Consider the following 71644-nt stretch of genomic DNA (forward strand, 5'->3'; position numbering starts at 1 on the left):
TAAGTTGTCAAACTCAGCCCAAAAGGAACTTCGTTTTCTTTGTGTCCAGCCGTGGAGAAACACTCGTGGAGCCAAACAACGGAGAAAGCATCAAACCGGCGGATGACGCTGAAAACTGCGGAGAAACACGGAGAACCGTCAAATCAAAAGGGGGAGGGACGCCTCGCTCTTTTGGTGATCAGAAAACTCATTTTTCTCTCATTCTTTTCTTCTCCCGTTTCCTCTATAGTCCAGAATAAGCAATAAAACCGCGCTATTGCTTAAAAAAAGTAGCTTCGTGTTTTCCTCTTTCGTTCCAAATTCGTCCTTCGGGTCATTTTGAAAGAATAAACTGCTTATTAATCATTGTTTGGTATCTTTAAATGTTCGGCCATGGCCAGGCTGATAAACTAAGGATATTAACTCGTGATTAATCTTTTGTGTTGTTGCATGATCCTTTGAAATGTTTTGAGTGATTTAAGGTTAAGTTACTTCTGATTCTAAGTGCTTTGGAAGTTAAAGTGCAAGTTGCCACCCACACTTTAGCCAGACAAAGGAGTCAGCCATCTTGTATTCAAGACTCCATTTTGAATCCATACACACGCACACACACTACTCCTTTGTGAGAACAAAGGACCCCATTCATACATCCTACATACACACAAAACACCTTGAACATTATTTTGAATATACATCCTTTTATTATATCACATGGTTATTATTCATTTATGCCACTGTTTATTCATTTGACAAATTGTTAATTAAACGTTATAAAATTCAGATTTTCGTCTCCAGTAGCTTTGTTGTGTCGAAGAGAAGTCTCTGCTCCAAGGATTCTACGAACTTCAAGAAAGACTGATAAGAGTTTTGGATTCAATTTTTCCCCGGTTAAAGGGGAATGGTGCCCCGTATATCTAAGAATATCTTAATTAATTAATAAATCAGTAAATATTTACATATTTACAGAATTTATTGAAGAATCCAAAAGTAAGTTAACGCTTACGAATTGTTCGCTCCTAATAACCCCAACAGTGTGGACAGACAAAACCGGAGTTTTAAGGTCTGCAACGTCACTTTCCGCGACAAAAAATGCTGACATCACGTGTGCGACCTGTGTTTACACTAGCCGGCATCATGGATGCCCTCAGAGCTGCGCTCGCTTTATCAATTGTCCAAGTGCTTTTTGCTTGTTTGTTTTTGCAAGCGGAATTACTGCTCCTTGTGGAAGACCACAGATGAAGGACGAGGTTAAGAACGGGGGAAGTACTGCCGCCTACAGGTCTGGCATGTCCTTAACAACGTATTTATCCGGGTACGTGTGGACGAAGTTTTTTTTTTTTTAAACGAGGTGGTGTGGATGCAAGTTTTTGGAAGGGCGGATATTCGTTTTAAAAAAAAAACGGCTACGTGTGGACTAGGCCTTAGTGGCACTGCATTATCTGTCTTTCTTTAAAACCTTGCACTTTCCTCCTCTGCAAGGTAATCACCTTGATGTTTGTGTTACTTTTCAGCGCTTTTTCCAGTAAGGCTTGGGAAGAACTATTTGTAAGGTAGCCACATCCCTTTATAGAATGTAAGGTCTGAAACGTGTTAAAGTGACCTTAAAAAGGTCTAAATTGTTGCTTAGTTAATTAAACCATGTGATTCCCGTCAGCCAATTACAACTGCAATGACCCTCCTACTTTATATAGTCCTTGGTTTCTCAGCCTAATAAGGGTTTACTTCATCTTTTTGTAAGTTTTTGTTGCCCGAATTCAATCCATCTTTTCCTGTAAAATTTGCCCTTTTAGTTCATTTTAATGTTCTAAAACTAGGCAAAACTATTGTTTAAACGTTTTGTAATTATATGTTTTCAGTCTTATTTTGAGAGCAGACATTGTTCGTTTTCACAAGTGTAAGAGTCATGTTAATCTTTATTTTCCAAATTTAGCCCCAAATACAGTGGCTCAAGGTTTAACTGAAGAAAACAGAAGTCATTTTGTTATTGTTGTTTGTTTAGGTTTTGTTAGTGTTGTGTGTGGGCGGTCGGACCAAACCAGCAACTTTCCACCATCTTCCTGTTGACTTTAGTCTTTCCACCATCCTCCTCTTTCCTTCCCCGAGTCTTCCTGCTGAGTCAAGAAGGAACTCCTCGCCTTGTGCAAGATGAAAACGGCTCAAAATAGAGACGGCATTTATAGCTTGTGTTCCTGCCACCAGCTCGTGTGAGAGTATAAGGTTGGCAGCACACACACACACACACACACACGGGTAAACACACGAGAACAAAGTTGCATGTAGTTCTTGTCACAAACACTTGTGCAGCAACGATTCGAACGTCCTTCTTCCCAGGCAGCAGAAACATGAAAACAGACTTCCCAAAAAGATGTTGGCAGCTTTACTGGATACAGAAACTAAATGTGAATACCTGCATGTATCCGTGAAATCCCAACATTTGAGCCTCGTTTCGACTGTTCTTCTTTAACAAGTGCTTTTGTTGTTTTTCATTTTCTCCTTTTTCCTTAACAAATATTTAATTCTATTATTTTTCCTTCTGTCCATTTCCTTCTCACGTATTTCCTCCAATTCTCCATCCTCCATTCTCCTTTTTATTTCCTCTCCCTCTTTATTCTCAGGGGCGTCCCTGACCCCATTCATTCATCTCTCTTCAAGACGGTGACTCCACTTTCAGCGATTACTCTACAAGCTCCGCTCTGTCCGACATCCCATTCCTCTGTTTTTCAACCACTTTCACCCCCTCCCATCTCTGTTTCTTTTCCACCCCTCCCCTCCATCTTTTGTCTCACTCCAGCCGATCACTCCAGAGGAGTGACTGACAAGCACGCGGGGGTCTTGTAAAGGGGAGTTTCTAATTGGTGGCGAGGCAGATGAAAGGGGAAAAGCCTCCTGGACATGCACTGCAAAAACCTCTTAAATTATCCTTTGCTTATTTGGATTGAGTGAGTGTTTATGACTCGACAAACTCTGTGATATATTTCAGGTCGAATGAAAGGCATCCAAGCAGAAAATAATAAACCACTTTTTTTATGTATGCTGCAGTCTTTTGCTTGCTTGTTATTACACGTATTGCCAAAGAAAACCGCAATTGTCCAACGACTTTGTGACCTTGTGGGACCAGCAGCATCAGGAAGGGATAATCGGCGCCACTGTCATTTTGCAAGTTAGGAGGAGGTTAGGACCCAAAATGTAGAAAACACCAGATGACTCGAGGCAGGAGCGGTTTAAAAGTAAAATCCCTTTTTATTAGGGTGAGGAACCAAAAATCCAAAAGGGTAGGGAGCCAAAAACCAAAGTCCTGAAAACCCAGGAGAACGAAAGCTCACATAGAGCACAAAACCTAGAGACAAGGCACAAAACAACGCTGACACAAAACAATGGACCGACAAGACGTTGAGACACAGACAGGGCTTTATACACTGGGGAGGATGAGAGGGAGATGACCTGCAGGTGTGTGGGGAGAGAGACCAGGTGAACTGAGTTACTAAATACGGAGGAAACAAACATGACCTAGGAACAAAAACTAAAGACAAGAAGAGCAGGAACATAACTAATAATCTAAGGAGGGGGGGGAAACCGCAAGCACCGATGGGAAAAAACACACTAGAAAGACTAATAACATGAACAGCTGTAACTAAAGGAAAATGACCTAAGAATAAAACCTAAAGACCTGAAGGGCAGCAAACATAACTAATATTCTAAGGGGGAAGCTGAAACTAGAGGAAAACACTACAGAAAGAAAAACTACAGGGGCGTGACTAAAAGGGGGCCAATGGAGCACCGGACCTGGGAGGGGGATGCCTGAGGACTGAAGATCTGGGGGCAAATGGGGAATCACCAGGAGACACATGAGGAAGACGCAGAACAAGGACACATGAGGGCGCTAGGAGACACAATAGGAGAACCTAGAGAGGGATGGAGAACACAAGGAGACACACGAGGAGAGATGGAGACGCAGACCATGACAGCCACTGAGCTTGCTGGTAAAACACTTCTTACGTTGCGTGTATTATGTTACTTACGCATCTGGCGAAAAGCCTGGGTTATAGTAACTTATTGTCTAAAATTTTCTCAGTGAGCTTTTTTTTTGGGGGGGGGGAATCTAATTTTTCAGTTGGAAAAACACTGTTACACATCTGCAACTCATTTTTTACATATAGTCACCAGAAGCATCTGATGGAATTGCAAAATGCAACATTTGTGCGACAGTCTTGCAAATTCTCGTCACCGTTAGCCACAAAGTGTGTGTTGTATCCAAGTTTGTTTGCAGTTTACCCTCAATATATCCCCAATTTAGTTATGAGCAGCTCTTGTCTCACATTTGTGACCTTCTCTAGCCTGCTGAAATTATATGGAAAAGGGTTCAAGAGGGGTTTGAGACTGGTTCCAGGTGAAATCTTAGAATGTATTGAGAGAAAAACTTGCATTTAGGTTGATTGGCAACCCTAAACCCTATGAGTGATTGTGTGACTGATGACCCTAACCCTGAGATTTGCACAAAAAGCTTTGAACTTGCTAGATCTGCATTTGCAAACTTTCTGAGACACCTTCGAGAGTCCCCCACCAATTCTGCCTAGTGAGATTCTTGCTTTTTGTCTTTGAAGCTGTAGCTTTTAATGTTCCTTAAATTTGACCAATAACCCCTTTAAACTGCCTTTGACCATTACGACCAAGTTTTTGCGTAACTTTACAATATTTCAACTAAATAACATCATTTTGACTGAAGATGTTAAAAGGCTGAAATACAATGCAAAAATGTTATAATTCTTAAAAAACGTTTCATTTAAGACAGAAAAAAGATCTATGACTCGGTGGCTTCTGGGTAAAAATGGCAAAACAAAGTGAATTTAGAACAACATCTATAATACTTTTCAATTACTTCTGATAGAATTAGATTTTTATCATAATTTTACAGAAAATAAAATATATTGTTGATACCACTTAGATTAAAAGAGAATTTTAGATTTTTTTTTTTGGGATTTATTTACCAAACTTTATACTTAGTGAAAGGACAAACATTTCAGGAGGAAATCTTGCACTCATATTTCCTGTAATTATAATACTAACGATGATAATGGTGAAAAAGTTCCATGTTATCTTTAGCATGAGCCTTTTTACAGTGTATTTTATTGGTTTCAGGGTTTGAGAGTCATTAAGTTAATAAAATCTGTTTCAATATCCCCACCGCGTGGTCAGAAGGTGAATAACATGTTTCATGACATCCTCATTCCGACTGAGCAGCAATTTGTCCTGAGACAGAAACACACACGGTGGAGAGAAAAACGAGATATAAATATAGTCTGCTCATATAGAGTAAAATATGGAAATGATAAATAATAATAAAAATATGTATTTATAAGTTGAAGGGTGAGCAGGCATATTTAATAATTCCATTTAAATTGCATGAGCGAGGTCTGTAGTGACTATTCATCATATTCTGTAAAGTATTTTAGATTTAGCTCATTCTATCCTCCTACTGATGATATTTTTGACCATGACTCGTATGCAGAGGGGCCAAAAGTATTTGCATTCATTATTAAGGTAAAGTATAGGTGACAGGGTTTAAAAAGACTTCTGTAGATGTTGAAGTATCAATTCAAGCTTTGTACTGAAGTAAAAGTAAAAAGTACTGGTTTCAGAACTACGTAAAGTATAAAAGTAAAAGTAATGACATGAAAAGCTTAAGCCACGCCACATGTTCACCTCAACCGGATGCAGCAATAAATCAGAATAGTGTTTTTTTTTTTGGTCTGAGGTCCAGTCCGTGGCTCAGTCGGAACCGGTCCGGCCCGATTCTTCCTTTCCTCAGACTGGCCAGCTGTACTTTCTATTTTAAGCTGAGAACTGTCCAGCTGGAGATTTCCGTCGTTTGAACCAACAAGACGACGTTCCTTCAAAATAAGAGTGAACTTGCTGATGCCTGCCGCTGCTATCGGAGCTATCCTCAGACGGGCTTTGTAGTGCTGCGACCGCTGTTCTACCAGCTCCAGTACATCCGAGGGTCCCAGGACCTGGCATTTCCTGATCTACACGGGAGACTCCATAGGTACGTGGTCACGGCACAAAATGGCGGCTCATGTCATCAGCTTCTGAAGCCTCGTGGTAGCCTAGTCATAACAACCAGATTCGCTACGTCAGCCTAGAAATTCTGAACAACACACACACACACACCAACACGAAACATCCATATCCATATGCATTCATCATTGAGATAGTCCTGGTAGATTATAAGAATTTATATTATAGAAATTAAAGATTCTTAAACGATCCCAACTCTCTCTTTTCTTGTCTCTCAGTCAATACAAAGTGTTTAAGTAAACTCCCTGATGATAAAAACGGCCACTTCTGATTAATTACTTAGATCTAATTACAGTGTATAAATATACAACTTCAGATCATTACACAGGGGAGAGACGCTTGGGAGCGCACTTCAACAATGGCAACTCACTTTAACTTTATAGCAGTACTTCAATAAGATGGGCGTAATTCTATTTTAACTTGATTTATATATATAAAAAGCGGAGGAAATAGTGCAAGTACAAAGAACAGCACCTGGATTTTTTAGATGGTCTCCAGAACGTGACTCCGCTTCTGCTGGCATCATCTAACATAGCTGAGGATCAGTACATGGGACTGTGTCAAGGTCTGTGGGCATCACAAATCTTATCCTACATGATGAGAAAACCAGGGTTGTTGCTGATTCTGGTCTGATTGTGTAAACAATGAGCATTCCAGTCCACTTTCATACTGGACAGACGCAAAATGAGGACGTGCCCTAGGTCGTGTCTCAGAGGGCAAACAAATTATCCAACAGAGTTTTTCTTTTAGAGTTTTTACCACGACAAGCCCAAGGCAAATGGGCGTGACGTAGACTCCCTATTTGTACTTTTCTACGTGAGACCTTTGCTCATACTGACGTCGCATTTTCATTGATTCTTATTGTGATTATGATAAACGTAAAGTAGCACCTGCAGTCTCCATCTGTTTTAGTCCTGTTCTTGAACATCAGTACCTTAAAAAACACCGGGTGAGAAACAACACACACACATGCACGTGCGCACACACACCACATTGACAAAGATACCCCCTCTGAGAGTTACTCTTAAAGCACACACTGCCTCAGCCAGGGGAACAGTGTGTGTGTGTGTGTGTGTGTGTGTGTGTGTGTGTGTGTGTGTGTGTGTGTGTGTGTGTGTGTGTGTGTGTGTGTGTGTGTGTGTGAGAGAGAGAGAGAGAGAGAGAGAGAGAGAGAGAGAGAGAGAGAAGAAAACAAACTCTAAGTGGGCGTTTCTATATTTGGTCTCACATTAACTGAACACATTTGCTACAGTAATTCCTGCTGCACATAATTACATGAATGATTAATGTTTAGGTCTCGCACAACTCCAGTAAAGACCATTCGATCCATTTGTGGACATTTATGCTCTTGTTTAGTGCTCCTAAAACATTTAGTGAGTGATTTATAACAGCATGAAATGTTGTGTGATTTGTGTCCTTTAAACCAGGAGCAGATCCAGCTGACAGCTCATTACTGGAGGTTACAGACGTGTGTCGTGGGAATGAGGCAGCACATTATTAAACTGCTCTGTGAGCTTTTCACATTTGTTTGTCACTGAATGTTTAGCATTTCAAATGCTTGGAGTTTATATTTTAAATCTGAATTGTGACTTATTCTCTCCGGCTTTGTTTTTTTCTAATCCCCGAGATTCATCCAAAGGTTCAGCACCACTGATCAATCATCAAAGAGACTTTGGCTCTTCGTGAAAGTTCGTACCATTATATGTTTTGGTTTATGTTTATTCATTTAGCAGACACTTTTATCCAAAGCGACTTATAATTTATAACCTATAGGGCATGTTGTGATCTGTGGGGGAAACCGGAGTACCCGGAGGAAACCCACGCATGCATGGGGAGAACACGCAACTCCAGGCAGAAAGGCCGCAGCCAAGCCGAGTTTCGAACCTGCAACCTTCGTGCTGCGAGGCAACAGTGCTAATCACTGTGCCACCATGCAGCTTATTATAACTCATTTGTTTCTACAAACACCAGGAAATGAACAATTTCATCTTAAAAAAATTATATAAACTATAATAAGACACTTAAACATTAACAGAATGAGTATAAATCAAGGTTTCAGCTTGTTTATACGCTGCAAAAATTGGTTTCTAAGAAAGTAGAAGTTTTTTTGATGTTTGATCGTATTTTTAGTCTAAACAGAAAAATATCTTCTGTAGAAAAATTGCATTACTTCAGACAAAGCAAATACCCTTTCTTGTTCTGGGTAAAATAAATCTGCCAAGGAGGTATGCAAACGTTGCTTGGCTAGAATTATTTCTTTAGAATTTTGATTTATTTGCTATTTAGAATTCTAGCCAAGCAAATGTTGCTCATCCCACTGCCAATCTTTTAATGATGATAAAGATAAATGACCCACGCTTGTATAGCACCTTTCAGAGGACTTCAAAGCACTTTACACAACAGAGTATCTTTCATCCATTCACACACACATTCACACACTGGTGGTGAAGAGCTACTATGTAGCCACAGCTGCCCTGGGGCGTGTAATGATTTGTTAGTTACATCTAATATAAGGAACCATAAAAGGTGAGATTCCATAGGAAATATGAAATATACATACAGGTGCTGGCCAGTAAATTAGAATATCATCAAAAGGTTGAAAATATTTCAGTAATTCCATTCAAAACGTGAAACTTGTACATTATATTCATGCAATGCACACAGACCAATGTATTTCCGATGTTTATTACATTTAAATTTGATATTTATAGGTGACAACCAATGAAAACATCAAATCTGGTATCTCAGAAAATTAGAATATTCTAAAGGCCAATGAAAAAATGTTTGTTTCTCTAATGTTGGCCAACTGAAAAGAATGAACATGAAAAGAATGTGCATGTATAGCACTCAATACTTAGTCGGGGCTCCTTTTGCCTCAATAACTGCAGTAATGCGGCGTGGCATGGACTCGATCAGTCTGTGGCACTGCTCAGGTGTTATGAGAGCCCAGGTTGCTCTGATAGTCGTCTTCAGCTCCTCTGCATTGTTGGGTCTAGCGTATTGCATCCTCCGCTTCACAATACCCCATAGATTTTCTATGGGGTTAAGGTCAGGCGAGTTTGCTGGCCAATCAAGGACAGGGATACCATGGTCCTTGAACCAGGTGCTGGTGGTTTTGGCACTGTGTGCAGGTGCCAAGTCCTGTTGAAAGGTGAAGTCTGCATCCCCATAAAGTTGGTCAGCAGCAGGAAGCATGAAGTGCTCTAAAACTTCCTGGTAGACGGCTGCATTGACCCTGGACCTCAGGAAACAGAGTGGGCCAACACCGGCAGATGACATGGCACCCCACACCATCACTGACGGTGGAAACTTTACACTGGACCTCATGCAACGTGGATTCTGTGCTTCTCCGCTCTTCCTCCAGACTCTGGGTCCTTGATTTCCAAAGGAAATGCAGAACTTGCTTTCATCAGAAAACATAACTTTGGACCACTCAGCATCAGTCCAGTCCTTTTTGTCCTTGGCCCAGGCGAGACGCTTCTTGCGCTGTTTCTTGTTCAAGAGTGGCTTGACACACGGAATGCGACACCTGAATCCCATGTCTTTCATGAGTCTCCTCGTGGTGGTTCTTGAAGCGCTGACTCCAGCTGCAGTCCACTCTTTGTGGATCTCCCCCACATTTTTGAATGGGTTTGTCGTCACAATTCTCTGCAGGGTGCGGTTATCCCTAGAGCTTGTACACTTTTTTCTACCACATTTTTTCCGTCCCTTCGCCTGTCTGTTAATGTGCTTGGACACAGAGCTCTGCGAACAGCCAGCTTCTTTAGCAATCACCTTTTGTGTCTTGCCCTCCTTGTGCAAGGTGTCAATGATTGTCTTTTGGACAGCTGTTAAGTCAGAAGTCTTCCCCATGATTGTGGTGCCTTCAAAACAAGACTGAGGGACCTTTTAAAGGCCTTTGCAGGTGTTTTGAGTAAATCAGCTGATTAGAGTGGCAGCAGGTGTCTTCTATATTCAGCCTTTTCAGAATATTCTAATTTTTTGAGATACCAAATTTGGAGTTTTCATTAGTTGTCACTTAGGAATATCAAATTTAAATGTAATGAACATTGGAAATACATTGGTCTGTGTGCATTGCATGAATATAATGTACATGTTTCACGTTTTGAATGGAATTACTGAAATATTTTCAACCTTTTGATGATATTCTAATTTACTGGCCAGCACCTGTATATATATATATTTTTTTTTTTTTAAACATTAGATCGGAACTTTTTATTGCAGGGATTAGGTAACACTTCGTATTAACCCAGAGTCAAAAGAGAGAGAGACAAGCTTTAAAGAAGATTTATTTCTAAACAATTTAAAACAAGGTCAACTGACTCTAACACTCTGTGTGATGAATGGATCTAGGTGTGAATGAGGCAAGATGGATGGCGTAATGTGGAATGTTGTTATCAGAACTCTTGTTTTCGGACAAGCATTAGTTCTCTGTGGAAGCGAATGTTTTGCTCTAAACTACAGTCGGAGTTTCAAAACCACATTCAGACGCTATCTTGCTGCTCTACATACCCTTGACGGAGACCTCCGTTGTAGATCCAGAATGCCAGGTCCTCTGACCCCCCTTTGGTACCGGAGCCGATGAAACAGCGTACGGTACAACAGACTAGTCTTGGAATGCCTCCAGGTCAGCGACAGGTGTTGGACAACGTCGGCGGGACCCTGAAGGGTCAGTGAGTTCAGCTCTTACTCTGAAGGAGCGTTGCATTCAGGCGTAGCTTGCAACAGGTTTTATTATCCAGCTTGTCAGGTTCTTTGTGTTTAAAAGATTACGAGCGGCCGGCTCGAAATTTGAACTGATTTAAGGGTGACGTGGGAGTTAGTTTTATAATCCAGATGTTTTGATTTATGGTCGAATCAGGATTTGACAACAAATGGGGATGGTATAAACACCACGCAAAGCCACGCCACACATCAGAACGAAAGCTCTGATTGGATGAGAAACAGGAAATGTGTCATGTGACTTTAGCATTATGTGTGATCAGTCTAGTGTCTAGTTTAAAGTTATATTACTTATTACTGTCATAGGATTATAATATCAAGTAATTAATATTCTTATTTCACAGACTGATTGAACATTGAGCTTCACATGATTATTTGGACTAACGAAGTTATTTGATTATCATTTAAATAGAGTTCTTCTAATTTCTAAAAGAGTTCTTCTTGGTCTTCTCTTGAGCTGTAGGGGGAGGCAAATAGCTAGTTAAAACAGTTTAGATGCAGAGGCATCAAAGGCCTTGAGCCATATCTCAAGGAGATTAGTTCTTCATGAGGAGAGAGGGGAAATGACCTTTAGGTGGAAAACAGTCCCTTCACAACCCTACAGGCGTGCTGACAGAACAAGAATATTTGGATCATATTTAAGAATATTTACCTTATTTTAAGTAATGGTATATTTCTAAAGAAGATTTTTTAGGGTAAAAATAAGATAAAATGTCTAAAAATTAAATTATTTACTTTCTTAGAAATCACTTTTTGCAGTGTAGAACCTGAAGTTATCCAAAATGCTTTGGCCAAATTTAGAATAAACATTGGATTTTTTAAACAAGAAACACTAAAGCTGCGACAGAAATGCAATAAATAAACATTAACTCCACCTCACAGCCAGCATGAATTTGGCTGAGATGTTTTTATGTTTGGGATTAATGAGTACACCAAACGCTGCTCACAACCCTCCTGATTAATATTATTCTCAGTCTCAAATAAAAACCTTTTGCAGTACACAGAAGTGTGTTTTATGTCATAATGAACTGAGCTAACTGGGAATGTTTGGCACACCAGGATTACAGTAGATATTAACCAACAGTCTTTTTCTGCTCTTCAGTAAATTTTCCAATAATGACTTCATGCCCTCTTATCGAAACATGCTAATTGCTGCTCATGACCTTATTCGGGGTAAAATGCACCAACAGCATTATAATTCTAGTAATTAGCTTGCAAGTTAATTAAAAAAGGCAGATTATTCTTGTTAAATTACTATTAATAAGTCAGCTATTCTTTCTGAATAGTGGAAAAAACAGATGATGCTGGCAGATGTGAACGTGCAGCCGTTTGATTCTATTATTTACAGTCATCTTAAAAAATTAATGCATGCATGTGATGCATATAATGACGTTTAATTAGAAATTAAAGTTCATCTGTAAAGTATAAAAGTCTTAATCTGTATTGTTGAAAACAAATCAAAAACAAGCATATTAAGATTCACTATTTTCTTCTTTCTCATTTTCATTTTCACTCCTTTTGCTTTTGCATGTTTTATTTAATAATAGACACGTTTAAAGTAGCTTTCCGGAGTTTTCCTCTTTCAGAAATTATGTATGATTCATCAGAAATCCGTAAAAGTAATTATCTTATCATGTACTGTGTTTTGCTAAACACACCCCCTGCCCCGCAGAGCTCCGTGCAATAGGAAACTGAGCGTCGACCAGGACTAACCAATAACATTAGACTGCCGCTTAGATGCTTCAAATTTAAGGAATACCTCGGTTGATGCAGAGTTGATGAACTTTTCACGGACAAGAAAGTCTCTAAAATATAAATATATGAAAACACAGCATGACATGAGATTAATACTTGTAAAACAACGTGTTCTAGCTCTGTCGGCTACAGAAGCACATTTATAAACAAGAAACGTGAAGTCGCCATCTTAAAAAAACAGAGAAACAGCGTTTTTGTGTGATACACTTGTCAGCCACTAGATGGTGCCATCAGATAAGAGAAATACTCCAGAAAGAAGCTAACTAATCTTGCTAATCATTTAGATGTTTTTATTGGGGATGTTCAACATCGGCATTTTTTTCTTATCAATATCCAACACACCAATATAGTCTAACTAGGGGATCTTTATGGCAGAAATAAAACATCTGTATGTAGTTCTTTGCATAAAATCCTTCTCACATGAAGCGATTTTACTAGTTTTATTCTTGACATTGTCAGTATATTTCAGAATGAGCTGTTTCAGTGCTCTGTCACTTTAAGAAGCTGTTGCTGGGCAGGCCCACCCATCCATTAAGGCTACTATAAGCTGAGAAGCTCCGAAATCCCTGCAGGGCTCTGAGTAGAGCTGCTGCTCCTCTGGCATCAAGAGGTGAGAGGTGGTTCTATGCTATTTTTTTTCCATTTGTGACATCACAAACAGGGATATTTTGAAACAACTTGTTGTACGCTTATAATTCCTAAAACCAAACATTGACGGAAAATAGACGGATGGGTTATTTTTACATCTGGGGTGTTTGTAGAGGTAGTAGAGGCCCACATGGCAGCACAAAAGGATGCAAAGGTGAGTTTTGTATATGTCCCCTGAAGTTCCATTTCTGATATAAAAGGACACCAACAAATGCAGCAGCTGACTCCCATTTTCCCCAAGATAATCCTGGCAAACGTCCACTACACAAGGCGGCAAGTTTCTTCTTCCTCACAACTTGTGCCAAAATAAACAAAAGTATCTCCAAAACTGCACATCAGATCCATCTAATATGTGCAGGGTACGTAAATATTGTCATTACAAGTAAAAATTGATAAGTCCCGATTTTACATTTTAATGCAAATATCCAGTAGCGTGTCCAGGCTTTTTAAAATGGGGTGGCCCTTCTTTATGCATAGGTGGCACCTGTAGTTACATTTTTTTAGCGGGGGTCGCCCCACAAAAATAATTCTTTACATTCTAGTTCATTTCTAACTTCAAGTCTGGAAAACCAATGTTAAAGGTGCATGCTGCCCCCTACTGTACGGTTTATAACTCTATGTCTTTAGTGGAGAGTGTAAAGTCAATTCAAATGGAACACAGGAAGTAATCGGCGCGCGGAAATTCGGCAGCAAAAATATGTGGTCAAACCATCAAAATTATAGCAACAGCGCTAATGTTGACTATATGTTGTATTAAAAGCTGTATTACTGATAAGCTTAATAATTTATGCAGTAATTAATCTTCTTACTACACAAATAATACCACATCTAAATGAAAATGCAACATCACAAATGTAACTTCTCTGTATTTAAGACTTTAAAAGTTTGTGAGCATTAACTGTAACACTACAACCAAACCTTTTTACGTAAAACCACAACATATTTCTTATTACCTACTGTATGTGACCTTTTACAGCTAAAATGTTGAGATTTAGCTGTTATCAGGAAATAAAATTGCAACCTAAACATGAATTCCAAACATCAATCTTTGCAAATGTTTCTCCTCTTACATGCCATGCTTACTCCCCCTGGATCATCTGCCTGTGGAACCAGCGCATCTTTCTGTCCCTCACTACTGCTGGCATGTTGCTGTGTAGATATCTGCCTGAGCTGCTGCTGCTGGCTGTGCTGCTAAATATGTCGGTTAATTTGTGACATTTAGAGGCTTCAGCATCTAATGCCCGCAATTTTTTTTCTCTTGCCTTCTCAGCCCCGCCCTTTTCTTTCCTTTTTTTTTTTTTTTTGTTTACTAGCGACGGGGTTTGCATCGTTTTGTTTCTACTGCCTTTGCCTCCTCTCCGCTTCAGCTTCTTGCTCTCCTTGCCTGGCGGCCACAGCTAATGTAGCTGGCATCCAACTTAGAGGTGCAGTGCTGCCACCTAGAGTGCTGGAGCGTGAAAGAGCTTTGAGGGGGGAAAATACAGGCGTTGAAAGCGTGCGTGGAGTGGTGGGCCGGCCCACCGGCTGTCCTGGAGTACCGACCGTTCTGTGACTCTCCAGAATCCACAGATGGCCAGTCCGCCCCTGCTCCAAGGGTGGCATGTGCACTGCCTGGACACGCCCCTGCCAATAATATTGGACACTTCTAGTTTTGAACCTTTATTTTTTTCATTTGGAACTTACATACAATAGTAAATGGATTGGAATGATGGAGTTGTGCAAGAAATGTCTGCGAGGATGCAGGAAGAAATAAAGGATGGGTTATAGATTAAAGGGGAACAAGAGGCGAGCAGATGTTGCCGACATCGTCCATCTGATATACCACACATGTAGTGTAAACAGTAAGTCTCTGTGTGCATACCCTCCGCTTTAATACTGCTGTAATTATACTCTCAACAACCAAACGTTGTTTACCCTTTTATAATGAACAAAAATGAAACAATTGTTTAAAAATAATCATAAAATTACAGGGATCAGACAGTTTCATGCTGTGGATACTTTATATTTTATCTCCAAATATACATTTAAACAAGCCACTTGGACATAAAACAAGCTATGGCACACTTTAAAGGACATTTTAAACACTCTATAGGCAATTTTGCCCCTTTGTAAATGTTTAAATAAAATATTTAGCAAAAAAAATATTTTCTATTTCATGCATTTCTTGGCAGAGTGTCTTACATACTGCTATTTGAGTCAATAACTTCATTGGCAGCTACTTTACAAATACGTGTGATTTGTCAAGCAGGAAAGGTATGGATGATAGGGTAAACCCTCATGAACACAGCTGTTTAGACTCAGACACATAGTAAATAATGAAGGGTTATCTGTGTTTTTTCATGTTGGCAATAAATAAAGTTGATCTGTGGCATTTATAGATACAACAAAAATGATATTAAAGCTCACAAATATACTTTAGAAGAAAAAGACTCTAAACAGGAGATGGTTTTGATTTTAGTCGTAGACCAGTAGTTTGATTTCACGTTGATGCAGCTGAACATTTTACATATTTTTTACCTAATGAGTCGGAAGTGAATGCTTCCTAAAAATGCACCAAGTAATCAGATTCCTGCTAAAAAAAATACCTGAATGCTTTTTATAAACATGAACCCAATCAAACTTGCATTGGTCCCAAAACAGTGATAAATTAGGCGGTTTGCTACAGATTAGTCAGTCACCACTTTCAAGGCTTCTCATATGAATGGATAATAAATAGTTATTAATTAATATTTAACACTGCATAAACCATTACTAAGAGTTTATCATTTATTTAAATATGCGGTTCACTTGTTTAATCATTACTTTTGCATTGGTCTCTAGTAGGAATGACTGCCCTGTACGTTGTTCTTGGGGGGAGGTGGGGAGGGGGGGGGATATACTGGTGCACCATTTCCAGGAACTAGAAGTGAGCCACATCACAGCTGAGCTTCAGACAGCAGGATTTAGACTTTTATTTCCTGATATTTGGACATCTCGCCCCGGATTGGATCACTGACTTGCAACGCTGATGTTGTCGTGTTGTGGAGTTGCTTATGCTAACGGTTAGCTTCTGCTAGCTGAGGCGTTCTCTGCCGTTTCCTGGATGCTAAACCAACAACAGCCTTCCCTGTTGAGCAAAGATGGGAGAGTCCACGAATGATAAGGGACAGTGTGACGTAGATCTGTCAGGATTTTCTGTTCCTAAAGTTTCATCGTCTCTTTTCTATCAGAAGCTAGTGCAGGAGACAGGTGTAGGAGACCAGTTTCATGTTCAGCCGGCATGAAAAACTGAGAGTTGTAATCAGAAATAATCATTAAAGCCATTTATGAGGGGAGTCGTAAAGTGGTACCGGGTAACTAATTATAAATACAATATATAAATACCGTGTTCAGTATAGTGGATTGGTGCTTAGACGACCTGAAGGTCAGTTTTGTTGTTGTGTTCATAAAGTCTGACATCAAGAGAAAAGAAAGCTAAACCTTAGTAGGTCAGTTGTTGCAACCTGGTCTTTTGGGGAGTTCTGATTCCAGGAATGTTTAGTGGAAGGAACTGTCTTCCCTCGCAGAGACCGTTCTTGCTTCCTCGTTTTTCAGAGCAGGAAAACCAACTCCAGCTCAGAAAAGGTCACACTCAACTTCTATTCAGCCACTCTACCAAACAGGATATATTTTAGAAGCAGAATAATTTCCCATTGTAGCATCATCTGGACTCAAAGTGCCAAATCATTCTTTAACAACATTTAAACAGGTTAACGTTTAAAATGATTGTTTTCCCACTGATCACAGCTTGTCCACCAGCTCAGACAGGCAGGTGAAATCTTCTAATTAGCTGCAACAAAAGCCAGAAAAGGTGTGTGGCTGAAGCTGACCGAAGGGTGGGAGGACCGTGCCGAGGCTATAGCTGCCTGATGGGGGGGAGGTTCAGGGTCTCCAGAGCGCTGTGGTAGAGTTCCCTCAGTGCTCGCAGGAGGTGGAGACGACAAAACATCTGGTTAAAGAGGTGAGGCAGCGGCTCCTGGAAGGAGGAACACGTTAGAGACGCGTACGAGAGCTACAAGACGCGTAACGTCAGAGCGTGTTCTCACCCCGAGCACGTGGACTCTGTTGTAGTACGAGCTGAAGTCTTTACTAAGAGACACAAGAAACTTACAGATCTAAGGAACACAAAGGCTGAAGTTACATAAAGTTTCTGCGTCTTTTTTTTTTATTTTTTGCCACAAAAAAATCCTTTTAATATCAACAATTCATCTATTTATTAATACCTGCTCAGTCCTAATGTTCACTCTGGCTCCGCCCCCTTCACAATCCAGTGCCTGTCCTGATTGGTCCAACAGCTCGGAGAAGGGAATGAGGTAGTTGAACAGGAGAAGCCATTCACCCTGAAAGTAAAAGATTCAGTTATCGCCTGGATGCTAAAATCTTAACGATCCATCAGCTGAGAAACATAAACACAAATCTGAATAAATGAGTCTCTCTTATTAAATGTCACCTCTTCTTTAAGAGCAGAGAAGTCCAGCTGGGAACCTTCAGGGATTTCTGGGTAAAGACCTGAAGATGAAATGGTAGAAAAACTAATTTTATTAAACGTTTAGGCTAATCTACATCAGTGTTGTTCAAAACATTATAAAGAATTTACTAAAGTATTTACTTTCTGGTTTATTTATTTTTACACATTTATTATAGCTGCTATTATTAGTATATAATTATTATAATACGCTCCTTCAGTCTCACTATTTATTTTCATTTCTAAACCAGTGCAAACATGTTATGTAATGTTGATGATGCTGCTTCAGATTTAGACTTTTACCTGCGTCTCAGAGCTTTTTCTTCTGTTTTGTTTTTATTTATTTTTATACATTTTCTTCAGCCCTCACCTGCATTGGCAACAGAAAGTAACCAGAGGTAATTTAGCGAGTCACAAAGAGCCAGGGGCCTCATTTATCAACCGTACTTACGCACAGATCTGTGCGTATTTCGTGCGTCGGCACAAATGTACGCATTGTGTGGTATTTACCAGTTTGTGCGTGAAAATGTTCCTACATATAAGAACAGCTCTGACCATTCATAGAAACTGCATCTAGTGGTAGAACGGGCGAACAGCAGAACTGAAGGTCTCAGTCATCCGTGCGTGTTCCTCATCCACTAATTTTATTTACCCAGTCTGTAGTTATGTCGGTGGAAACACGGCTTCTTGCATTACCGGTGCTAAAACCAATAAAAGACACTTGCGACCAACAGGAGTCTGAAATGATATCGTGACTATTTTGTGTCATTTGAGGATTTAACAGAGCGTGCACACTGGAGGGAACGCGCTCTCTGGGAGGAAGAAATCCTTCTGCTATGCTGTGGTGTGGGAGCCTTTGTGGCGCGACAGACAAACCTCACAAATCTGACTTCAGTTCATATTTTATTTTACAACTACGAGAACCCCCAGAACCGCCACTTGCTCGCCGGTCGTACGCGCAGCCAGACTGAATGACAGCTCAGAAGAGGCTGAGGCTGCGCTCTCAGACAACATTTCCAAATGAAACTAACTCCAAATGGAACAACTCCTTAAATGTAAATGAGAACCCGCTACTCTAACCGGGGTAACTGCAGGTTTAAGGGAGCCAAATTTAAGACTTTTTAAGACCACTTTGACCAAATTTAAGTAAATTTTTTAATTAAATTTCTGCTATAATTTCCAGCTATTGCCTGGAACCGGTGCTAACCACGTCGCGAACGTAGGATTAGCCATCCAGTTACCATTAAACTTGCACTTCCCCATGGCGCAAGCTCCCACTAGCTTAACCAGCTAATGTGCTCATCCAAAAATAGCCCCCTTTCACAACCAACTGAATGTGTACGGTTCTGCTTACGCCAACATCGTACACAATCAATGCTCATCACTAACAAGAAATTCACAAAAATTTTATAGAAATAAAATAATCTAGTTTATTGGGTCTTTGGTAATTTAAGACCTTTGGAAACTGTATTTAAGTATAATTTGTCATTTTTAAGGATTTTCAAGGCCTTGAATTTGGAAAAGTATATTTAAGACTTTATAAGACTTTTCAAGGACCCGCGGACGTCTACCATTTATCAAATTTATTCTTTTATTTATTGTTGACAGGAACTTCTCCTCTGTCCCGACCACGTTTGTAACCTCTGCAACTTCAGCAGCCAGTGTCTCGATCTCGCTGTCAATAAAGTTTTTCTTATTTTTTCTGGGGAAAAAAAACCCCAGGGAATTCCCTCACGTGCCGAGGACGTTACTGTATGTAAATGACGGTGAACAGACACGAGCACCTGGGTACAGGTGGGATTTATCATCAGACGATTGTGTAGGAACACGTACGAGAGGCCGCCGCACGTTTTATAAATCAGGAGTACACACATCCTAAATTTTATTTGTAGGAAGGAATATAGGAACGTTCATACAAACATTTTGATAAATGAGGCCCCAGGATTCTTCAACGTCACAGAGAAATTCGCATTATTGGCCCTGCCCACCTTGGCTGGCGACCGCAGAAGCTAACTATTAGCATGTTCTACTCCACAGCATGGTGAAACATGTTCAGACTTGTGTTTTTAGTGGAGATAAATTATTGCATTTTTTAGCTAAGAAAGAAGAGCGAATGAAGGCAGCGGAAGAGTCACATTGCTGTTAGCCAATCAGATGTGATATCGGGCATATCATGAATAATAATGAAAAGACTCATAATCCTGTCGTTTTCTGCTAGATGAACAGATCTGTTGGCAGTTACAATGTCTCTGGCTGTAGGGAACGTCCTCTCTGGGGACAGAGGCAGTTTAGTTTTGGTTGCTAGGCAACATGACGTATGCCGAGGTAAGGGTGGAAATTAATCCAAAGACTAGATGGCCCAATTTCACAGCCGTTCACTTCTGGTCTTCTCGGCCAACGAAGGACCAGGTGTCTGGTACCAACCAGTTGAAGGATGCTGCTCCTGAATTTTGACACAGCCACACGTCTCACTTACACGTCTGCGTGGGAACTCGATGCACCTCTGTACCGCACCGAAAAACCCAAACACGAATACACAGATTACGCCCTTTTTGATTATGAAACTCTCACCCTTCTCCACTCCTCGCTCATAGCTGTCAAACAGAGTGTGCAGTCTAGCGCAGTTATACATCACAAACACGCCTCCCCTCGGCCCTTTGGTTGACACGCCCCCTTCCCTCTGGACATCCAGCGTCACCTAAACAGATGACGGCAACACGTAAACACCACTGCTCCAGCTGTGTGACACAATCAAACTAAAAACAGAGTTCAGGCGCAGACTCACCGGACTTGTGTGAACCGTTGATAGGAGCTCAAATCTGACAGTGGCAGAGGTCATCACCTTGATGATGTCATCCCACGTCTGACCTAGAAGGATGCAGGGACACCTCTCATGTCCTTCAGTTCATTAAGGAACAGAATCTTTTAGATGTGGACTTACCTTCTACTTTATCTCCATATTTCATCTCTGAAGCCTCCTTCATCTGGCCTTTCCTCAGCCTGTGAGACAGCAGAAGGGACATTAGTCAACCGCTGAACTTAGGTTTGACTTTTTTTGTTTTTACATTAAATTGGCGTCTTACTGCAGGTACTGCGCAGCTGTGAGGAGACATCCAGGCGTCTTCACAGGACCACAAACAAGATGTCTCTGCAGCCCCAGGAGCAACGAAAGGTTAAAATAAAAACACAATAGACTGCTGTGATGTGTGTGTGTGTGTGTGTGTGTGTGTGTGTGTGTGTGTGTGTGTGTGTGTGTGTGTGTGTGTGTGTGTGTGTGTGTGTGTGTGTGTGTGTGTGTGTGTGTGTGTGTGTTACCTGAGTGTGTGTCGCTCCGCTGGCTCTCCACAACATTGCTATCTGCTGCTGGCGAAACTCATCCTGACAGGAGGTCACGTGTAAAGTTGTTGCCATGGCTACCTGAATAAAGGCCAGCAAAGGCGTTTTCAGTTAGCAAAAAAACAAAAAAATCATATTTTAAGAAAAATCGCTGTTTGTGTATTTTATGTGGGTGTTGGTCTCACTGTGCAGTCAGCTGTAGACAGATCCAGCTGTGCGAGGTGGGAAACGCTGTCCCTGTGGACTAGAAAAAAAATGTCCTTGCAACATTAAAACAGATGTTTCACAATTATTTATAAACCTGTGGAAAAGCAGAGTCGATTAAAACACAGGGTTTGCAAAACTTTATAACATAAAAAATAAACATTTTTAATTAAACTCTCCTGCTCATTATAGATTTCTGTAGCCACAGAACTGAACGGACACTCACCCGAAAATTCCACTACCTCCGCTCCGCTCCGGCACGAACTCCGCAGCAAAAACGGTCCCGTTGTAGTCAATCAGAGCTGTTCCACTACTGCGGCCGTGTGGCGCAGTGCGCCGCCCACCGTTCCGCCATCCGGCAAAAATAGGATGGATTCTATTTTTGCCGGACACCGGAGCACCTCCGCAGTCAATGGACAGAAATCACAACCGCCCAACAGGAAAGGGCGCAAGCACAGCTTCCGTTATTTCACAATAAATCGATAAACAAAAAGCGTTTTTTGTTTCATATGCACAGGTTTAACAAACTTTAACAACTATCAATGGCGGCTGAACTTTAAATGCACAAAAGTAAGCCATAAATACAGTTTCCACTATCTAAGTAGTCACACTTTGTTGATCCAAACACTGCTGATGTCTCAACACAAATGATGGGCAGATTAAACAGTTCATTTCGATGCTTCTCCCACACAACGGGTGTTTGGATCTAACTTCCGTGTTCATTGCTCGGACTGTATCGCAAGATCTCAAAAATCCCGCGCATGCCTGTTTGCGCACCTCAGGTCTCCGCACCGGAGCGGAGCCGTTGTAGAGCGGGTACCCGTAAAAATTGAGTTCGGAAGCGAGCGGATCGGAGCGGAGCGGAGGTTGTGGAATTTTGAGGTTAGAAACTGGAAACAATAAAACAAATGATGGAAAATGACAATTTTCTCAGAACTTTACAGATTTATTCCCATGTTTGTAGAAGGTTAGTGAAGTAAGCTGCACACTTAGAGATAAATACAACCTTAAGATGCACTTTAAAGGTGCATAAAGTAAGAATGACATCCTGTGGTCAAATATGGGTACTGCAGTCTGTGTTTCAAAACAAACGAGTGCACTTGGCCACTCCCCTTCCTGTTTTTCATGACGGCTGACAGCTACGATCAGCGCCAGAGTATTCTAGATGATGAGTGAAGACGAGTCACACAGTAAGTTGATAAGTAGATAAATACGTTTCAATGTACTATTGAGTTGTTTGTAACTTAAAAAGTAGCTTGAGATATATTAGAGTTGACTATTTGCTTCTTATTCAGTGTTAGCATTGTTAGCTCAACGTTAGTTCAAACTTTAGCCTCCTTTACCTGATATTAGAATAAGTGGCTTCTAACAAGAAATAACTTCTGGGTCGCTCCTGTTTACTGGCTAACGTTCTTTCAACAACTCTTCTGCCTTTGCTGATCAGTGTCAGATTACAAATGCTAGCGTAGTCCTTGTGCTAAAGACTTGGCAACCTTGTGGACTCACATGACTAGGTCTGGAACCAGGAAGTATGGAGTCAGGACACAAAATAAACAAAGACTACGTCCCACTTCAGTCGTTTTAAAAGGAGAAAAACTGACAATCCCCCAGCTAGCGGAGAAGGAAATCTGTTTCAGCGTTACTTTCCTTCCACCATGATTGAGACATTATAGTGATAATTTCACAGTAAATTTGTACTTATTGTACTTTTAAAGTCTGGAAAAAAAGGGCAGAAATAGAGAAAACATCAGGGTTTGTGGTTATTTCTTATGTAAATGTGCTCAACAGTCATAACTTCTGTTTCCATGGTTGTTCTTAGGTATGAAATTGTTATTTCTTTCATTTCTACGATCAGATTATTTAGCAGTTTTACTACAATGTGACTTTTGATGCCTTAAAACTAAATGGGAAAAATCTGGTAGATTATATTTATGGATTTTTCCATAAAAATAAATGTTTAACTTTAATTATCTTCTTGTAGATACTTTTATGGCCCCAATTTGACAAAATCAACATGCACTCAGTTGTCGGTGTTTACTTACATAAACATGACCTCACCTGTGCTGGTACCAAGGGTGGGGTCGTATCCCAGCAGCCCCTCCTCTTGGAAAACTCTTTTCAAGTTAATCCTTAACGCTCCCTCATTCTCCTCCTCTTCCACTTTCCTCCCTCCTCCGCTGGTCCTCCTGCCTCTCTCCGTTACCCTTTCTCTGTACGGCGAGTTCTCCAGCGCCTTGTGGATCTTCTCCTCCTGCTCCTCAGTGGTCCAGTTGGCCGGAGCTGTCGGCCAATCGATTCCAAGAGCTCGGAGGAAGCTGACCATACCGCTGTCTTCGGGAAGAACGGGGCAAAAGACAACTTCAAATCTAAGAAGGGAAAGAATTTTGACATAATCAGAATTATATTTAAATGATAAATTGATTAGATTATTTAAAGAAGAATAAAAGTGTCCACACCCCTGTCTGCTCATCACCGCCCCCATGTGGTCAGCTATCAGGACAGTTCTTAGCTGGCCCAGACTCAGTGTGTCGGGCGTGGGAGTGTCGGGTTTTGGGTGCAGGGCGGGACAGTTGATGACCACACAGCCTTCCCTCTGACTTGAGGGCTTCAGGTAGTCTGAGGCTCCAGCTGCCAGGACGGTCCTGAATGCTGCGACTCGATCCACCCGCAGCCTTAAGCCTTCACCCATCACCTCCCCACCGGCTACTGGGAGTACCCCAGTGCCACGAAGGGACAGCACTCTGGACATCACTGCTGGAGGGACCTGGTGATTTGACTTGAATTTATTAATATGAGTTAAGCAAAAAGGCTTTAATAAAACTAATCTGATATAAAATTCTGAGAAGGAAAATTAAAACTGTAGAATTTCTGACTTTAAAAATGCTTTGCTGAAAAACATTATGTTTTTAAAACAAAAAATATTTTGTGCTTTTAATAAAACATGAAATTAACACTCATTAAATACATTTTCCACATAAACAAGTACAGTTTGTGTGTATTCAGGATTTTTGGCACATCCTGTTGGCCCGGTTTGGACGTTTCTCGCATGGATTATTAGTTACAGCTGGGGGGGGGGGGGGGGGGTAGTGTCAGATCAATCATTATGAAACAAAAACATCAAATCAATAAAGGGAATGTCTGTCTCTGCACTGCTTTTATATCAGTCCAAGGTTTCAAAGGTCCTTTAAATTACAATAAATGGTTGAAACTTTCACATTTTGTTTTTAAGGCTCAACTGACTTGGATTTATTTTAACAGAGGAATCAAATGTTGTTTGATGAATTTTCCCCTTTGGTGTAAATATTTTATAAGTGCTTTCTGTGGGAAAGTTGCAAACTATTAATGCCGACCGGACGCATGAGCTAAAATGGATTTTAGTTACCCTGGGCCTTTCAAGGCCTTTGTCTGTGTGTGTGTGTGTGTGTGTGCTGGGTGCACGGCTGCTTCTGCAGTTTTTCTGGAAACTGAAATTAACTAAAATGGATCTCTTCAGTTGGTCTCTCAACACGATTGATAACATTTTTTCAACAATGAGAACGGGAGAAGGGGCTCCCGGATGCCCCTCCGGGACAGACCAGCTGTCTGTGGAGGATTCTGAAGATGTGTGGATATTCGTGGTGTTGGTGTCGGGTTTCCTGCTGATCGACATTGGAGGCTACCTGGCTTACCGGAAAATTAACGAGCCGTCGAGGAATACTGGCCGGATCCCGGAGCTCAGAGATGGATTGCACCGCGGTGTGAATTCACAGACTCACATAAGTGTCGAGATGAATCGTAAGCTTGGAACTTTGGCTGAGTTTCATTAATTGGCACAAAGAAGGATGCCATCAAGGAGAGAGTGGACGAATCAGCACGGATTGGGATAGATTAATGTCCATTATTGGGATTTTGAGAGGTGAGGACCAACAAACTGTAAGACAGAGATGAAATTATCTCTGTCTGGCCCCAAAACAATTTCTAATCGGAATCTGGCGCCCTTGAGCCTGCAAGGCTACAACAAAAACTACCCGCTCGGAAGATATGTGGGATGTGGCATCGCTATGGCAACTCAATTCTGTCTCCTATCCCAGCCTGGGCGGGACTGCGGGAAGGCCGCTGAAACGTTCCAGGGTCGCTGCAACCCTCCAACCCTCAATGCCCCTCCCCCTATCCACACTGAGGTGACATGCGCTGCTTATCGTGGCTGCAGGAACTGAAGTGGGGATAGTCCCAACCCACCACCCCACCTAGTGGACACTTATGTTGTGATGTCTGAAGTCTGTTGCATTTCTGTCTGAGGTGTTTTTTTGCAGAGCAAAGCTGCCCTCCTTATGGAGGGTAGCTCTGAAGAGCCTTTTTTTCCCTCCACCTGAACCAATCCTCATGTAACCCTCTGATCTCTATTAAGGTGGCGCGACTCAGGGTTGCGAATGACCACAGTCACTAATTCTTGTCATGTGTCTTGGCCTTGTATGTCTGATCTCTGAATTGTGTGTTTTGAAACTCTAATTTCCCTCTGGGATTAATAAAGTATCTTTGATTGATTGATTAAAACAACTATAATCCCCCCCAAAATATAACGGTAGTTGATGTAAAGGCTTTTTTCTTACATAAATCTTGACTCGTTTTGCATAGTTCAGTTGAGAAATAGTAAACTTTGGCCAGAAGTTCATCTAATTTTCTCCTAAATTCTACAATTATTCTTAAATATTTGAAGAAAATACCAAACTATGGCAGTGTGTGAAGTAGGGACAGAACGACATATCGGCCAGCCAATGTGCACCATTTCTATATATCTGCATCAGTCGACGTATCTTCTTAGTTAAGCTGATTTAAAGTCAGGCACATCCCCAGGCAGCCTGGTGCTGCTGCAAAATTAAATAAATGAATATTTATATTCTGCATAATAAATGCTCCAAAATGATTTTCAACAAAAATGTCTTTTTTTTGTTTACAGTTTTGAATATTTAATACTTGTTCAGTTAATGGATTTGTTTTTTTACTTTATTTAGGTGTCTGACTTTTACACTGAGCAGTGCACAAAATTAACATTTAACGGTTAGTTAAATTCTGAGATGAAATTAACCAACTCCGCTTCAGAAATTGTACGCATCAACTGATGTTATTAGTGACATTTGAGCATGCAAAAAAGTGGAAAACATCTGGATATCGGCCATGATAACTGGCAAAAATATCGACTGTGCATATCAGCTGATCATGTCTCCTACACATCGGTATCAGCAATAAAAAAGCAAAAATCAGTTGACCTCTAGTGTGACGGTTTATGAAATGTTCTCATCATAAAATACAATAATAGTTTTGAGATAAGAGGGTTTTGTTTAATAGAAGCACAGAAATGCACTTGGGAACTAGCCACACTGTATCTAGCCGTTAGCATGTCAATCTGTTCGAAGTAATCTTCGTTTCTCTAAACTGAGGTCATTCAAAGAGGTTATGTGCTGATTATCCATTAAACAACATCTTAAAATGTCTAATCAGTGGTGAATAATTGGCACAAAGACCTGAAAGAGGCGTTAAGGCGTTCATTAACCTGACAGGTGTGTCTTGAACCAACCTGTCCGTCCGCGAACAGCGTGTTTAGCATCGTGATCGGCGACAAGAAGTCCCTGTTTCGAAGGTTTTTGGCACTGCTCTCTTTGAACCAAAGCTTCTCCGGGTCAGGGAAAACCCTGTCGCCGTTCCCTTCTCTGGAATCGTGGACATTTTCACGCTTCCCTCTGAGCGCGGAGCTCAGGGCTCGGACTGTCGGGGAGATCCGCAGCGGAGAGAGCTCCTCGATGTTCTCCATCACCGCAGCAGAGACGGTTGAGTTTGCTATCAGCTCATTCACTTTCTGTCCATTCCTCTCCGGGGTCGTTGCTTCCTTTGAAGTACGTTCTGGCTGGGCGGCTAATTACTGGTCGATGTCAGATATTGACGTAAATGTGAGCTGCATTAGTTGTTTACTCTAAGCGGAACTAAAATGCGAATGTAGTTTCCGCCGAGATGTTTTTTGAATGGAACCAGTAGGGAGCCCTCTAGCGTGTAGCAGAGGAACTACAACCTTATGTGGACATTTTCAAGAGCATCTGGCTGCAGACATCAGCCAAGAGCATCTGGCTGCAGACATCAGCTGGCGTCTTTGCCGTGACAGGAAATGACGTATCCGGAAAAAAGTGTCATTACCTTCGCCGGAAGTCATTGCCTTTGCCGGAAGTAGTTTTTTTTTCTTGAATACGCTTTATTGACAAAGCACAAAAGTAGTTTGAATTTGTCAAAACCATACCGTGTCGTTTTTCTCTTCGATTTGTACATATTTAAGAGAAAAATTACACGGTGGGTCATTACCTTAACCAGAAGTCATTACTTTCACTGGAAGTAGTTTTTTAAAAAACAAAACTTACCGTAAAAAGCTTTTTATTTCGGATTTTTTTTTTCTCTTCAGATCTGGACTGGCAAACTTAAGTAACGTTGTAACCTGCGTTGCATGAAAATTGAATATTAAATCCCTTTGTTCTTCAGACAGGGAATTTTTATGACAATAGCACATACATACATACATACACACACACATATATATATATATATATGTATATATACACACACACACATATGTATATATACACACACAATAAAAGGCTGTAAAGTGAATTAAAAAAACATATGGAAAAAATGAGAACACATTAAACTAAGACTTTTCAAAATGTGCAAACAAAATAGTACTGGCTAAATATTCAGTTTTATTGTTAAGCGTAAGATGAACTTTTGACCTACACCAATTGCTAAAGTACAGAACTCCCAGAAGCAGTGAAAAACATTTCAGCAACACTCCTCTCTCACCAGCAACAAAAATTAGTTATTAAATATCCATAACACTGTCCTATTGTGTATCACAGCAGCTCATTGCAACAGAATTTAACTACTACAGCTGATAACTATTTAGCTAGTTGGTATTTATTTTGAGTGAAAGACAATAAAACCAAAGAAACACTTAATTTCACAACCATTTTATTTTGGGTACAAATGAATTTGCTGAAGCATGGCTTTCTCAGCTGCATATCGATTCATCCCCTCCCATTTTTCCAACACTTTTATTGTTACCTGAAAAACATGCAGGATTACTTCATCGTTGTCATCTTCCTCTGCTTATCCGGGTCCGGGTCGCGGGGGCAGCATCCCAACTAGGGAGCTCCAGACCGTCCTCTCCCCGGCCTTGTCCACCAGCTCCTCCGGCAGGACCCCAAGGCGTTCCCGGACCAGATTGGAGATGTAACCTCTCCAACGTGTCCTGGGTCGACCCGGGGGCCTTCTGCCGGCAGGACATGCCCGAAACACCTCCCCGGGGAGGCGTCCAGGAGGCATCCTGACCAGATGCCCAAACCACCTCAACTAGCTCCTTTCGATCCAGAGAAGCAGCGGTTCTACTCCGAGTCCCTCCCGGATGTCCGAGCTCCTCACCCTATCTCTAAGACTGAGCCCGGCCACCCTACGGAGGAAACTCATTTTAGCCGCTTGTATCCGCGATCTCGTTCTTTCGGTCATTACCCAAAGCTCATGACCATAGGTGAGGATTGGGACGTAGATCGACCGGTAAATCGAGAGCCTGGCTTTCTGGCTCAGCTCCCTCTTCACCACGACAGATCGGCGTCCGCATCACTGCAGACGCCGAACCAATCCACCTGTCGATCTCCCGATCCCTCCTACCCTCACTCGTGAACAAGACCCTGAGATACTTAAACTTCTCCACTTGAGGTAGGACCTCTCCCCCGACCCGGAGTTGGCAAGCCACCCTTTTCCGGTCGAGAACCATGGATTTGGAGGTGCTGACCCTCATCCCAGCTGCTTCACACTCGGCCGCGAACCTATCCAGCAAGAGCTGAAGGTCAGAGCTGGGTGAAGCTAGGAGGACCACATCATCCGCAAAAAGCAGAGACGAGATTCTCCTGCCACCAAACTCTGTTAAGGATTACTTCATACACTGTCAAATGTCGAAAAGTAACTTTTATACCAACAACTGCTGAAGACTGCGTTGTACCTCTGGAACAAGGACATCAAACACCAAGTCCAGAAACTGGAACTCTCTCTTCTTTATTAGTTTATCTATTCCTGAGCATGAACCAATCCGCTCTGTCAGCTCGTCAACGTATAAAACACATTAACATAATAATGAACAAAACGTTCCTCTCAGCATTAGACAACGGACCCAGGTGGCCCACTGACCATGCATCCACATAAATAAATGTGATGCAGCTTATTGTAAGTCAGTATACATTTACCTGTGCATCAGCAAAGTGGAACATCAGTGGCTTTAGTCTTTGCTTTAATTTAAGCGAGACACCTGGATTGTGCCAGATACATGAGGCCAGACTTCACTCTACCGCTGCAGAGATCCTTATACAGAGTCTGAGTAGAGACAAGAGTTAAAAATAAGCAACATTACCACAGAAAACAAGGGATTACATTATCCTATGTCCAATTTTAGAGTCTTAATTTATTATAATTAAACATTACCTTGATTTCCCCATCTGAAATCACTGCCTGGGTTCCATTTTTCAAAGCCTCGATTGTCCTGTAATTTAGATAAAAATACATCTTATTAGCAAATGAAGAATACAAGCACATGTAAGGAGTTTTGTCAGTGTCACTTGAAGAAGTCCGATATTCATTTTAGATCTATATTTAAGGCCTGTAACTCCTGAATGATTTGCAGCTAAATGTGCTTAAATCCGGTAATATTAATATAAACCAAACCCGATGAAAGCAGTCAGTCGACAAAAATATCTATTTTTTATAAGGATAGGATTATTCTGAAACAGAATCAGAAGGAGGGCGGCATTAATTAGAGAAGCGGCTACTATTTCAAAGTTATTGTACCTGTTGCAGGACACCTGATTTGTGCAACCACAGTAGAATGACCCAGCACACCACACACAATAACTGAAAAATATTTAGAGATATTGAAAGCTAAGCTTGTCCAGAAAATACATTTTATTTCTGGGTGCACAGGACCAGTTCCAGTGTGGGCCAGATGCTGAAAAATAAATTGATAAATCTGTCTTTTTTGAAGTTTCACAAACCAGAGGAAGGTTTCACAAATCACAAACTATGTTTTATGCATTCCTACAAGCCCAGAATAATCTAAAATAGGTTTGAAGAGTGTATGTATTGTAGGTTTTGAGCTAGAGCAGAATAAAAATGGTCAGAGTAGAGAAAAATTGGGTGTATTAGCCCTTTAGCCATTTCCCGAATCGGAAGCTAACTTTAGCCTCGTATGAAAACTAGTGATTGAAACCACTTACAAATCTCTGAAAATCTACGCTTTTTAATTAAAAAAGGGCATTAATAACGTTTCAGTCAAGTCAGTATTAGAAATCGTGGTCTTTATATCATATCTAAATTATATATAAAGTTAATATTATTACTTTAACTGTTTTAACAAACAGGGAGACCAGAAAAATCAAATAGCTAAGTTAAAGCTAAGCTACAATTGCTGATAGCTTTATTTATGTATCTTTTGTGTTAGCTAGCTTGTGATCTCCCTGCATTCGTTTTAAGACTGCGTGTTAATATTGATACAATTAGCTAAGAAACACGGTGCCTTTGCAGTAATTCTCTGGTAAAGCTTTAAAAGCTACAGTGCCTACATTTAAGAACTAAGAACGATTGCAACAATTAGTTAATTTCATCCTTATCCTTCTTTCTTTATCTACCATCCTTACCCTTACCTTTCCTCAACTGAAACCCGCCGAGTATGGTTGAAACAAAAACAACGTAGCGGCCGCCAAAAAAAGACCAACTTCCTGCCGAGGTCTTTCGCTCGTCGATTTTCCGGTAAAAGTAATGACACGCCATCTTGTTCTCGACACACCAGCTGATGTCTGCAGCCAGGTCCTACTCGACATTTTTGCTATATTTACGCTACTCCCGTAGCCATATTTATTATTACATGATGGAATGGAGTAGTTAGTTTAGAATAACATAAGAGTTACGTTCAATCAATGAAATAATCAATAAGCAGCCACAAGTCAGAAGTTATTACTATCACTACAGTTGCTGTGGCAAAACCATTTAGCTGTAATCTCAGTTTGCTATGTACAAACCTAAGTGTTAATTAATTATGAGCAGAACAAAATAGTTATGTACATGTACTCAAATTATTTGTTTATTTTCACTGCAGGGCAGTTATAGTATTCCCATGACTTTCAAATTAGTATGCTCACAGCATACAAAGTGCCAATTCTTATACAAAATGAATTTATCTAATATTATATTCAGGGATAAATACTATCCATATTTATGTTGGACAATCTTAATATAAATGAATTATCAGTTGGAAGATTTCTAAAGCTTTATTGTGAACAAGAGTTCTACCATCATTTGTTATTTTAAAATATATTCATTAAATATTATTTATCTTGAATTTTTCCATTTAAACCATATAATTATAATATATTGCATATAATTAAAATATTTCATTTATCTGATTAAATAAGTTTATTGAATCAGCTGTTGTGCTCTAACATGTACTCAGTTTTTGAGTAGCATTTTAGCCAAATAGGGTTTTTTTTTTGTATTTGAACTGTATTTTATTTATTTTAATAGTTTATACATTTATTGTGGAATCCAAATACATTAATGCTTTTCCCTTTTAACACAATTTTTGATTTTAAACTATAAACGAATCTACTCGTAAAATATTGTAACTAAATATATTTAGTTTATTTAGTTTACATTAATGAATACCTCCCTACCATGGGTTTAGTTCGCATTTTTGCCACCAGAGGGCGTATAATCTGATATGTTTGTAGCGCTGTAGCTAGCTGCTAAAACTCCTGTGTGTTCATTCTGTGTCTCTTCTAACTGCATTAAACGTCAGCAAAAAAGGTGAAACAACTTTCTTTGTAGTTTGTATAAATGAAGATTATTTTTAGGCTTTTCTGTTATTTTTATTTACTATACTGTTAACTATGGAAGCCCATTCCCGATTAAATATATATATATATATATATTAATTCATAATTATGACTTAGTATCTCATTAGAATGAAATAGCTATCTCATAATTATAACTTAGTATCTCATAATTATGAGATAAATAGCTATCTCATAATCTACAGTAAATGCCTATCAACCAAGTCAGGTTTAGACTTCCTGCTCATTTACCAGTTCCCACCATCTTTAGTTAACCACATAGCAGTTATAAATTGAGAATGATGTGAACCGAGAGCGATAACAAACTAACGCTGCTACATCTTAGGAATGCTATGACTAAATGTGGTTTAACTTTACTTTTCAATACTAAATGCCACGTAACCTTTAATATAACTGGAACACCAAAGTCGTCATGTGAGCTGTAGTTCACTAAAAATAGTGTGTTCATTTTACCTTTAGTTGGTACTAGACTGTGTTTCTGATGTGCACATTTCCCTTGTGCTAGGATTGCCTGATCTTTTTAATGATACACTAGGGATTTGCTGCCCTCTAGCAAATTCTTTAAAAGTCCTCAAAATGTGATTCAGTTAGTCTCTTTCCGGAGTATTTCTCTTATCCGATGGCACCATCTAGTGGCTGACAAGCATATCACACAAAAACTCTGTTCCTGTTTTTTAAGTTGGCGACTTCACGTTTCTTGTTTACAGTGTTGCGAGTAACGCGGTACAAAAGTAATTAACTACTGTAATGCATTGCTTTTTGCTGTAATGTGGTAATGTAAGGCATTACAGGGAAAGAAAATGGTCATATTTACCCGGTACAATTGTCAGTAACGCGGTAATTACAATGCATTTTTAAACACAGAATCAAGATGCGGGTTTCCTAAAAATTCAAGTCTCTACATATATGACGTCATTTATGGACTCAGCTTTGCGAGCATTCTCTGTGCAGAGAGGACACAGCGGCAATGGCTCAAATACTCCAGCTGCGTCCTGCGCGCAACCGCTGTTATATTCACAAAATCGCTCCACCAAAACAAAGTAATTCGTTTGCGATCGTTTATATTGGCCCATATTCTCTGGTACTTCATGTAATTTTCAGCTGAGTTCATAATCTGTGCGCCAGTGATTTCAACTCATTGCTGCTGGAGTGCAGCGCGAAGCTTTTTTATTTATTTTTTATTTTTTACGTTCGGTAGATGCCTTTGGCTGATTAGTTAGAAAGTAGGAAATCTAGGAAACAGTTTTTCTGAAAGACGTAGAAAGTAGGAAATCTAGGAAACAGTTTTTCTGGAAGACGTAGAAAGTAGGAAATCTAGGAAACAGTTTTTCTGGAAGACGGAGAAAACATGCAGCATGCAGGAAGGTTAGAGAGAGAAAGGGCAGGAAATTATTCAAATAAAATCAAGAAAACAAAACAAAGTGCTTGAAAAGAAAAAAGTAGGTAGATTCATCCCCAATACACATTTTTACCAGTGAAAAGCAATAATATATAAGCATTTTAATATTTATACTAGTGATAGAATCAGATCACCCCAGAAGTCAGTCCCACACCCAGGGCCGTATCGAGGCATTTGGGGACCAAGGCAAATATAGGCTTGGAGCCCCCACCACCTCACTCCCTGATCAGTTAATATAAGATGGCAGCGCTCTGAGAGTACAGATTGTTGTTGCTTTTATTTAATAAACAATCATTTTAAAGAACTGTTATTATATCTGACTGTTTTTAACAGCAATCCTAGCTCAGACACCACATCACCTTCCACATATATGTCATGAGCTCACTGAGCATCAGATTACCAGATTCATATTGAAGTTGTTTTGGTGAAAGTTACTTCAAGTAATGCAAAAGTAGTGTAATGCCTTACATTTTAAAATCAGTAATATTGTAATGTAATTAATTACTTTAAAATGAGGGTAACAAGTAATAAATAATACATTACAGTTTTGAAGTAACTTGCCCAACACTGCTTGTTTATAAATGTGTTTCTGTAGCTGACAAATAGAGCTAAAACACGTTGTTTTACAAGTATTAATCTCATGTCATGCTGTGTTTTCATATATTTATGTTTTAGAGACTTTCTTGTCCGTGAAAAGTTCGTCAACTCTGCATCAGCCGAGGTATTCCTTAAATTTGAAGCATCTAAGCAGTAGTCTAACGCTATTGGTTAGTTCTGGTCGGCGCTCAGTTTCCTATTGCACGGAGCTCTGCGGGGCAGGGGGCGTGTTTAGCAAAACAAAAAAAGACTTATTACTTTCATTATATCACAGTACATGACAAGATAATCACTTTTACGGATTTCTGAAAAATCATACATAATTTCTGAGAGGGGAAAACTCCAGAAAGCTACTTTAAGTAGGGTTTAATAGGGATGCTAGGTTTAGACTTAGTACATTTGATTTTATTTGAACATTTTTTTTATAAATAACAGTTGTGATTTTATAAATGTTAGTTCAAGTCTAAATAAAAGTTTTAGCTGGCATTTACTACGGCCACCAATCATTTTTTTGAGTGCATTAACTTTAGTGAAGGATCTAATCTAGACTCTTTTTTTCATATTTGGGATTAGGCTTAAGAAATCTTAATTGTTTGTCATTATTTATTGTTCGGTGGTGGTCATAAGCTTTTATTCTGGAGCTCTGGTCAGGTTTCCCAGTAAATAATCTCAAAGACAGATGGAAAATTCTGGTCAAAAAAGCTTTTCTTCACTTATTTCAACATATTTGTTAGTTTTCTATTGATAATAAATGAGAAGTGGCGGGTTATTAGAGGCAAATAAACTGGAATAACTGATAGCTTTACAAACATCAAGTTTATTGATAAAAATACAAGATCAACCAGCAGCAACACCGAGAATCCCCCAACAAGCTGCGTCGAGGCAGGTGTATTTCTTGGCTGACACGAAATTCCCGGTTGCGTTCACCATTACGAGCAATCCGGGAGAAAACGTGTCATTCGGGAAAAACACCAGACGGGAACAACCGACCAACGATTCTTAAATAGTAATCAGCTGAAAAGACTTTGAATTGTCTGAGGTAGGACGACATTGTTTTATACTGTATTTTAAAATTTCAGAGCTGATCTTATTTCCTCTGTTGAATAAAAACATTTAAAGTTAAACAATGAGGCAGTTTATTTACACGAATTTAGTGAAACCAGGTGTAAATCTGAGGAAGCGGGTCTCTGGGAGGGTGCCCGTCGGCAGCCTCTTGGCTCTGGATGTTTTGTGAGATGTGGGATGGAAACGGACCCCATAACCAGCTGGGGCTCAGAATCACAGCTGCATTATGGGTTCCGTTACGATCCCACCCACAAAGGTCAAGGGTCGGGCTGGGGGTCGGCGCTGCAGGTACAGACAGGACAGAAGTTAAAAACACTTCAGTTTTAATATTTAGTATCACATTTAGAACGTTAGTCTAGTGCGGTTGCCAATTTACAGTTTATATGTATTTACTGGATCTAAAACAAAAAAAAGAGTTAAACAGAAACTGATTCAGCAACAAGGGATGTGCTGTTGTAGAAACTGATTTGAAAATAGGAACTGATTCTCGTCTCTATTGTGTAAAAAATAATTAAATAACATGTCCGTAGTCGCTCTAACATCTGCTGAAAGCTTTTAATATGCTGCTGACGCAGCTGAGAATTGATTTTTACTTATTATTACACAAAACTTGATCATTTTAACTCAAAGCTGTTAAATTAGTTTACCCTTTCTAGTTTTATCCACTAACAAATAACTTTAGATTCATAAAGGAGAAAAACCTCAGTCACTTTCAGCCCTTCACTATGATTTCTGCAGAAAATCAAACTGAATTCATTTTATTTTAACAACAAACACAAGCAAAGTTGCTTAATTTAAGAAATTTGGAGGCTGCTGCTGATCAGTCGGAGGGTAAAGGGGTCAAAGTAACTTAAATATCTTTGGGTCGTTGTAAACAACCTACATGTACAGGAACAGATTAGATTTGGATAAAATACCAAAGCAGTGACTCTCCTTCGTGTCTGGAGATTCACTCATCTGTCCAAAACTCAAAACGTTAACGCAGAAATTATTCAAATGGGTAAAAACAAAAAACGCAAACCTCAGGTCAGGTTTTTTGGATTATTGTTGAGCGCTGTCCTTTTCTGAAGAGAATGATGGCTAATTATGAAGTTATAAGAGACACCGTTCTGTTTTCAGTGCTCTGTCTTGAAAAACCTGTTGTGTATTATCTCAAATCAGAAGAAAAGGAAAGCAAGAAAAGGGAGGCAGTGCAGGAGGTCAGTGTGATGAGGAAGAGCTGATAAAGTGATAAAAGAGAGGAGTTGGCTTTAAAGACAAAACAAATAAGGAAAGGATTTAAATCTTAAAGCCTAATTTAATAAAACCTGAACTTTTTATGTTCTCGGCAGATTCCAATGAGATGAAAAGATGAGTCAAACGCAGATCGACAGCAGCAGCACATACATACTTTCAGTTTGTCGCCTGCACCTCAATCCTCGATGAGAAAACAAAACAATTCTACTTCAGCAGCCGTCAGATGTGTGGAGCAACAAGGAATTCCTGTTTAGACAAAGTTCAGAGCCTGAAACATTAAAGAGGAACACGTTTTAAGACATAAGAAGAATAAAGCTGTAGGATGACTGACAGAGGAATAAAAAACGGAGTAAAAACAAAGTGAACGCACACGAGCAGCTATCAAAACAACTCTAATCTAAGTGTGTAAGTGAGAGGGGAAGTGTGAGGAATAGGAAATGGTTTCCAGCTCACCCGTCCATCTCGGAGCAGCTTGTCGTTCTCAGCAGTCCTCACTGCCAACAACACCGACAGTCCCAACTTCCTCTTTAAATACTCCAGAGATTTATTTCACTTTCGCTTCTCCTGAGTGGCAGAACTCCTCCTATCCTTCCGTTATCCAACACCTCCCTCCTTCTCTGAGGAGAAACGCAGCCTCTATCTAGTCACATTTTGCTTTTTTAGTAACAAAAACATTATTAAATAGTCATTGGACTTTAATGTTGCTTCAGTGGTTACGTGTATTTGTAAAACCTGAAGTTACTGACGTGGTTTAAATAATTTAAAGTATTTATTTTCATATTAGTGTCATGATCTGATTCCTTTATTAATATTACCTTGTTCATTATTAAACGTTAATAAACAAAGGGTCCCTGTAATAATGGTAGTCATTTATTAAGCGTTAATAAACAAAAGGTGCTTTTATTAATTTTACTTGGTGCATTATTAAGCATTAATAAACAAAGGGTCATTTTATTAATGTTGGTGCATTATTAAGCATTAGTAATCAAATGGTCTCTTTATTAATGTTACTTAGTTAATAATTAAGCATTAATAAATAAAGGGTCCCTTTATTAACATTACCTAGTTCATTATTAAGCATTAAAAAACAAATGGTCTTTTAGTTATTACTTATTGCATTACTAAGCATTAATAATCAAAGGATGCCTTTATTATGTTACTTAATAATTAAGCATTAATAAATAAAGGGTCCCTTTATTAAAGGGACTTTATGGAGTTTTGAATTTTTATGCTCGCGATTGCCCCCTCAGGCCAAAAGCGTAACGGCAGCTTAAATAGTAGGCTCGTGCACGAGGCGCGCATGCTGTACGTGCACACTCCTTAACGAAAATAACAGCAGCTCTGTGTGTGTGTGTGTGTGTGTGTGTGTGTGTGTGGCCTGGAGGACAGAGGACAGGAGAATGTGCAGCTAATTAATTAAATAATTTGTTTCTGTACCTTTCTCTTCAGCACAGCCGACAAAGGTTTATGATGGGTCAGTGCTCCTGCATGCTCAGATCATTCCCTTCCCTTGCTTGAAAAATTGTTCCAAAATGAAAGTTGAACCCACATCTTTTTATCTGTGAATTCAATGCCATTCGGCGAGTCTCAAATAAAAATTTGGGCATCTTACTGTAAAAAAATATACCAGTAATGTAAAAAAGAAACTCTATATAAATTTAGTTCACATCTAGATTCGAACCCGAATTCTCCGGACAGCAGTCCATCGTCTTACTAGGTGAGCTAAAGCACCAGTAACATCTTATGTATCTGTAACTTTTATATCCTTGATGACAGCTGAAACAACATTTAAAGAACGGTTCGAAGCGAACATGGCTATTTTGTTGCTAATTTGCAGGAAATATCTAGAAGAAAGTAGCTAAGGGTCCTCAGAAATGTAGCTAGGTTCATCACTAGGCGTTAGAAACAGCGGCAAAGTGGCTGAGTTGGCACTGCCTCTCTCTCTGCTGCTAAAGCTACGGATAGCAAATGCTACGGGCTATGCCTGAGCGTGAACGCGCATGAAGCAGCCTGCTCGCCCCGAGCATCTCTCTTTTTCTGTGATTTTACAGAAAAACAGGCAATCACAGTAAAAATGCCAGGGCTCATTCTACAGGACCAGGGCATTGCAGGAGAATGTATGAAGAAGACATTTAATATTTCTATACATGTTTTGGCTGTCAAACTTCCATAATGTCCCTTTAACATTACCTAGTTCATTGTTAAGCATTAATAAACATTACTTGGTGCATCATTAAGTGTTAATAAATTCAGGGTGCCTTTATTGATGTTAGTTAATTATTAAGTGTAATAAATAAAGGGTCCCTTTATTACCATTACTTGGTGCATTATTATGTGTTAAACAGAAACAGAGTCCCTTTAATAATGTTACATAGTCAATTATTAAGCATTAATAAACAAAGAGTCCCTTTATTACTGTTGGTGCATTATTAAGCATTAATAAACATAGGGTCCTTTATAAATGTTACTTAGTTAATTATTAAGCATTAATAAACAAGGGGTCCCTTTAATAATTTTACTTAGTTAATTATCATGCATTAATAAACAAAGGGGCCCTTGATAAATGTTACTTAATTATTAAGCATTAATAAAAAAAAAGGGTCCCTTAATTAGTGTTACTCATTAATCATTAATTAATGTCCTTAAGGTTAGAGCAAAGGGCCGGGGGGGGGGGGGGGGGGGTTGCTAGTTAGTACTTGATTCAGTAGTTTATTAATACCTAATAATGCACTAAGTGACATTAATAATGGGACCCTTACTCTAAAGTGTTACAGAAAATTCAGATTTTCATCTGTATTCATCATATCGCAAACCCTAAAAGATCCAGAAATCTTAAGCTGCTTTATAAATGATCTTTTTGGGATTAGTCTTCTGTTTTACACCCTCTATTTAAGTAAAAACCTTTTAAGTAAATTGCTTTAAATCAGTTTCTTTTGGTTGTTGTTTTTTTTTTTTAATTTTCATATCTTTGATCATTCGATGTTTTTCTTATCTTCTCAAAGGTTAGTAGTTTTGATTCACATTTTAAATCACATTTTTAAATTTCAAAATATAATTCTGCTTTCAGATTAGAACAAAAATAATAAAACAAGCTTTTTAAATCAATTTTTCTGCAATAACAGACTTCTGCATCTTTGGTTTCTTAACCCAAAAGGTAAATTACTTTTTAAAGATGGTGTGTATGGGTTGTGTGCACTGTAAAATCTGATTAGTAAACCTTAAAAAACAGCATACCAACTGAACTGAAAATATTTAGTACTCGCGTTGTGTGGGAGACATTAGTGACCACAAAGTAAAATGCAATTTAATGCAAGTTTCTTCAACTAAGTCAAATCAGTGCAGTTAGTTTACTGTTTATTACTGCTTAAACATATACAAATACAAGTATTGTAAGCACATTTGGTATTTTGTCTTAGTTATAGTTAAGTGCATTTTATTTTGCATGCATTAATGGCTCCAACACATATTTACTTATGCCTGTGTACTAATTTAGGTGTGTTTTTTCCAAGATAGGTTACTCAGAGTTTAGTATGTAAAAGCGGTATTTTTCTACAGGACACATCCAGATTTGTTTTCTGAGGGCTAAAACAAAGTTTTAGGTCATCACTAAGAATAACTGAAATTGTAATAAAAGCAGCGTCCAAGTGTTGTAAAGTGAGCGGTCGTTATTTCACCCCAACTTTATATTTTGCAAACTGAAGCCTCCAAACATGCCTTTATTTAATGATATCATCTCTTAATTAGAAGTGTCTGCGATCCATGGTGGACGATGTGCCACAGGTGGTGTAACCAACAGAGCATGACGAGGAGACTCCCGCCAGGTCCGTCTGGGTTTCAGCCTGGAAAGTCCTGTAGATTCAGAATAGCATCCGATCCTCCCTGGAGGCCTCAGATCAGGAAGGCTGGAGGTGATCGTTTAGTCTTTGATCAGTGCAAACTTGGCATCGCTCCAGGGCAGAACACTTAAATCTGCATACTAAGTATTGTCCTGTTAAGTGGGCTTTTAGTATATTCTTTACCAGCGTAAATGTGGCAGCATTACTAAACCATGTTAGTTTGGGCTCAAACCTTCCAGATTTACGGTTTACCCCACAGTAACAATCTGAAGTTAAAATCTCCGCAGGTTTAGTCACGTTTGATATTTGATCGGTGACTGGGCCAGCTTCTCACAGCGTGGATAGATGGATGGCTGTTATACGTTTGAGTGAATTTAGACTCAACAGCCCTCCACCTGAACTGAAACTGTTTTTTTTTTCTTTGCAGGGACATTTTCTCAGACACAAGCTGCAACATGTCTCTAGGATATGAATCTCTTGAGGTAACAAGAACCCAGTGAGACAAACTTGGTAAACTGCCTCTTTATTGTTCAAGTATAAAATCACTAAGCAGAGAAGCCAAAGAGACAACTTCTGGAAAAACATACAGACTTTATTGGTGAACAATGTTTTTTCTTTGACACAGACACAGCAGTTTACATGCTACATTTAAAAACATACCAGTCATGCATGCACTAATTGACCAATGCTCATTCCTCTTCTTTCTCTCTGACACACACAGTTAAACAATGCATAGGTGACAACGGCAGGAAGACTGATGGATCTTTGGAAGAGTGAAGTGAACCACTTTATCCTGAAGTTAGCGGCGTGGAGACTGGGATTCAGGGAAATAGTGTTTGTCGGAAGGATTTTCCATCTGGGCTCTTCTCAGAAAAGCCGTTTTTCATAACTGGGAGACAGAAGAGATCACACGACAACCACTGAGGTTTCTGGTTATGACAGACGCAGCAGCAAAGAATGAAATCACAAGAGGAAGTTTAACTTAAGACACGTCTGACTGTGGTCAAGACACGAAAGTAAGAATGTTTAAGACAATGATTAGTCTACGCTGGACACATTGATGAGTTCAGACGTCGTTAGGTGTTGTACCTGTGCAGACTGTGGACTCCCCCCTCCACCTGAGCCGAGGCTGTTCTCTTTTCAAATTTCAGATCTCCAGAGTACATCAGAGCTCTGGAGGGGAGAAAAAGCAGATTTGACACCAGGCACTATGAGGAAGATGCAAAACCCATTAATGCTGGGTCACTATATTTCAAGATTAGTGACTGCTTCAGCTAGATACATGCGCTTACCTGAGTTGTGTGAGGCTTTTGGCACCGATATCCTGACAGGAGTGTTGAATACCAACCAGCAGGTAGGGCACAAACTTGTGGATGGAGCCTTTGTCCTGCACGGCCCCAGAGACGCCCTGAGCAACTTTAATCTTGTCACTCTCACTGTGAGGGAGAGGGAGGCAACGTGAGTGTACTTCAGCCCAGGTCACACAAGATAAATGAGGTCAAGGCAGTCCTTTAGCACTTTGCCAGAGGTTGGATGACACCTAAGCCAACTAGACAGGTTCTAACCTAAGGGTCGGGTGAGGGCTGGAGCTTGTGCTAATGTAGTTTTAGGGCTGCTCTTATCACAGAGAAGAAGAAACGGGTTTCCACAGCCTGCTTCCTCTTGCATCGTTAATCTGGATTTATTAAAAACTGAATCAATCTAAACTTCTGACATCTTCATATGACTGTGGCCTTGTCTGCTGCTCTTTTCCAGCAGGCTCATCACTCTTTGCCACAGGACTGGGACATTTATAAACCGCAGAAATTGAAATGAGGAAGAAAGATTGAAAGCTGGGGGAAACTGGCACAGCTCAGTCCCTTCATGCACAGCAGGATGGAACGTGTGACCAGCGTGATTCCTCTGCTTGGATTCCTGTACCTGAAGTATCTGGTCTGAGAGCCGAGGTTTTTGTCCATGGCATCCACGGAGCCCATGCCGCGGTATTTCTTCAGCCTGATGCCATCGGAAAAAAAATATTCACCTGGAGCTTCGGTGGTTGCAGCCAGAAGAGAACCCATCATCACTGGACCAAGAACAAGAGAGTTTAGAAGGCAGTGGGTAGACAACTCTCTCAACAGAGGGCTGGTATCCAGCGTGTTTTAGCTGTTTCCCTGCTCCAGCACACTTGAGTCACCTGTTCACCAGCTCATGGAGCTCTGCAGAAGTTTTGTTAATACCCTGCTGATTAAAATCAGGTGTATTGAAGCAGGGGAAACAACTAAAACCTGTTGGATGCCAGCCCTCAGGAAAGGAATTTGTCTACCCCGTTACTGCTGTTACAGTCACCTGTGATGGTGATACACAGTTTTTCACAAGGCCAGTTGATATAGTCTCAAACCAATAACCATATTATGGGCCATTCACCACTTGGTTAATGATAATGAATGTTAACTACAGGTAAAGATAAAGGTTTGTCCACTAGATGGGGCTGTTTTATTGATTGTGTATGATTCTCCTATCTAGACCCATTTGTCACAACTATTTCTAATTGCTACTTAAAAGTACTTTTGATTAAGATTCATTTAAAAACTAAGTAAAACTTTGCATTTGTACCTGTGGATGCTCCCAGTGCCAGGGCTTTGGCTATTTGGCCGACAGTCTGGATGCCACCATCAGCGATGACCGGTACTCCAAAACGCCTCGCATACTCCGACACTTTATAAACAGCCGTGGCCTGGGGCCTGCCACATGCCAGCACTGCGAGGGCAGAAACGACAAGGTAGATGTTACCAGTCAACTTGGACAGCGTGGAGGCAATGTTAGACGCTTCATCAGAACCAGACACATCATCTTTAGTTCCAGTCTCACATTTTCCACTCTAAAAGCTGCTGTCTCATTCAGCTAGATGAACGGAGTACATGCATAATTAAAACTCCAGGAAGTCACTCAGTGAATGAACAACGGGTTTCTTAATGTTTGTTAAATGTGAGAATGAGGAAGTTAAATCTGTCATATCAGCAAGAAAATTGAACCATCTCCAAAAACCCAAATCACACATCTGCCTCCGTTTACCAGAACCCAACAAAAGTTTGATTTTTGTGTTTCTAAAAACACTTCAACTACAAATACATGAAAAGGGATGTTTACTTTTTCATTTCAATAATCAGCGTGTCATCAAATTAGTTCATTTTTTTCTTCTGGTTAAAAAATAAAACTTAAATATCTCAGCAGCTCTAAGTTTCAGTTAGTTATTCAACCCTCTGCTGACGTTCCACATAAGGAGTGTTTGTTAGAAACAGATGCCTTAATCTGACCCTTTGGTATCCAAACATCTGGCTACATCCAAACCAGACACCAAAAGGTCAGTAAGGTGGACGGACCAACACCGTTCACTCTTTGGTGATTAATAGATTAATGTTGGAACAAATACGAGCAAAAAAACCCAAAACCCCAAAACCCAGCTTTCCAAAGCTATGTCTACAGATGCAAAAGCTGTTAACCAATCAGTGCAGCAGGCTGTGAAGTAGGAGGGACCAACAGTGATAACAGAGCCAATCAGGGCTCATTGCAAGCCAGCAGGGGGACTTACTGCAGTATCCTGTAACAGCAGTTGGGGTTTTGGGGCTGTGGGCTTTTATAGCTGGTGGTACAATGGGAGGGGCTGGGTGTGGATTCAAACACACACACACACACACCAAACAAGGTCGGAGAGGGAATTTCAGGGGGAGACAACAGACATTGAGAAGAAGTAGGCAGGAAAACAAGGTGAATGTTTAAAAATAAATGTTTAACTCAAGCACTGATAATGACTTAAAAATATTTAAAGTCAAAGACCAAAAATACAATTCTAAATTCAGAGCCATTTGTTTCACAAACGACACAAATAAGTGCATTTCTGAAAGACGGATCAAAACAAACCATCCAACATGATCGTTAAATCACGTTCCTGACAGAAACGTATTAATTCTGCAGTAAAAACCAAACTTAAATTCATCATGAGCTTCAGAGGTGATCCAACCACACACGCTAGAATCAAAACTCTAATTAGTGTCCCAAAGCAACATGAACACAAAACCACCTGTTAGTGTGTGTGTGTGTGTGAATGGATGAATGATACACTGTAGTGTAAAGCGCTTTGGAGTCCTTCCTCTGAAAGGCGCTATACAAGTGTGGATCATTTATCATTTATCATTAGAATAATCACTGAAGAGCCTTCAGAGAGGAACAAAAGGATATAAGATAAGATAAGAACAACTTTATTTATCCCGAGGGAAATTCTTGTGTCATGTACATGCTCAAAGCAGTCGGAGAGACAAAGGAACAGGTGAAATAGAAATATGATATACAATATATACATTAAAACAATGATCTACAGTAGTACCATGTAGGATAGTGCAAAACAAACAATCACATATCTCAATAATTAAATACATGACTGCATCCCTGTGAATAAGTAATTAAGCACAACAACCACCAGACTCCAGATAACCAGAGATGTTTTCTAGGTGACAGCAGGGTGGAGCAGCAGGTAGTCACTCACCTTCCTGAGTGATGCAGATGGAGCCGCTGCCCATCCCCACCCTCAGAGCATCCACTCCCGCATCGATGAGGTTCTTAGCCTGAGCTGCAGTAACCACTGCCACAGAGAGAGGAAAATCAACACAACTCTTTACATCATTACTGATGATATAGTACAAACTAATAACCTAAATCATAATTAACACATGACTAATAAAACACCATACAGGAAGCTGTTGTTACCATTTCCTCCAATGACCTGCAGGTGGGGGTATTTCTCTTTAATATATTTAATCATGTTGATCTGGAAGATGGAGTTCCCCTGAGAGGAGTCCTAGTGAGAGAAGCATCCTCATTATCCACCAAAACTAAATTCTTGAAGCATAAATCAAGCACTAAACTTAATCCAGATTAAACTAGCTGCAACAGCAAAGACTTCCAAAAAAGGGACCATTAGCTCACTCAAACATCCTCACCAGTACGACTGCATCCACCCCACTCTGCACCAGCAGGTCCAGTCTGTACTTGTCATCGTTGTGCGTTCCGATGGCGGCGCCACACAGCAGCTGTTTTCTAGAGTCTTTGGAAGCCAGCGGGAAATCTCTGTTCTTCTTCAAGTCTGTGCGGGCGATGATGGCCACCAGCGAGCCCTCCTCGTTCACAATGGGCAGCTTACCTGTAGGGAGAACCACACACACACACACACACACACAAAAACATCTGTTTCACATAGTAAAACGTACTCTGTTTATCAATATCAAATAAATGTAACTTTCCTAAGAAAAAGTAGAATTGTTGTCACCTTTCTTGCTCCTCTGCAGGATTTCGTTTGCTTCTTTCAGAGTCACTCCAGCAGGAGCGACCACCAAATCCTCTCGCTTCGTCATCACCTGATAACAGGGACAAGGTTACCTTTTGCATTTAAAAAAAAAAAAGATGATTCACTTCTTAGTGCTGAGTGATGAACTATTGGAGACTTCACAGTTAGCCATCATGTGAGCTATTAAGGTCACATGTCACTCATTAACTCAGAAAGCTCCAGTACAAGTCCTCAGGATCCCCACCTCCATCTGTGTTTCTTTATCACTTTAGTGTTTGTTAGGAATCATGAATCCTGTGTTTGACAGCGAAAAGACACCAAAATGTAAGTTGCACCAACAAAGTATCTGTTGCAGTTTAACTTTTTATTAAAGCTTGAACTGCCGGCAGAATTGGACCTAAACTCTCAAAAATGTTGCTCTATTCTTATTTTTCAAAGCTAAGATGGTTTCAGTCCGAGACTTCCCCAGAGCTCAAAGGTCCAACGTAGATTAGGCAGAAGTCTGATTAAGTGTGACGGCTGTCTGAGCTGTCCTAGTCAAACAAAAATCCAACAAAAAAGAAAACATTGATCATTTTATGGTTTATTGATGGAAACAACAAGCATGATAAAACCACATGGGCTCGATCATTTTAAAGCGGACCTCTGGAATAAACTGAGATAATTAAGAAAATTCATTTTAAAGAAATAGGTTCAATTGCTTTTGACCATAAATATGATTATTGCAATGACCGTATTTATTTAGAATAATCTGATTCAGTTTTGAAAATTTGATAAATTTCAACAAAAATACAGCAAAACTGTTCAACATAACATGTAATGCTTTTGCCCGGAAGCATCAGGTTATTTATACATAAAAAATAAAACACTGAATAACTGATAAAAACAGAATAATGGATTTTAACCCAGTTTTTTTGAGTCTGAATAATCAGCATGTTGGGTAAAACAGGTCAGTTTTTGGGACCTGTAACCAAAAATCTAATTTCTTAAACCTGACTTTCTCACCTCGCTCAGTGGGAGGTTACGGTCATCCTCCTTCAGGAAGTCAATGTCTCTGGAGGAGATGATTCCCACCAGCTTGCCGCCCATTTTGCCATTGTCTGTGATGGGGATGCCACAGAAACCGTGGCGTGCCTTGGCAAGGAAGACGTCCTGCACTCGCTCGCTGGGACTCATCACCACGGGGTCTGTAATGAAGCCCTGTTCATATCGCTAGACGGGGGAGGGAGGGAGGGCAGGAGGCGAGGAAAAATGGGAACGTGGAAGAGTTAGGGCAGGAGAAGGAGCAACGAAGAAAACAAAAGCAGTAACTTCCTTCATTCTACAGCTGGGAAGCAAGTCATGCTGAGAAAAGCACGGCTCTACTGGATGAACATGCAGAAAAGACTAAGGAGAAATATACAAAATAAAGACTATTTTATATAACTGAAAGAAAATATGGTACAAACAAAGGAAAGATGGGGAGCTGAAAGAACAAATGGAAACTATTACAAAAGAGAAATTAAACTAGAAAAATCATTCACTCAGTTCTTATCTCTACCTTGACTTTGCGAACTTCATTAGCCTGGAACTCTGGAGTGCAGTTATGATGGATGAAGCCGATTCCTCCTGTTAACTGGAAAAAAAAAAACAGTGATGAGCGTTCCAGTGTCTGAACTAAGCAACCCCACAGTTGTCCGACCACACACGGAAACTCACCGCCATCGCAATCGCCATGTTTGCCTCAGTCACCGTGTCCATGGGGGAGGACACCAACGGGGTTTTCATGGTGATTTTTTTGGTGAGCGCAGAAGTCAAGTCCTAGAAAATGACAGTAAAAATTAAAACTTCAGTATCATTTTAAATATGAAGTTTTGTTTATCTAACTCAGCCCTGAAATTGCTTCATAAGTTGCTGGAATGAGAAAGTATTAATAAATGGGATAGTTTGCCCATTTTAAAGTAAAATTCTATGTAAAAACCTGAAATATCATATTTCATGATATGACACTGAATCTAAATGTAAAAGCAGTGTATCAATTTTATTGAGATTCACATGCAAAGTATTGTTGTATTTTTTTAGTGTGGCACAATTCAAACTCCAACAGCTAGGTGGCAGCACTGCTTACCACCTTCATTCAGAAGAAGTGAGTTCTCATGATAACACCGGACGTTATTTGAACAAGTCGGGCCTGAGTTTTCCAATTAAACTCTGCATTGTGATAACTCGTACCGTCTCCACTGTGCTGAGGTATTTAACGTATCACCAGATACTTCCCAGTAAAAACCCTAATAATTTACACCTTTTGGGTTTATGTCTGACAGGACCTTTAAACCACAACCTGTTTCACCCTGGATGCACTGGAAATGCTACATTTGTTTTCTGCTGGTGATTTTTACATTCATCCGTAACACGTCTGAATTACCACTAGGGATGAGCGAGTACACCACTATCTGTATCTGTTCAACCATCTAAATCAGGGATTCCCAAAGTGTGGTGCACGCACCCCTGGGGGTGAGCGAGCTGCCGCTAGGGGGTGCGCGAGGTGAAAAGTGTAATGGCTGCGGAGCTCAGAGAAGTCTGTCATGTGTCACCATTATTGTAGAAACTCATTTGTGGGTGGACCAAAGAAAAAGTAAGTGGGCACAATAAATGTAATTGAAAACAAGTATATTTTTGCGCGCGTGCGTGTCCTCCACATGTGCCATAGCTTCATAATAACAATGCGCCGAGCTTCAGCACTCTGGCCTGCGCACGCTGATATGTTCCGCATTTGATCATTTTTAACGGTGTTGAAGAAATCTGAAGGTGGTGAGTCATTCTGGCAGATTGTAATTAACACCTGTCTCATGCAGGTGTTCTGACATTGTAAACCTCACACACAGAACATTGTGGATGTAACTAAATAACAAGAAATGATTCCCATTCAGGCTATTAACAGCACGCTGAAGATCTGAAGTTCAGAGTGCGTCTGTCAGAAGTCAGACGCGTTCCAGCGGAACCACGGCTCACGGGTGCACATGTGAGCACATCTGGGCTGGGCAGAAGTTTAAATAGCGCCAATAACGAGACGCGGTGACGCGCACACACAGATTCAATAAGCGCGCACGCTGCTTTAACTCCGGCGCACCGTCAGACTGAAGGCAGAAATGAACGCTGCCTCCACCATGATAAAAACTTTTAAGAGGTTATTTTTCATTCAAGGTCAAATTAAGATATTAGCTTCTGGGATGAGTCGGGTCCGCTACAGCCAGTGACTCCTCATGAACCTGACCACAAGTCCACTGCAGCATTTGTTATTCCAGTCAGCGTGGCAGCGGATCGCAGATTCAGCCACACCATAAAACAGCAATAAGTCGGTCTGAGGTAAAAGTGAACATCATGGCTATATCTTGTCCCCTATAGACATTTGATTACGCACAAGTAGGTGATCAGTTCAGGTTTACGCAGAGCAGAAGGAAGGAGAGCGCTCTGGCCGCACAGGTTAAACGTTACTTTAAGAAAACCGTTAAATTGCATTGTTTATGTGCTACCTGGGCACTCTAAATATTTATTTAAAATGAAATCAAAGGAAATTGTAATGGTATCGAATGTTTATTAATTACTATTTAAAAAAAGAAAGTGATGGGGAATTTTTTTAACCCTGTCTGTTTAGCTTGACATCTGATATATATATGTATAGAGCCATGCCCCGATGTGGGGGGGGGGGGGGGGGGGGGGGTGCATCGACATGGTCGGGACATAGAAGGGGGTGCGCGGCTAAATAAGTTTGGGAACCACAGATCTAAATTATATGTATCTGTACTCGGAGTGGGCGTGGCCTAACCAGGAAGTGGGTGTAGTTTAACCGGAAGAGGGTGTGGTTTACATGAATACGTTATTTTAAGTCTGATCAGAAGTTGATATGTGTATTGTTTATTTGAAAACTATTTACAGAGCAGCCTCAGAATTGAGATTAAATGTTTTTGATCACAATAATAAAGGAACTATTACAGAACAAGTTTTTCAATCAAATCAGAACATTAATATTTAAGTGCATGAATTAAGAGAGAGAGACTCAGAGAGAAGAAAAGATCTTATCTATAGCGCCTCTCAAGATAAAAATCACGGGGCGCTTCACAAAGACAAAACATGTAAAATAGAAAAAAGAATTTAGAAAATGATTAAAATATATTTAAAATTAGCAAAAAATAGACAATTGTGATTAAAAAATATAAAGAAAGAGAGAGAGTGAATAGGAAAGAGGGAGTGGATCCTGAGGAAGAGGAGAGAGAGGAAAAAAAACAACCCGACCGGAGCGGAGGCCGTGACTGACGCAGCACGAGCCGTTTTCAGCTCTGTCTTGTCAAATGCACCACGTACGTTACGTAAAAAGTAACTATAAATAACTTTAAAGTAACTTTAAAAAGAAGCAAACTGAAGCAAACATAGGGAGTACTGAAGAAACGTGAACAGTGAAGCAAGCACAGAGATCTGCTACTGTGTGTGTGTGTGTGTGTGTGTGTGTGTGTGTGTGTGTGTGTGTGTGTGTGTGTGTGTGTGTGTGTGTGTGTGTGTGTGTGTGTGTGTGTGTGTGTGTGTGTGTGTGTGTGTGTGTGTGTGTGTGTGTGTGTGTGTGTGTGTGTGCGCGCGCGGACTGAGCTGTGAGCTCCCGGCTGCAGAGTTTTGTGTGTAGGGAGGGGCGGGCGCTCTATTTGACTGGCCAATCACAGAGCGTGAAGACAGTCAGTTACCCAATGAGGATTTTCCTTCAGCACGATTACAGATATTTGCGAGTTTCACTCGTTTCATGCTCGTACTCGTCAAAAATGCTTTATCCGTACTGGACTCTCGTCTGAAACAAGTATACGGCTCATCCTTATCTACCACCCTGCTATAAATTGTGTGGCGTTACAGAGTTGTCAACCATGCAACGATGTAGTAAAATTAAAGCGAATCCTTTGCGGACGACAGTAACTCAGATGTTAGGAATTCGCCCTGTAATCAGTGGGTTGCAAGTTCAATCCCAGGCTCCTGAAGTCATGTCAGTCATCGTTTTCTTGAGCAAACCACTTCACCCTCCTTGTCTGCGGTTGGTGGTCGGGGGGGGGGGGGGGGGGATACCTGTGTACGGCAGCCTCGCCGCTATCATTACGCCAGGGCATCTGTGGCTACAATGTCTTCAATACAATGTATTTGATCTTTTTCACCCAATTCCAATTGTTTGAAAATCACATGATCAGAAAAATTCTAAAGGCCGGACCACACTATGCTTTTTTTGATTGTCACACAGGACTGCTCATGCCACACTGTGAGAACTCTAGGAGGTGGCACAATGTACAGTCCAATATTTCAGTGAGCCACACTGCACGACGTCTTGCTCTAGACAAGAGGTGGGCAATCCTGATCCTCAAGGGTCGCTCTCCTCCATGTTTTAATGTTTTCCTTGTTTCAACACACCTGATTTCAATCAGCAGGTGGTAAACTGGCTTCTGCTGAGCTTGATGAGCTGCTGAACAAGGAGACAACAAAAAGATGAAGGATACCGGCCCTCGAGGACTGTAGCTGCCCACCTCTACTCTAGCAGAACGAGCTAACGTCATGAGAACACCGCCTGAAAAGCATATGTCACTAAAAGCTGACAGTAGGGCTGGGCGATATGGCCTAAAATCAATATCACGATATATTGATGATTTCACCTCAATAACGATAAATAGACGATAACTACAGGTCTGCGCAGAAACAAAAGTTGTCCACTAGATGGGGCTGTCACATGTATTACGTTGAGTCACCATTTACGCGACTCAAGGTGGTACAGCTTCTCAAAGGGACATGAACGCTGCCAATCCACACGCATCTTTTCATTTTTTTTATTATCAGATTTATCGACATGGGAAAAATTATCATGATAAGAGTCCGAAATTTTGATAACGATACAATTTCAATTTATTGCCCAGCCCTAGCTGACAGCTAACCAAAACAACAAAGATGAAGAGAAAAAAGCGCTGCCGTTAACACTTATTTTATTAGACTCCGAATCAAATTCCAAAAAGAGTGGTCCACATGTTCCTGCGTGAACTGTTGCTAATTCTACTCTCATATTGTTCTCTCGTCACTAGTTGTTCGCGTCAATCCCTGAGTGTGTTGTCATAGACGGAAGTCATAGGTTTTCAAGCAGTGCTTGAAGATTGTTGGAGGCTGCCTTTAGTTGTGAGGGGGCTCAATAAGCTGTCGCAGAGCCGGTCACACTGGACGGCCACAAACTTGCACATCACCCTAACGTACATGGTTTTTTGTCACACTTCCATTCATGACGTGAGATTTGTCTAAGACGGCCAAAAAAAAACCCAAAAAAACACACAGATTGGTCCGGGCTTACATGAAGTAAACTGAACTATACAGAAAGTTGGTCAAGACTCAACAGACTGAAATGAAACTATGACCGATGCACTATGTGGGCAAGAAAGCAATCTGCCAAATGAGAAGTACTCGTAGGGGCTGTACCACTCCAGCTGCATCCACCCACCAACTTATGATTGTATGACCGTCCTCATTTAGCCAGCCCCCACCCCCACCCCCCCATCCCCCACCCCCGGCTGCTGTAACACTGATACCTTGCAGTAAACATTTAATACCCTCACATAAAGCAAGAGCTATAAGTTTGTGAGGCCAGACTCAGTCGCTTCTATATACCCCCCAATAAGGATTATCCAAACATCTGATACGCTTGATAACATCAGCTCAAAGTAGACATTTATCCATCATCACTCACCACTTCATCAGCTGTAAAGTCGATGTAGCCCGGCAGAATCAGGAAGTCACTGTGGGAGAGAAAGTAAAGTTAGTTTCCCCCCAAAATAACTAAATTCTTAATAAATTAATAATAAGAAATAAAAAACACTAACAATTAAAAGTCTATAAAGTAACATCCAGCTGTTTAAAGCTGCTCAGACTTCTCAATCAATCCATCTAGAGAAAAAATGTGACTACATAAACAGATATCTAAACTTTTCAATATTTTTGTGTGTACTTTAAACTGTCCAAGCATATTTAGCCGAAACCATAAATCACAAGAAAAAAAAAGAGAGGCCTGGACTATTTCAAGCTGGACATGACATGAATTTCTCTCTCAGGAAGCTTCAGAGGGTGTTATGTTTCAGAGGAGTGTGAAGCATCCACACAATATCAGTGTGATCATCAGACAGACCAGAATAAACGAATAACTGTTTCTGAGCAAAAGCTGCCCCAAATATATGATTTCAACTCATAATCATTGAAACAAAAACTACATTTAAGTAGGTATTTAATGCACCGTTTTCTGTTTTTAATGCTGTAATTTCAAACTGCAAAAGCAACAATCCTAACAATACTTTCAGTTCTGGGGATTACGCACCCTATACTGATCATTTACCATCATCACACTATAATTTTAGTAGGTTTCCATGTAACACTGAAATTATTTAGGTTATATCACTCATCCTTACACGCAGCACTAAATATTACTGTAGGATAACTAATCCACCTATTTATTGGTAGGGGTGAGTATTGTCAAGAATCTGGCAATACGATATTCATCACAATACAGGCAAGATGATAAGATCTATTGAGATAATAAAAGCCAGACGATCTTCTGTTATTTTTCAGACATAATTTAATTGGAAAACTCAGGTCAGACATTTCCACACAGGTCCGGTGTTATCGTGAGATCTTGCTCCGTTAGAATAGAGTAGGTAAAATCTGCTGCCGCCCAGCAGTCGGAGTTTGAATTGCACCACACAAAGAAATGCAATAAATGTTTGCACGTACTATCTCAACTTTTTAAAAAAATGGATACACTGCTGTTATAAATCGATTTAGTATAACACGTTAGTCACTGATATCTTGGTATACCATTCATGACTCAATATTGGCCCATCACTATTCTGGACATCCAATGAGATAGTTAAACTTTATTTCTCTTGAGTAAAACTTTGAAAAAACATCAACCTAAACCAGTGGTTCCCAAACTTATTTAGCCGCGCACCCCCTTCTATGTCCCGACCATGTCGACGTACTCGGAGGGCTCCAATTCAGATTAAAATGTATTTTGTTGATTTTAAAGCACTTCTGGCATCACCACATGTAAGGGTTAGGGTTAATTATTTATTTGGCTTTTATTTTAGGGACTGTCCAGATGCAAAAATATGATCACACACCAACTGAAACGTGAAGTCATTTAAATATGAAAGCATGACTGGAAAATGTGTTATTTATTAGTTTGTGTAACTGGTGAGTTACTGACTAGTAAACGAGAAGCATTAGTTGTCAGTGATGATTAGCGCATCAGTGTTTACTTGTATGTGAGTCCGTCTCCGCAGTTGAACAGCTGCTGTCCTGTCAACCCGTCGTCGGGAACGTAACCGGTCTGTCCGCTGATGAGGTAGTCCGCCATGACGTCCAAAAGCCCTTATCCAACGAGAAACCACCTTAATCAACTCTTAAGGCAACTGGAGTGTACTAAATCTAAAACGCGGCACACACAAGTGAACAAGTAAAGACAACGAGAACTTTCTACCTGCGCGCGCCGTGACAAGATGACCTCCCTCCCGGTTAACCTTCCGCTTCGCTGCCTCGCGCGTCCGTAACAGCTGTCCTGCTGTATGTGTCCGTTAATGTTCACAAAGCGGGTAGAAAATTAATTTGTTACAAATAAAAATAACGTTACTTCTCTGGCCTCGCGCCTGCTGTTCATGTTTTCTGCAGCTTTTTCCAACACGTGCAGTTCTGACAGCTTCCGACTCGACGTCACATCCGGCTAACCAGCAACCCCCGCCCTCCTTTGAAAAATAGCTTATTTTAAGAAAAAGGCTAATATGAATCTGCAAAATTGTAGTTTATATTTATCTGTAACTTACCTTTTATAGGTACAGAGCTGAAAACGTGTTTGCCATACAGCCAACTACCCTTACCACTAAAAGGAAATGTGAAGTGTTTCTGAAAGTTGTGTATTACTTAGATTAATACTTACAGTAAAAAAACTACACTGCATATTTGCCATTTAAATCCACTTGTTTAGAAGACTTGGAACACCCAAGTGTGTCCTACTAACTCTGAAATCATTCCACATTCCTCTTTTGATGTAAAGAATCAATGGACTGTATTTGATATGCACCCTCTAGAGTTCCACAACCCCCCCCCCCCCCCCCCCCCCCGGCACTTTACAACACACCCATCATTCACACACATTCACATGCTGGTGGTGATGAGTTACAATGTAGCCACAGCTGTGCTGGGGTGCAACAGTGGCAATATGGCAACGCTGCCGTATACTGGCATCACCGGTCCTTCTGACCCACACCAGCAGGCGAGGCGAGTCGCCCAAGGTCAAAACAACTGCAGCTGCTGGAGCTTCAGCCTGAAACCCTTCGGTGACTGCACTGCCACTTGTTACTATATTAATTTTTGCCTGAAAGCTAAAGGATTTTTGGTGTGTAATAAAGACACGAGACACATGGTCCAGTTTTAAAAACTCTCAGTAACTCTATTTCTGTATTAATGTACAACCGTTGAAAATTACAGTAATTTTTTTTTTTGCTTTTATGTTTCTTTTTTAAATGAACTATCAACAGCCAGTTTCCAGAAGAAAAGTGAGCAATATGAGATGGACAGAAACAAAATCAGAAAAAATAAAATGAAGAGATGACCATTACGACAGAAGATAATGCATGAGATTACAGGGAGACAAGTTAATGGTGAAAGGTTCTGATTTGGGTGGTTTTGGAGGTGGAGAAGTGGAGTGTTTGCGCATGTTGACATAAACGACTCATGTTGTCGTCAGCGGGAGGTGGTGTAACATTTGTGAATTACACTTGTCAAATCAAAACAACTTTATCTGATCAATGAAGGTCCTTAACCTTGATACAGTACAACCAATCGTGTTTCAAATTTGTATGTGCTTGCACGATCAAAGCTACATTTGTTTGATAGGACAATAAAAATGGCAGAGCACCTTCAGGGTAGGTGCTGCGGAAGAAAAAAAATCTAAAGTAGCTGCTATCCAAGTTTAATATTTACTCTTGGGCACAAATATCACTTCAGAAACTTTCCAATTTTCATTTTATTTAGGTCTCATGTTAGTAATTTCACAGCAATCGCATCTGATTCGTTTATGGTAGGTTAATCATCACGTTACGAAGAACCGGGTATGGCTGGAAACAGTCAAGCCACAACCAAACCAGTAGCAGCAACATCAGGAAGCATCACTCTCCACCAGCTGGAACTGGTCAAAGGCTGCAAGAGGTAATTATAAAAAATGAGACTACCTCTATGGCAGTTATTTTGTTCTTTACCATCAATCTCTTGCATTAAATGGGGTGAAACTCTTATTTATTTTTAGAACGGAGCAAACATTCAAATCTACTGTTCCTCTCCCAGGATTTGAACATCTACTTAACACAACTTTCTTTATTCTGAACATTTTAAGCTTTTCTCTCTTTGAACAACTCCTCCATCACAGGAGTAACACCTGAGGATTTCTCCCAGTTAAGTATGTTTTCAAGCACTGACCTGCATGATCAGATCCGTGAAACAAGTGTAACCACGGTGAAACAGAACAGTGTAAATGTGGATGATACAAACGTGACATTCTGTGACCCTGCAGCATTACTGTAGTAGGAGGATAGAAAAAAGAACAGAACAACTGAAGCAAAAGGGCATGTGCAGAGAGGTTAAGGAAGAAGTCAGTGTGACTGCAAACATCGGATGATCATGGAAGGAAGTGTTGGTAGGAGACACGGAAGAAAGGAAGGAGGGAGATGCTGGTGCTTTGCAGTCGCGTTTGGAGCCTCAGGTGTCATGGAAATCCTTCAGCAGTGTACGTCGCCTCTGCTCAGCAATGTGCATCTGATTCTCCAGATCCTAACAAAAAATACAGAAGCATGTGTGCCATCATTATGTATCCATCCATCCATCCATCCATCCATTCATCCGTCCATCCGTCCATCCACTTTCAGCCACTTATCCATAGTCTGATCACGGGGGCAGTAGCATTAGCCGAGACGCCCAGAATCCCTCTCCCCAGCTAATTGGGCCAGCTCTTCTGGGGAAATCCCAAGGCATTCCCTGGCCAGGTGAGACACATAGTCCCTCCAGCGTGTCCTGGGTCTACCCTTGGGTCTCCTCCCAGTTGAACGTGCCCGGAAAACATCACCAGGGAGGCATCCTGACCAGATGCCTGAGCCACCTCAACAGGCTCCTCTCGACCTAGAGGAGCAGCGAGTCTACTCCAAGCCCCTCCCGGATGACCGAGCTTCTCACCCTATCTCTAAGGGAGAGCCCAGCCACCCTGCGGATAAAACTCATTTCGGCCATTTGAATCCGTGATCTCGTTCTTTCGGTCACTACCCAAAGCTCATGATCATAGGTGAGGGTAGGAACGTAGATTGACCGGTAAATTGAGAGCTTCGCCTTGACTCAGCTCTCTCTTCACCATGACAGATCGGTGCAACGCCCGCATCACTGCAGATGCAGCGCCAATCCGCCTATCGATCTCACGCTCCAGTTTTCCTTCACTCGTGAACAAATCCCCAAAATAGATACACTCCTCCACTTGAGGCAGGACCTCGTCCCTGACCTGGAGAAGGCCTTCTATACTTTTCTGATTTAAGACCATGGTCTCAGATTTAGAGGTGCTGATTCTCATCCCAGCCACTTCACACTCAGCTGCGAACCGCTCCAGCGAAAGCTGGAGATCAGTATCCGATGAAGCCAACAGGACCACATCATCTGCAAAAAGCAGAGACCTGATCCTTAGGCCACCAAAACGGGTCCCTTCAACACCTTGACTGTGCCTAGAAATCCTGTCCATAAAGGTAATGAACAGAATCAGTGACAAAGGGCAGCCTTGGCAGAATACAACTCTCACCGGAAACAAGCTAGACTTACTGACGGCAATGTGGGCCAAGCTCTGATACCGGTCATACAGGGACCTAACAGCCCTTATCAAAGGGCCTGGTACCCCATACTCCCGGAATACCCCCCAGAGGACCACCGAGGGACCGAGGGACGCGGTCGAACACCTTCTCCAAATTCAGAAAACACGTAGACTGGTTGGGCGAACTCCCACGCACCCTCCAGGATCCCCCTAAGGGTGTAGAGCTGGGCCAGTGTTCGGCAACACACCATGTAAAAAATGTTGGTAATGCACTGCTTCCCCCTATAGAGATGCAGGAGGGTTGACCAGAATCTCCTCAAAGCCATATGGAAGTCTTGCACCATGGTCTCACCGAACTCCCCCCATGCTCGGGTTTTTGGCTCCGCGACCACCCGAGTCGCATTCTGCTTGAACTGCCGGTATACATCAGCTAACTCTGGAGTCCCACAGGCCAAAAAGACCCGATTGGACTCGTTCTTCAGCTTGACAGCATCCCAAACCGCCGATGTCCACCAGCGGGTTCGGGCGTTGCCACCACATCAGGCACCGGCAACTCTGCGGCCGCAGCTCCAGTCAGCCACCTCAACAACAGAAGCACGGAACATGACCCACTCGGACTCCATGTCCCCCGCTTTCCTCGGGACTTGTTCAAAGTTCTGTCAGAAGTGGGAATTGAAGCTCCTTCTGACAGCAGACTCGGCCAAACGTTCCCAGCAGACCCTGACAATACTTTTGGGCCTGCCACTTCTGATCGACTTCCTCCCCTACCATCAAAGCCAACTCACCACCAGGAAGTGGTCAGTTGACAGCTCTGCCCCTCTCTTCGCCCGAGTGTTCAAGACATGCGGCCGCAGATCAGATGAATGGACAACAAAGTCAATCATCGAACTGCGGCCTAAGGTATTGTAGCATAAATATTATATATTAAAATATTAACATGACTGCTTAAGTGAGCCTAATCCTACCCCTCTGTCACTGGCGCTGAGCTCGCCCTCGCCTCCTACAACTCCTCTCTCATAACTGTCAGCTCGCTCCACCTTCCACGACAGGTTTTCTATCTCAGCTTCCAGCTGGGCCTGTTGATATTCAAACTGCAGAAGACAATGAGAAAAAAAAATTTCATCATGGCTACTGGATCAAATACGAAAGAGGTTGAGAGGAAGAGCAAAGTAACGTTTGATTCTCACCAGCTTTTTACGAGGGCCGGACTCCATGTAATAGGCGTAGGGGTAGGTGTACTGCAGTGTGTAGCGACACTAGAAACAAAAAAATTATTCTTGTTAAACGAAATGTTTTATACATCTCAAAAAGACAGCGATCGCCGAAATGTAAAACCTGGAAGTTTAGCCGTAGAAGTGATCTAAACTAACCCAGACTTTCCACCAGATGCATAAGCGACACGTAACATAATAGACATGTTTTGAGACGTCTCCCTTCCTACCAGGAATGTTTCAGACGCACGGCAGCAGCAAATGCGCTCCACTCCTCTGGCCCCGCAAGATCACAAAATCATTAGAGAATTGCAAGATTACGCATGGTTTTTCAGTTCACTCCCTAACATGCAAAACAAGGACGTCAGCACAAATCCTAAAGGTCTGGCTTATTTTCTGTTCTCTTACCTCGGCCACAGAGGTGTCACTGCAACTGGAAACATGCACGTGTCTTTTATTTTGAAAGTTTCAGTATGCTTTAAAAAGCTCCAGTGTTTGACTTCCTGTCTGACCCGATCTGAACTTCCAGACGTGTTCTTTGAAGCGTGGCGCGAAAAAAAAATAGACCCATCTCGTAAATTTTGCAGGGCACAACCACACTAGGCTTCTGGAACGTGTTGCTCAGCGCCCACAGAAAGCACGCCCATAAAACGGTGGCTGTTAGTAGCGTATTACACTTTGCTGACGCTTTGCAATGATTATGCATCTACCGGGAAACCAGGGTTGGCCATAATTTACAATTTTACCAATTTATTTTCTATATAAAAAACTAACAAGGAAAAGGTTATGAGGAGTTCCAAAGAACATACTAAGGCCGTGTTGAACACCAGTTCCACATTTATGCTCAGTGACAACAGCATTTATTTATTCCAAATGTATTTTTAATTTGAACAGCTACCCTATGCAGGTATCCTTGTATAGATGCTAAATTAAGAACTGCTTGCTAAGATTTATTAGCCTAGTGAACTAGACCAAATTCTTGCTTTGCAAAGTTTGGTCTAGGCACGCTCCATTGGAACCTCCGCAGCTCCTACCAGGACTCTGGCTAGCCAATCACAGCTCTCTAGAGGGGTTTCAAACACATAAGGAGCTGTGGTTGGTTCATAATGGTGGGCCAATCATAGTGCTCTATCTGCTTAGTGAACAAATCACAGAGCTTTATCCGCTTTGTGGGCCAATCAGGGCACTCTATATGCCTGGTGGGTGGGATGATGCAACAGAGTGAAACAAGAGTATGTCACATTCATTGTCCAGTGGAATGTGGAGATCATTTGAAAGACAACGGTAGAACCCGCCCCACAACCGAGAGCCGTCAATGGAGTGTTGCCAGACTAAATAATACATTTATTTAGTCTGGCTTGCCAGGCTAAAGATTTATAGTAAACTTCAGTAAAACTCGATTTGGGGTTGTGTTCTACCAGTAAAATCTTCAATCACGTGGGTGGAGTTTCCTCTGTACCTTAGCCAGCAGCTTCGCAGCGTTATGCAGATACTGCCAGTCAATCCAAGTGCCCAGATTGTTCATTACTCTCTCTTGGATCTTCTCCTGGATTCTCTGGTACGTTTGAGCCTCCAGCTGCAGAGACTTGTTATGATTCTCCCACTTGTGATGAAAAGAACAAAATAACAAATATATGTAAAATCTTTATTTTTGTTAAATGGCCTTTTTGTTTTCCGCAGAACCATTTGTGTTGCCAACTTTATTGAAATCTTTTTGAACTTTTCCTTTACTCGGCATTTTTATTGAAGTGCACAAAAGCTTGAACAGCTTGACTTTGAAAAACATCTAAAGAATAAACTCTTGGCTTCCATCGCTGCTCTTCTGTAGGCAGCGGGAAGTAAACGTTGCCATCAGTGTGAGCTGAGCAGGCCAACAACTCCCCATTTAGAGAAAACAAAACTATACTGGTGTTTGCATTTAAACAGAATGATTTAATGAAATGGGAAAAGACGATGTGTAAGAGGAGCATGTTTGTTAGCGCACAGACATGAAAAGCAGGTCAATGTTCAGTTTCTATTTATAATTCATATCTAGTCTCTAAAGCAAAACTAAACATTAAGTGGAGTATAGGGATCGTCACGTTTCTGGATGCAAATAATCCATAGAAGAAAAAATACTCACCCTCTCAAAGTAGAAGAGATATTTTTTGAGGGCCTCTCTGGCCTGAGCCTGCTGGCTCTGGTTGACTATATCTGGGTTCTCTTTGTAGCGGCTGCACTCGTAATATTCACTGCCGTGAGTCTTCCAGTCTCCGAGACACATCCAGCAAAAGTCTTTCAGAAAACACAAAACAAGCCTTTGTGAAGTTTGCCAGCAGCAAATTGGTAGCCTAGAGCTTTAGACAAACTGTAGCAGTAGCAGAAGATTTTGCTCTGCAGGTCAGTCTTGCCCTGGTCCATTGGAGCCTCAGCAGGTCTACCTTTGGCTTGGCTAAGTTTAGGTCAGGCCAATCACAGCACTCCATGTTTGTAGAGATGTTGAGCGGGCTTTGAATCATTATGGCAGAGCTTTTTAAAATGCATTTTAGATTAAGATGCGATGGAGTAAAACAACAAAGATGACGGCAGTTTTAAAGGGCTTTGGCATCAACTTTGGACGATTTAGACCTCCTGGGATTTTACTTGAGACATGAGCGAAGAGACACTTAGGGCCTTTATTCCGAAAAAGGACAGTGAATGGCGGACATCCCCGCTAACCGAATTAGTCACTATGAATTTGTCATGTTTGTTGCTCTGGTACTAGCGCTGTCCAGTTGTGTGCAGAGACAATTTGAAAGACAACAGTGGACTCCACCCCCTGAGCTCTGCCTATGAGACTATATATTTACAAATAAAGGCAAGCACTTTTTATAAAACAAGTATGAACCAGATCTGTCGATCAGTTATTTTACAGTTTCTCTAGATGACTAAACAGCTTTAAATTTGATAGACCCTTTAAAACAAGGAGAATGGCGGCATGTGGGAAAAGTGAAGGAAAAAAAATCTGAGTTTCCAGTCTTAGTTAAAGCTCATTCGATGTTGTTTTGAAAGGTTTTATGTTGACAAAAAGATGCTAAAACATTAGGCAAACAATCCAAACGTAACATTTGTGCGATGTGTGACTTTTTCTTTAAAGGAGCTTTTAAGCTCGGAGATAAACAGCTTACCGTGTTTGCACTTGGAACATTGCTGAAACAGACACACACACAGGAAGGAGGTGCAGTTAATAAACCAGAACCATGCTTAAACAGCACACATAACCCCTCAGGGTTGAATTAAACACAAAGTCTGATTTAAAAATAGTTTTAAGAATCAGGGAATAAATCTGCTTATTGTCGATTGAATGAAGCCATTAAACAAAGCTGGCTTTAGCTGGAGTCCGAGTTTGTGTTTTTAGCATTATTCTGTTGTGTGAAAGTGTGATTCCCAGCTCTTACCATGTGATTGCATCCTCCGTTCTTTTCAATACAGATATTACACTTCGGACACTGGAGGAAAAATAAACAGCTATTATCTTCCCATTTAAATCTTTTGCTCACAGCAAACAAAAATGTATGGGTATTTATGCGTGTGCACATGCAGTCGTCATACATCTTTAGTGTGTGCGCTGATGTAGTTTGCAGTCTCCGAGTCGTCTGCACATTTAGTCAGCCATTTTCGAATTGTTGCACAGTCTGTAGGTGCATGATACATTTGACGACATTTGAAACTGGGGAGAAAACAGAAGAATGAATAGTCACGTCCATGCAGACTGTAACGTTTCTAACAGTCCTTGTAAAAATAGTGACATTACAGCAGGCACCAAGCTGGAAATTTTTATTTTTAAAAAACAAGTACGACTAAAATATCCAAATAAACACGTCTCGTTTGTAGAGGGGACACAATATGCCAACAAGACTTTTTACACCCTTTTGCACCATCATGCTCGGTCAGTGGTTGGTTTTAGGAATTGTGCCTAAAATTAATCGTTTTAAAAACTCTTATTGTGATGTCACAATAAGGAAAATTTGCATAGCCCTTCACCTGTCGAGTCCCCACCCACCAAAATTGTTGAGGATCTGACATTTTTGTTAATTGAGCGAGGATTCACTGGAAAAAATACGTTTCTCAGCTAGCCTGGGAACAGTTTAGGATTATTTCCCGAGAGGAGCTGACCCAGGTGGCTGAGGAGAGGGACGTTTGGATTTCTCTGCTGTCCTTATGACCTGACTCCAGACTAACTGAGAATGGATGGAGATGCAACATGGAGCATGGAGTGGTTTGACGTAGGTCTGTTCAGGTCAGTATGCGGTTGAGAACCACGAAGGCTTAGCCAGGAAACATCTGATGGAGGGAGCTGTATACTCTCTGTGTCAAGTCAGCAGATGAGAGAGATATAAATACTTATGAGTTTTGATTTTTGTGTTACTGTCGCAGTTAAACATGAACCATCTTGGTTCGGGAGCTAGTTTGTCCTGTAACGAGTGTGGAGCCAAGATTTACGTGCTTTTAAATTAGCCATTAAATCATATGTGGGAGCAAATAGGACACAACCTAACTGATTTCTGGATTTAAATCACTGGGCTGCAGCATGGTGCTTTAACTACAACACTGTTGGTAGAGAAACCAGGTGTGTGACCCGTAATTCCCCATTTTCATCTGCAATAAACACCCAGCCTACCAGGGGATGAGTGGGTGTGGCCAGCAGCAGCCAGTTTTTTAAAAGGTGTTGAACACTCACGTAATCAATACATTTACAGTGGTCTCTAGCAGGAATGAACGCCTTGTAAGTCGTACTCTGGGGAAAAAATATCTCAGATGTGCCTGAATCAGGAAGAACATGTCAGCTAGAGGAGAAAGTAGCTTCAGACAGCAGGATTTGGAGTCTTATTTCCTGATATTTGGACATCTCACCTCGGATTGGCTAACAGCAACGTGACTACCACTGACTCCGTTTGCTCTGCAACGCCGTTTTATCTTCACAAATAACACAAATCTGAAGGAGTTCTGCTGTGGGGTGGAGTTGCTAATGCTAACAGTTAACTTCTACTAGCCATGATGTTCTCTGCCGTTTCCTGGATGGTAAAAGACAGATGGGCGAGTCCTTGAACGTTACGTATGATGTAGATCTGTCAGGCTTTTCAAATCCTAGAGCACGAGTCTTCAACTAAATTTGTTCTGGCACCAGAGGTTTTTCCCAGCAGACACTGTAAGGGCCAAAAAGTTCAGATATTATTGTATCTTAATTTATTAATAATTAAAATGTCTTTGTTTTCCATCTAAACTGTTTTGATTGTAGTTTCCGTTGAGTTTGGAGAATGTAAACCATTATTGATATTTGGGACAGGAATTTCGCTGCTCAATTTAAAAGCTCCCCAATTGGGGGTTGTTAGGGCCCAAAGGGTCGGGGGGCCAGGTGGAAAGATCAGGCAGGCTGGATGTGGCCCCGCGGGCTGCCAGTTGAGGTTCACTGCCCTAGAGTTTCACCGTCTATTTTCTACCAGAAGCTAATGCAGGGGATAGGTGTAGGAGACCATCTTCATGTTCAGCCTGCAAGAAGACCTAAGAGTGAACGATTATTATCAGAACTAATAATGACAAATTTGTTTTTCTGTTCCACACCTTTAAAGTCACAGAGCCCTGAAATGGCTCATTATGGAAGGTACTGAAACTATTAAACTGCCGAAATCACTTCATGTCTGAGGAATTGTGGGCAAAATCTTCATGAACATGTTCTGAATAGACTATAGAAATATTATTTAAAAAAATCTAACTTGGGTCCCTTTAAGCCTTTTTGAAAATAAGACTTGATTTCATAAAAGCCCAAGCTTAATGTCTGCATATAAGAGAAAAGGATTTTGCTGTGTTTGTCCTACCAAAAGACTTCATTGCAGCGGCTGCACTGTACTCTGCGTGCCCGAGGCTCCTGCACCTTGATGACCATAGGACAGTCTGCACCTGGACATAACTGCAGCTGGAAGTGACTCTGAAAATGACACAATTATCAAAGTCAGAAAGAAGACAAAAGTCATAAACTTTTGTAAGACAATATTACGGGGAAAAAAAATTATTCCCTCCCATTATTATTGCATTGAGTCACAGCCTTAAGTGTCCTGAAACGGATCATCCAGACTTAAACTGACTAGATCAGAAAAGGAATGCAGATTTTATCTGTAAGTGTTCATTTATTGTGAGCAAGCATGGCATAATGTAAGAAATTACAAATCAATAACATTTGATTCAATTTAAGCAAAACATAATTTGAATAAATAGTTGAATAAAAATCGGTTTATAGACCAAATATGAAAGATGATTTCTATCTGCTGCTTAGTTTCTCTTCTCGCTGCCTCCAGATGTGCTTCTCCGTTGTTCCACATTCAGGCTTTGGCGACGCATCCGAGCAAACAGATTAACAACACAAAAAGCCGGTCACCCACCTCGACGTAATCTCTGAAGAGGTAGCGTCTGTATTTGTCCTTTAGCTCCTCTCCTGGCAGCAGCGGTAAGACAAAGTCCTCTGGCATACGCAGGGAACAGTCCTGAGCCATGCACGAGATACCTGAACACACAGTTTTCTGTCTTAATTATGAGTCATGGCTCACGGTTGCAACCGGCTTTCTACTAAACAGATTCTTGTTCAGGTAAATATTAGCAACTTTCTTTTCTTTGTCTCGCAGACACACTGTGGTCTCATCCATGGCAGCACAACAGATTGGCCGACACAATTTTTCAAAAGTCATTCTTTTAATATATTTAGCTGAATCTAGAAATAAATGTTTTAAGTTGACCACAATGCCACCTGATAAAAGATGCAATGATTATTCCTGTACTTTGTGTTTTAATTCAATGAGAATGAGAGCTAATTTGAACAAAGGTTAGGCCGTAGAACATTTACAGATATTCACGGCTCCAAAAATGATGATGGGTGATGATATGTTTGCACAAGTGACGCTTTCTGGGCTTGGCGTGAGAACACGCCACTAATCACAATTGTTCTTTGTGGAAGCAGACCACAAGTGTTCCTTCCTTGTGCATAAATCTTTGTTCATTGGCTACTTGGACCCTCGTGGATGTAAACAGACAGTTTTTGTCTGAGATGGCTCTGCTCTGTTAAGGATACCAGGGTTTGAAGCGTGAGTTACGACTCTATTTGGAATTTCCGAGTGGTTTGAAAAAAGCATGACTGTGTTATAAAGTTATGACTGTATTTATTGCCATATATCATTAGAATCACAAGACTTTCTAATGATGTGCTACATGGATGCGTACATATTGTAGTTAAAAAGATGCATATTTGATGTGGAAGTTTGTAATGTCCCATCTGCAAGACGGATTCACAGGCATGAAAAAAATAATCACTCAACGACGATGAGCGAAGGGCTCAGCCAATTGTTGATAGATTCGTCCAATCGCCCAACCTTTATGTGTTCATGTGAAACAGACTAAATCAACTCTAAATGAACACATAAATAGGTCAAAAGCGACATTTGAGTGGCCTGCATTAAACGGCGTGCACACAGCACTACAAACATTATAACTTGTACCCCACCCACCCACCCACCCACCCACCCACACACACACACACACACACACACCCACCCACCCACACACCCACACACACACACACACACCCACACACACACACACGCACACACCCACACACCCACACACACAGAGGGCTCTACACAACCACACACCAATCTGCTATGCTGCTGACGTGGGCACTCTTTCAGACACACACTGATAATCACAAGGCTGCTGCAACAGCATGCCTGCCTGATAAATCCAACACCAGATGGGAGTCAACAAGTCAATGTTTGAAATTTTTTTCTTGAATTTTAGGACTGTGCACATACGAAGAAAACTGTAAACAAACGTGGAAGTGTGCACAATCGAGAGGTGAAGTGTTCTCCGAGTTTTCAAACCCAGAAGAAAGTGGATGTATTTAAAAATTATTGGATAGAAAAACAGAAACATAAAAATATGGAAAATAAACATGAAATGAACCCAAGGGAGCCTTTGGATGCCCCAATCAAACAGACTGCAGATCAAACACTCTACTAGAAGCGTTGATGACAACAAAGATGCACAGAAAACACACACAGAAGCACTCACCCACTCCAACGCCATCTTTTACCAGCACGGTGCAGTGCTGCTCCCAGCATGCTTTGCAGAAAGAGTGCTGACAAGGCAGTGCCAGCAGTGAGTCTCTCCATACGACCTGTAAACACACACCACACTGGAGGGCCTGAGGGGCCTGAAACACACACAGAGCAGTCATGAGCACATTATTCTCAGCATCATCTCAAATAGCCAATCAGATGTCATTTTCAGCTCAACATTGGTCATGTGTTCACTAGCAAAATTTGCTCACAGTGACTGATCTGCATGTGCTGCTGAGCTGGACCAGAGCTTCTGACAAAAGCAGAGATGAGTTGGACTTATATCTGTGAAAAAATATCAACAGAAACAAATAAATGAAACTTATCTGGGTACTTCAGCTCGATTAGAATCAGTTTGATTTCAGCCAGACTAAAGTGTTGACATTCACAAGTCCGACTTCAGTCAAACTAAGGCAACAGTCTGGTTTTCTGACGTTTGTAAACACACTGATTTAAGTCTGGTGATGTGCAAAAATTTCCAAACCGATCATTTGTCAGCAACCCAAAAAGTGACGATGGGTGACGTGTTGGCACTGATTTAGACTTTTAATGCGCCCAACATGCAACAATACATCAATCACAATCATTCCCAATCAGTTCTTGTAAGCAGACGGTTGGTCCGAAATGTAAGAGATTGTTGTTTTCGGAATATCACCGTCTACTTGATGCATGAATGAACACCTTTCTGCATCGCAAATAGTTCAAGCTACACATGAGGAAAGGGGTTGGTACTTCTGAGCCATCGGCCGGCCAGTAGATAAAAGCTTTGGAGGGAGAGACGGAGGGTTCAACTTCACACGCTGGATGGGGAATGATGTCGGTCAAAAGTTAGAAGCAAATATGAAGATGGTTGTAATGGTACGACACGCATTTGAAGGAAATTTTGAAGGTTTTCAACCACTTATGTCGGACTGTGGATGTAAGACTTGTTGTGGACAAACCATTTTATTGGAGTACTTTATTGGACCCTTGTGGATGTTAAAGACCATTTTAATTCGACATAGCTCTAGTCTGTCAGTGATATGAGGCTTCAAACAGTGAGCTGCAAATTATTATGAATTTCCAAGTTTGACAGAAGAATCATTTGTTTGTGTTAAAGTAGGGGTAGATAGATAAACCAGTCCAGCAAAATATCGGTGTCGATATTAACCGTTTTTATTCTATGGGCGACAGCAGATATACCTCCTTAGCATGCACATCCTCGGTCAGCCTGCTGCAGAATTTAATTTAATTTAAATATATATATATAAATATATTTATTTATTTATATTCCTGAACAACATCTGCAAAATAAAATCTTTAAAATTAATTTTTATACACCAGCTTTGCATATTCAATACGTGGTCAGTTCATTGATTTGTTTGATTTTAACACTGAGCAGTGCACAGAAACAAGATTTAATAGTGGTTCGATTCAGAGTTCAAAAACTGGTTCGGCTTCAGAAATTTTGAACATCAAATGATGTTATTAGTGATATTTAAGCATGCAAATAAGATGGAAACCTTCTGGATATCGCCCCAAAAAACCCGCAGCCCATATCGGCCATTTGCTGACTATGACTCCTACATATATGCATTGGTATTGGCAATAGGGAAAACTAATAAAGTATGGTATGGCCCATCTATGAGACTAATTCATAGGCATAAAAAATATCACTCTTACAATGATCGGCAAAGGGCTTGGACTATCATCGATGGTCGATAAATTCGTCCAATCGCCCAACTTTAACTATCAAATATCAATACAGAGGAAGCAAACAGAGGTGGTGCTAGGGATAAATCTTATAAGCACTATAAGAATTCTAGTGCTTATAAGATTTATCAGAGCAAAACATTTGAGGAAGAGCCTCAATCACATTTCGAAAAGTTCAAGAGAGGAGGAAGTACAAGAGAAAGGTTCCTAAGAATAAACCTTAAAACTCTGGGTGTGTTTCATAGGCAAAGAAAAAGTATTATCATCATAAAATAAATCTCCAGTCTGACAAGTAAAGACAAGAACGGTGAAGGAGTGGTGGAAGCATACCTGTCCAGGATCTGTGAAACCTGCCAGTGAAAATGCACCAGGATCAGTTTAGCTACTGATGGGGAAACCTGCAAAACAAGAGGACAACAAGGCTGCAGTGTGCCTAAAGTCAAAGGAAGGACATAATGTTTCAGAGACGCATGCACGATTTTCTCCCAAACACCTGAGTCACGAACACCTCAGCAATGCAAAGATTTGTAAAGAACAAGCAAACACACAAAGTTCTAACTTCTACCCAGTCAACAGCTTTCAAGAAGCTTCAATGTCATTTTGTTTTACAATTTATTATGATTTTATTATAATTTATTAATTTTAATACTAATAGGAAGTGATTAATTTAATTAAACAAAAAGAAAACCTTTAAATCCGATAAAATTTTTAACAAAGGCCACAAAACACTGTTTCAAGCTTTTAGACTTTATTCACAAATGTGAAATCTTTTATAATCTTTCATTAATTTGAAGGATTTTCTGCACCTGCATAAAACCTGTAAATCCTTCTAGACCCGGTAAAAGATGAATACATCTTGCTGCATGGTTAGAATTAGTAGATTAGCATTTTTATTTGTACTTATTTTAAATGTTTGGTGCAAATTGACACAACTATGAAAAATATATATTTATATTTTAATTTCTAAAAGCATAACTAACAAGGATTAGTCTTCCACTGCATCTCCTTGAAAGATTGGTTTTCCACCAGTAAAATAAATAAATAAACTGCTACAGCACAGCTTTTAGAGTCAAGTAGCAGTGACGTAATTACCCAGAGCATTCCTGTTCCGGTTTGATGTGCAAGACCCCCTAAAATCATCATTTATATTTTTAAAAAGGAGTCCAAATGATCTCTTTTGTAATTTTGTGCCCTTTTTTGAGTAGACAGCTTTTGTCAACTCAGTCCAATTATTGAGTGATTCAAGTCTCATGATTCAGCTCCTAAAACTCACCTTCAAAGCAGCAGCCACAGTGTTTACTTCCTCCGTCAGCACATGCTGGCTGTCTTTGTACGACAAACAGATGAACTGGTACTCCTCCGGGTCGAAGGAATCAGCACTTTGCTGCTCCACATCACCGGCCACTCCCTCATAATAGTCTGTCTGATCCTCTTCTTCTGCGCCATCGTCTTCATCATCCTCCTCTTCAGAGTTCGCCCCAAAGTCCTCCTCATTGCTGTCCGACGCCTGGCTGCTCATGTCCACAGACATCAGTCGACCGAACCTACCACCCGCACAGGTAGACGGACCGCCTACCTGTCGGATTCAAGTGGTCCAATTGTAGCTGAAATGGTTCAGCTGCAGCTCCACCTTCACCTTGCTTTTCCTCCCTGCCCTTACCCCCCCCCCCCTAGGGTCGGTGTTCAGAGGCACCCTTCCTTCTTGTCTATCTGAGGCGCAAAGGAGCGCGCTCAGCAGCAGCGGAAGAAGCAGAAGAAGTTACACTCTCCGTCACTCATTTGGACAGCAGGTTGCAGTACAGACTGAGGAGAGAAAGAGCACATTTGCATCATAAAACATCCATTCATTTGTGATTCATTAGAATTAAATCGTTTTCTGGTGGGTTGGGCATCGTTTGAATTTGGATCTTTCCAGTTCAGGTTCCATTTCCTTGTTTCAATTCCAGATTAAGATTCTTTCAAGAGGGAGGGTCCAAAAACTTGACATGCTTTAAATGAGCCAGTCAACAGTAGTGTTGTCAAAAAAATCGATACCCAGATATAAATCGATGCTAAAGTGGTATCTAAATTAGATATTCCATCCCTGTGGTATCGATATTATGGACTATTATACACAGCCTTCTTCAAGTACACCGACACGCACGACAGCCAGATGCCGTAAAGCAGCCTCCGCCTCCCAGACAAACAGAAGAAGAAGACGCCGCATGGCTACATTGCAATTTCCCACGCGAGTTGTCTCCGATCCAAGTTTTGTCTGCTAAATAAATAAACAAAAACAGCAAATTTGGGAGGCGCTTCACAGCCCAACTTATTAGCATACCAAATCTGACACGTAGTTGTATATTCACGCTTATGTGCTTAAAGGAAAACTCCTATTTATTGCAACCCGGACTTAATTTCTAGCATGCAGTACGTTTGTTTACTCACGCTGACAACTTTGGTGCTACTTGGATTCCCCGGGGTATTTAGATCCATCGGCGAATCGCCATCAGTGTATATCCATATAACGGGTGCGGACGGGCACCCATGGTGCAGCCTCGAAATAAGACATTATCTGCACCAAAACATCTCAATGTGGAAAGGTTTTGTTAGGAATCATTAACATGATTCCCCTGTTCGTTTGGAGCGAGTCTGGGATTTCGTGAACAGACTAGCCGCAGCTAATCTAACCGGCGCTTTTAAAGACGTCACTGCCGTGCGCCAATCTGTTTTTATTAAGATTACCGGTAGATGTACCTTTGTCCTACTGTGGAGAAATTCGTTTTCTCTCTTTATTGACCAACAGAGTTGTTCAAAAGTACAGAACAAAACATATGGCATTACATCTAATGACAAAAATGCACCTTAAACAGAGTTTAAGCAGCAAAACATCACTCTGCAAATAGTGTATGTATAGTGAGACAATTCATGATTTAAAGTGTTAACTTTCGCCAGTTCTTGTATGCACGTTTTAAAAAATGCTGATACTTGAAAGGTTTAAGCACTTTTTACACTTAATTCTTAACATTTAATTTTTGCAATAAAAATAGAGGAATGTTATTTTTGGAATAAACTTGTTTAATAAATTGGTGTTTTTAAATAGTATCGAAATCGAGTATAGAGTTTTTTTTCCCAGTATCGAATCGAGTTTGAAATTTTAGTATCGAGACAACCCTAGTCAACAGTCGGTATTACTTGATGAAATAAT

At 40.8% G+C, this 71644-nt stretch overlaps 3 protein-coding genes and 1 long non-coding RNA gene across 6 annotated transcripts; 1 reads left to right on the forward strand and 3 right to left on the reverse strand.

Moving 5' to 3' along the window:
* Window positions 1-16906: 16906 nt before the first annotated feature.
* dalrd3 (DALR anticodon binding domain containing 3) lies at window positions 16907-27142 on the reverse strand. Of its 2 annotated transcripts, none has more exons than XM_015967500.3 (13): window positions 26757-27142; window positions 23659-23966; window positions 23261-23568; window positions 21184-21242; window positions 20978-21079; window positions 20746-20810; window positions 20604-20662; window positions 20448-20530; window positions 20234-20360; window positions 17648-17706; window positions 17421-17537; window positions 17244-17312; window positions 16907-17173 (listed from the first exon to the last, which is right to left on the reverse strand). In XM_015967500.3, the coding sequence occupies exons 1-13, from the start codon at window positions 26988-26990 to the stop codon at window positions 17054-17056; spliced, it is 1710 nt and encodes a 569-aa protein (XP_015822986.1). In that variant the 5' UTR covers window positions 26991-27142; the 3' UTR covers window positions 16907-17053. The 2 variants fall into 2 exon arrangements, with proteins under 2 accessions (XP_015822986.1, XP_070401300.1); XM_070545199.1 differs by having other exon boundaries at window positions 17084-17173; window positions 17244-17286.
* LOC139063394 (uncharacterized) lies at window positions 26885-42132 on the forward strand. The gene is made up of 3 exons (XR_011516755.1): window positions 26885-27006; window positions 40673-40727; window positions 42001-42132. It is a non-coding gene; the product is annotated as an uncharacterized lncRNA (long non-coding RNA).
* impdh2 (IMP (inosine 5'-monophosphate) dehydrogenase 2) lies at window positions 40817-54287 on the reverse strand. Of its 2 annotated transcripts, XM_015967498.3 has the most exons (16): window positions 54078-54287; window positions 53857-53968; window positions 52296-52344; window positions 47264-47365; window positions 47106-47180; window positions 46571-46777; window positions 45548-45635; window positions 45222-45421; window positions 44989-45079; window positions 44768-44863; window positions 43817-43888; window positions 42841-42984; window positions 42166-42310; window positions 41538-41681; window positions 41335-41418; window positions 40817-41134 (listed from the first exon to the last, which is right to left on the reverse strand). In XM_015967498.3, the coding sequence occupies exons 2-16, from the start codon at window positions 53952-53954 to the stop codon at window positions 41113-41115; spliced, it is 1617 nt and encodes a 538-aa protein (XP_015822984.1). In that variant the 5' UTR covers window positions 53955-53968; window positions 54078-54287; the 3' UTR covers window positions 40817-41112. The 2 variants fall into 2 exon arrangements, with proteins under 2 accessions (XP_015822984.1, XP_015822985.1); XM_015967499.3 differs by lacking the exon at window positions 43817-43888.
* Window positions 54288-55601: 1314 nt separating this feature from the next.
* Window positions 55602-70179, reverse strand: arih2 (ariadne homolog 2 (Drosophila)). The gene is made up of 14 exons (XM_015967497.3): window positions 69731-70179; window positions 68788-68855; window positions 66978-67050; window positions 66719-66860; window positions 65041-65162; window positions 64480-64589; window positions 62216-62333; window positions 62062-62112; window positions 61792-61813; window positions 60768-60919; window positions 60105-60248; window positions 58622-58690; window positions 58400-58525; window positions 55602-56419 (listed from the first exon to the last, which is right to left on the reverse strand). Exons 1-14 carry the CDS (start codon window positions 69986-69988, stop codon window positions 56348-56350), a joined length of 1527 nt encoding a protein of 508 aa, XP_015822983.1. The 5' UTR covers window positions 69989-70179; the 3' UTR covers window positions 55602-56347.
* Between the last annotated feature and the right edge of the window lie 1465 nt (window positions 70180-71644).

This window comes from Nothobranchius furzeri, chromosome 15 (genome assembly GCF_043380555.1).
Source record: "Nothobranchius furzeri strain GRZ-AD chromosome 15, NfurGRZ-RIMD1, whole genome shotgun sequence".
NCBI classification, from domain to species: Eukaryota; Metazoa; Chordata; class Actinopteri; order Cyprinodontiformes; family Nothobranchiidae; genus Nothobranchius; species Nothobranchius furzeri.

Coding starts and splice junctions, on each gene's coding strand:
- dalrd3 (XM_015967500.3), bottom strand. CDS start 26,990: ATGGAGAACATCGAGGAGCTCTCTCCGCTGCGGATCTCCCCGACAGTC. Junction 23,967..26,756: donor CGCTGTTCGCGGACGGACAG/GTTGGTTCAAGA, acceptor TCAAATCACCAG/GTCCCTCCAGCAGTGATGTC. Junction 17,538..17,647: donor TCTCTGCTCTTAAAGAAGAG/GTGACATTTAAT, acceptor TTTTACTTTCAG/GGTGAATGGCTTCTCCTGTT.
- impdh2 (XM_015967498.3), bottom strand. CDS start 53,954: ATGGCGGACTACCTCATCAGCGGACAGACCGGTTACGTTCCCGACGAC. Junction 45,636..46,570: donor GTAACCTCCCACTGAGCGAG/GTGAGAAAGTCA, acceptor CCCTGTTATCAG/GTGATGACGAAGCGAGAGGA. Junction 44,864..44,988: donor GCAGGTCATTGGAGGAAATG/GTAACAACAGCT, acceptor TCTCTGTGGCAG/TGGTTACTGCAGCTCAGGCT.
- arih2 (XM_015967497.3), bottom strand. CDS start 69,988: ATGTCTGTGGACATGAGCAGCCAGGCGTCGGACAGCAATGAGGAGGAC. Junction 67,051..68,787: donor GTTTCACAGATCCTGGACAG/GTATGCTTCCAC, acceptor ATTTTTTCACAG/ATATAAGTCCAACTCATCTC. Junction 58,691..60,104: donor CTGCGAAGCTGCTGGCTAAG/GTACAGAGGAAA, acceptor TTTTGTTTCTAG/TGTCGCTACACACTGCAGTA.